Raw genomic sequence first — 71,207 nt, forward strand, 5'->3', positions numbered from 1 at the left:
GAGACCCCTTTGCTGAGTCTATACATGCACACTTCAAGATTCCTCTCAGACTCAGCAAGACGGGCTACATCGGCACGAGACGCGGAAAGAGCATTGCTGAGAGCATAGACTTCAGCACGAGCATCATCTCGTTCCCTGGCAAGACCAAGCATATTATCTTGGACCCCTGAAAGAGGAATGGACCGCGCCGTCTGTAATTCTTCTTCCAATAGCTGAATCCTAGATTCCAACAAGGAAGTACGCTCGCGGGATTCCCGCAGATTATCACTGGTCCACAGCAGTGTGCCAAATAAAGCACGATCATGGTTGTACAGATTTTGCATGTCGACCATCTGAACATGCCGCGCGCGCCATACTTCAGCCCGAGCATCCCATTTCCTAGCCTCACTCTTAATCTTCTCAACCAAATCTCTAATACGAGATTTTTGCCGAGCTCTTTCGTTTCGAAGCCATACCAGCTCGGGGATGCCACCCACTGGACATAGGGTGGGGAGACTCAGACAGAACAACTAAGAGAAAAGAATGACGATACGGCGAAGGAAAAGAACCAAACCTGTGAAAGTGGAAACTTGGCTACGAGTTTGCTCTAACTCAGCGCGCACTGCAATAAGTTCTGAACGAAGATCAGCCTCTGCTTCACCCAGTCTTTCTTTTCCTTAAGGCTTTTCTTCAGCTCTTCTATTTCCACCTCCGCCGCAGATAATTCCTTTTCCCGATGACGAAGCTTAGCCTCGAGCTTCAGAGATTTTGCTTTAAAGAACTGATATAGCACGTGGTTGCAATGCTCGCTCCTCATCATCTACACATCAAAATGACAAAACATTATTCAACCGAAGCGTCCTATTCTCACGAACAAGAATGTACGAAAATTTACCTCCAGCACACGCTGTTGCGGGAAGCCATATTGATACCCGTCGGCAATAGCCATCATATCGGCAACAGAAGTAGGAGGCTCCGGCACGAGGGTAGCTTCGGGAACGGTCAACCTTTTCCCCAGGCTTCAGACACCTGCGCCTTCGAAGACATCTCCATCACGACGGGTATACGCGGTTGATTCCTTTTCCCCAACAACCACAGGAGCAGGATGAGAGACAAACAGAAGATTCTTCTCCTTAAACCAACTCATGATGGCATCCTCACCCTCAGACATCGGCGACTGGGGAAGACTATCGGCGGGCGCGTCAACAACAGATTTTCCTTTGACCGACTCGACCCCCTCAGCATGAACGTTGGCATGTTCTCCCGCGCCTACATGCACAGCAGGCTCCTCCGCACCAACACCTTCTACAGCAGCATCACCATTACCATCACCACCAAGAACATCCCAATGTCATTAGGGGAAAGTAAAGAGAAGTCCTCGGGAAAATCGAGGGCTTCGTCAAAGAACTCCCCGTGGAATACATCCGATCGAAAGAAAATTCTTGAGAAGTGGGAGGGTATCCATGACATCACCAGCAGGGACGGAAACATCCTCGATGACAACATCATCCGCCACTACACCCTTGTTCCTTCCTCCATCACCGGGGACCAGCGAAGACCTCTTCTTCGGCATTGATAGGGGAGGTACCAGTACGTTCCTCCCCATCTGTAATCTCGTCCTCAGCAAACTCTTCGTTCACAGACTAGTAACTTCTTCTTGGGCCTCAACCTCACCCACCACCATAGTAGAAGACTGCTTCGGCCTAATCTTTGTCTTCTTCAATACCTGAAACCGACACCACAAAGGAATTATTCTTCTCCCGTCGATGGAAGTTATAAAAACGAAACACACACTAGAATCTGCGTACCTGAGCAGCTGAGATATTCTTCGATGGGAGTATAGCACCGGAACCATCCTCCCGTCTCCCTCTACGACATCCAGGGCATAAGGAAAATTCATGCCCGCAAAGTTCAGACGCCAGGGGCAGAAATCTCCATAGCGAGCGGGAGGAGATTCGCGCGGCTTACTATTCTCGGTTGGCCGCCATCCGCGGGAACCGGGAATCCAACCGTAAGCCCACGGACCTACTATCTCAATGACAGTGGCGTGCCACTCGTAGTCATGATCGCGCTTGATCCTTTCTCGCGCGGGGAAGAGTTTCCGACGATTGGACGCCTCCGTGCCAGGAACATACTTCAGCTTGGCATCGCTGACCTCATTTAACAGACGAATCTCGCCTCGAGGAGCAGGAAGATTCCGAAGGCTGACACTCCACGGCTTGCGATTCCTGCTATTGACGTAATCACCGAAGGAGTTATTGAAATTCTCAGGAGTGTACCATTCCTTCTCCAAGGGATTGGGGACGTAGCAAGTCATCGACGTTTCCCCCTTACTCCGCAGATAGCATTCCTTCAGGGCGCGGAGATAATTCCCCGATAATTGGGATACGGAACGGCTATGAGTATTTGTGGAAGAACCCTCACGACTAGCGAGCACGTCGTAGTAGAAGGAATCACCCGATTTGTACAACGGCAGCATCAGACCAGCCTCGAAGGCCCCAACCGTCGTTAACAAGTGAAATTCATCGAATTCGTACTTAGAGATCAGCTCATACGTAATATCATCCTCGGGGGCATAAAAACGAACCCCGAAGGCTTGGAGCTCATGCTTCTCCTTGAATATTTCAAGATCGATATGCTTGAAGGTTACTTTTTCCTGCTAACAGAAACACTGCGTATCAAGGGAGCAGCCTCTTCCTCCTCGGCGGGGCCGGATGAACTAACAAACGCTTCAGACGCTTTTCTCTTCACGGGGGGATTCTTTGAAGATCCAGCCGCAGGAGCTACGCCCTTTGTATTCTTCCCTTTCAAAGTTGGAGAAGACCGTGGATGATGCTCGGGCACTAACGAACGTAAAGGAGGAACGTCAAAAGCAACAGCGCGGGGAGGAGCCTGCGTACTCCGAGTCTCTTCACGAGGACGCACCATTGAGTGATTAAAGACTCCGTGAGCCAGACGGAATTATGGAGGAATCTCTTCCCGAGAAGACGCTCTCGCTCCGGAAGACACTCGACTCCGACGAACATCATCTTGAGACTCTCGACGCTGAGGAGATCTCGACAACCTAGAATCAGGAGTCTCATAGGTAGGCCGCGGACGGTCAGACATGGCTGCGGAAAGAATAAAATCAAGAACAGGTTACACACAATAACCAAAAATCAAAAAACACATTCATAGCAATACAACCACGACAACATAGCAACCCTAAAATTAGGATACAATCTCAATACTCCACCCTCGAAGTAATGGCTGCCTTAATTTAAGATGAAGAACAGGGGCAAACTAGTATGCAAGCATCAGAAAGAGTTCTTCATCACAAACAAGGAACAACAATAGCAGAAAATTCACAATCAACACGGCATAAAACAGTGAAATCAAGAAAAGAAAAACTCACCGGCAAAAACAGCAAGTAGAAGAAACGAACAGGGGAAGATCCCAGGTGCAATAAAGACTGACAGAATTTAAGATCACAGGTGCAATGAAGACTGACAAAGAATTTAAGGTCACAGGTTTAATGAAGGCAGGTAGGAGGAAACTTAAAGGAAGAATGAACTGAGAGAGTGTTTAGGAAGAATGAAATTAAATTTCCTCTCATCCTTAAAATACCCGAAAGAAAAGAGGAAATTAAGGGAGAAATAGGAAAACGTGCCCGTTACATAAGCAGTTAATGCACGAATAAAAGACGTGCCCAAGTATCTAGGAGAAGTTATTAGGAGTGAGAAGGATATGCGACGATAGTTTTTCTTCAAGGCACCCCTTAGTCAGTTAAGCCTGAAGAAAAGGGGAAAATTGTGTACACATATATCTCACTATCGGACACGTGGATACAGAAAGGTACGTGGAAAGCATGCAAGCCAAGACATCAAAACACGATGCGTCGCGAAGCACCAAATAAACCCCTAGGAGTTGCTTTATCTCATCCCCAGAAGAGGAGCTAAGATCAACGGTGGGGAGAAAGTCAGCTGACACGGACTGACAGGGGCAGAAGACACTTGTCTGACACGAGCAGACCCCTCAACCACCCGCATTAAACACTCTGAGCAGTGCACGTGTCGACCGACCTGTGGAACGAGCGAAGATGCCTCCGCGGGATCTAGGGGGAAACGCAGACCTCTGCGTGATGGACACAAGACACTAGAAGATAAGGTTCCAACGGTCTTCAGAGATGGGTCCCACATTCCTACCTTATAAATACCCAATCTCCACAAAGGGGGAAGGGGATCGAAAAAACATCAGAGGAGAGAGAGAGAGAGAGAGAGAGAGAGAGAATAGCAAAGGTAAGGAATCCCATAGTGGAGAGAAATATGTAAACCCCAAGTCATTCAAACTATTCGTGTAACCGTGAATAATATAGCAGAACAACAAACCCCGTGGACGTAGGCCTTAGTGCTGAACCACGTAAACCTTGGTCTTATTTACATTTCAGCACTTTGCATTTATTTAGTTCCGCATGCATTTGCTTATATATGTTGTTTTCCTTTTATATTTGTACCCCATGCATAATCGCTACGCATGGGGAAGTTGGAGGAGGCCATGATAAACCCGTGGGTTTTGAGCCAATGAACCCACATCCGGGTATCATCATCGTAATCTCTTTAGACTTTAACAATTGATTGCGGGCATTCGGACCCCGCGTAGTTCGTGTGTCCACAAGGAGAATGTTACGATTTTTTGTTTTTTAACTTTTCAAGTTTGTAAATTTAGTGTTCATTGTTTTTTCCCGTTTCATGGTATAATTGATCATGATCAGAGACGGGCCTAGCAAGGAGCTAACCCGGGCTATAGCCCGTCCCTTAATTGGTTGGAACTTGGAACCCTTTTTTGGCACATACAATCAGTAGGTTTTGATCGTTAGCCCAATAGATAAATAGGTAATAGCCCATCAATATGGAAAGTTAGCCCAGTAGCAAGTAACAAATGATACGTCATACGTGTTTAAAATTGTGTTTTCTATTATGACTTTATGAGTTGTCAAAGCACAGTCACTTAAAAGTAGACAGTCACTTGAACTTGACAAGTTTTTAGACCCTTGATTTCATTTAACCCTTTGTTTTTAAAAGAATTGAAAAGATTTCCTTAACATTTTTTTTTTAATTTTTTTATTTTTTTTGATAAACAAGGAACCTTTTTATTAATGGGATTTCAATGTTACAATGTGTTTAAGATCGAAAATAAGAGAATATAAAGTGACAAGAACATACCGTAAGAGTACAATACCGAGAAATCCGACAAGAGAAAGAGAAGGATTATCGGAGTAAGACAAATACAAGTATAAATAAGATCCGATTAAATCGGAAGAATGATGGTTTTTCTCGGAATTAAATTCCAACCATTTAGTTGGTTTTTCTTCTTTAGAAAGAAATGCTCCCAAAATAGGAGTGATTTGCTCAAATCTCTTATAACTAGCGATGAAGCTTCCGACATCAAAAAGATCACCTATGGAGATTTCGTCGCCGGATGAAGATTTCGATAAAGATTCTGTCGCCGGAGACAACCAAGATGAAGATTTTGTCGTTGGAGAGAATGAAGAGCATCACTATTGATCTTAAAATCCAACCCAATAACCAAAAATCGCCATTAAAACGAAGATAAGCCTCAAAAGAGTAGATAAAACCACCAAAATGGTGTAGATAAGTAGAAAACATGGTGTAGAGAATGAAGAGCATCACTATTTCCTTTAACATTACGGAATACGGAAATGCTAGCTATCCCGACAAAATACCCCGCTCATAAATCCCGCCTCTAATAGATGTTGGGACCCACTTTACCACATTTATGATCTCGATACTAAGAACGATGCAGGGACCGTCCATTCCCCTCTTGGGATGAAACGCGAGAGATAAGAGCGGTGAGTGTATCACTACTCTACGGAATATACAAAAATTAAATAGATCAACATCTTAATCGTACTTTTTACCATCTAAAAATTTTCGACGGCCTTCGGCCGCCATAACTTGTATGCAGAAATAGCCCTACCCTAGGCTAATTTCTGAGTCCGTCCCTGATCATGATGTAATTACAATTTCACAGTAATGACTTTTATGCATCGACTTTTCCATGACCGTCGAAGACTGATAGTAGGTTTCTCATTCAAGTCCTTGTGCTCTCTCAGTCTGTTGGATTCTTCATGGCTTGCCCGGTAGTACTGATAACTTCACCATTCACCGCAGGGTATGCCCAACAGAACAGCTTTAGACTTTCTTTGGATTTCCAGTGGGGTAAAAAATTGGTTCGCGTTAGTTAACTCCTGGAAGTAGTTACTCTTTCTGTGTACAGGCTAATATTTGATCCAAAACATGGTGAAACGGGCCAGCTCCAGTGTCGAAGATCCTGACTTTAATACCTAGTCTTTCAGCTGCATTGGCTAAATAAGCTTGGTACTATCTTGTAATGAATCCCCATACAGGGTTCGATGAGTGGAAATGATACAGACATCGGTTCGCTCGATAAGCCCCCTAAAATGTGGAAAGCTAGCTGGAGGTGTCATTCGGTTGTCTCCTAGGCTTTCAGGTGTTGTAACATTTCCTCTGTTAATTTTCTAATCATCCTTGCTACTGTCTTCATCATAGTAATTAAAAGGGAGTGGGACTGACTTGAATGCACGGAACTTCCCGACATTGTTCAAGTGCTCGTTCTCTAACCTGATTCATTCACAGTACCCAGTTAGCAGCTTGGTGAAATGTTAATCTAGTAATAAATGTACTGGAAAGTAAGATGTTATTTATGTGCAACATTTTATCAGGTAACATGACAAGGATGTGGCAGCTCATGTCCTCATGCCATGTCAAGTAATCTCATAATTTGTGGCTCACTTAAGAAATGCAAAATGATATGGACCACGCCAACCGATGGTCTGTGGCAAAGTGTTTTATGGTCAATGAGACAATGGCGACATACCTGAAGAAATTCCACATCCCTCGACGGAGAATTTCCAGACATGCTACTATGGTGGTTAAGGCTGTTCGATGCAACAAAGGCACATTGAAGTTCACAACAGATTGCAGCCAAGCAAGTCTTAGAATAACATCAAGCACCTGCATTGTAATAAAGAAAACTTTCGAAGTTTGAGAATCTCGAACGTAAAGAGATGATACAATGTTGTGCCTTGAATTATAATAGGATTATAACATTCATACCATGGCTATGAAGTAGACGCTGGTGTGTGATATGAGAAGTTTGTCTCTCAGCCAAGGGTTCTTTGAATGCCGTTGAAGAAGTCCCCAATCTTTGACGATGTCCCAATAAGTACTCATGATTGCAGCAATGGCAGAGCTAATTATAGCTACAGCTCTCCAACTCGTTCCCTTCTCTAAATCGTAGGCTGTCCTCATTAGGACTGCAATTATTGTCAGGAGGTATTTTAGACCGTTGTATACCTGAGACACATCTTTCTCTTCAACCCACCGACGGAGACACTATAAGAAAACCACATACTAACAGGGTTAGTTTGACGGGGACCTGGGGCTGAACCCAACAATGCACGTAGAGGGACGCAAGATTGATGTGAAAGCAAGCAACATAGTTTCGTAAGGTTTGTGTCTTAAACATCGACACAAAATTGAGATCAGATCATAGTACAGCATGGTTTTGTTACTATTGTTTTCATACTAAAGATAGATGAACAGTTGAAATTGCACATTTTAAAGGTTTGGAGCCAATGTGGCGGTCCTTTAGGCTAACAGTTAAAATGCATGCCATTGAAACAATAACAGACTTGCATATGATCCCTTATCCTAAATTTCTATTAAGATGAGATTGTGGTAATACCTGGAGCAACCGAGACCAGTACGGGAGGACTGCTACAATGAAATAGAAAGAATTGTAGATGGCACTCTGGCGGCAACTGTTCTGTCTCTTTCTAAAGTCTCCCCATACATAGTAGCAAATATAGAACTCAAGACTCCTGAAGGCTTGGACCTGAAATGTAATTGATGCACACCAGTTAATTTGTAATATTTTCTTCATTTTTGTTATCAAACACAAAGATTTGCATGATAAATACCTGGCTAGTAAGTTGGTCTGCCAGGAAAAAGTCAATGAGTGTAACCTGTGAATGCAAAAAGTTAAAAGCTATAAAATAATCTCAGCTATCTGTTTGGTCTGCAGTTTTTGATTTAATGGATTATGTACCTTGTAGAAAGGAGCACAAATACAGCGCCATATTGATTTGATAAAGAAAAAACGACCAGAACGATATATAGAGTTGAAGGGGCAAAATGCTATGGCAAGTACGAGCTGCAAACAAAATACAAAGAAAAAGTGATTGGTTATGTCATCCATTTCAAATTCCTAGTTCTTGCTTTAAGAGGAGAGTCTTCTGCTTTCAAAATCTTACAGTAACTAATCCCAAAGGAACTAACTCAGTGACTGTCTGATAGCTTTGAGTGCCTGGATCCATCTCCATGTCCAGGTTCGCAAGGACACCAGCTAGTGAAAGTAGTGTCAGACCAGCACTGAGGAGAAATACTTCTCGGTATCCCAACTCAGTCCCTTGCTTGAAACCAAATATAAATGGATAGTTGACTCGATAACATCTCCAAAAGTATATGTTCACGGCATACATGAGCATATGTAGGATGATAAATGCAAATAAACTGAAATAAAATGATTTGGAGAAGTCGGTTAAACAAGGAAACGCACTTAGAACGTAAGCAAAGATACAGACTAGACTGAATACTCGAAAGAATCGGAGAAGAAAAAGCGAGAAAAAAAGCCACTGATGTCTTCACTTGCCTATAAAGTGGAAATATGTTCTCCATATACTGAGTTCTTCCTTCCTTATGCACAAGCTTCCTCGCATTTATAACCAAAACAAGAGCCACTAAAAGAGCTGTGGTACATCCAGCAAAATATCCTGAATAAAAGTGTGTTAGTTAACGCCTAAAAAATACAACAATAGCAAAGCAATATTATTTACTTTAGCCTAATCGTAGAGCCAGAAGGTAAACTAAAATCAAACTCAGTTGTGAAAACTAAATACATGGTGAAGGATTTCAATTTCACCTAGAAAGAATGTTGTTTTGTGCTTTGCCTTCTTCGCTGTTGGCCTCAAGGATTTCATACCTTTTCTGCGGTTTGAGTCACAGAAGTGCTTGACAAAGGTGGTCTCCACTCTCTCCAAAACCGCAGTAATCTGTGAAGTGACACTAGCGCATAAGATACTGCACATGTAACCATTACCAAAACTGAATTTGTGACAGTTTCAAAGCATACAGAACTGAGATCTGTCAAACAGCTAAATTTTTGAATATGGGACAAAATTTAGAGTTTTGTCAAGGTAACATAAAATGCAGCCAAAGCAAAATTTTGTGTTCCAAATGCATATATAAGAAGACCCAATAAACAGAGCATGTCGCAATCTCTATGTATTCGTCGCATATTAAATTGGAGTTCTTAATTTTTGTATTCAGAAGATTTTCCGTTTTAAAGATAAATTTCCATCCAAAGCATTTAATTGTATAGATAAATAATATGACTGACCAAATTGCCCTGCTTATCATTGATTAATGAACACATTTGAACTAACCTCATCAGAGCTGCCAATGTAAGAGTTATCCACTGCCCATAGGTATGATTTTGATGCACCCCTCAACGTAATCTACATGAACACGACAGAAAACAAATACAAACATATCCTTCATCAGCCTAGTCAAAACTATTAATTAGACAGGGAAAGCAGACAATACTGGAAGTAAAACACAAGCCTTAACCAGACAGTAAAAATCCTTGAATAATGAACGCATTGATGATTGATATGCTGATGAAAGGTACTGACCTTGTCATATTTCTTCATCGCCTTTGACAGTGCCTTTAGATTCATAAAACTGGTGCATCAAGCAGTAAATATAATATGTTAAGTAAAACAAAGTTATATACGGAAAAATTCTGAATGCCAATTTACTGCTTGTTATGTACCTATAATGTTTTAGTTGGCGAAGCTTCCAGTGGAATTCAATGAAAACCTGCTTTAGTTGCTCTTCGGCCCTTTTCAACTGCTTCCTGTTAAATTTCAATTTCTTATCTTTGGAACCCTTGAGGAGCATGGCTTTGATAGTTGACTTTGGAGTTTCTGGTTCATTGTTGATTTTAACATGTTCAAGAATTTCTAGATGAGCTGGTTTAAAGTTGTCACTGCCACCATTACTCTTATCAACATCCACACCTCCATTAGAGCCCTCAGAATCTTCTTCGTCTGCTAACCCCGTTTCTTGTATCACAAACATTTGCTCTTTTCCTGCAATTTTAGAATTATACGAATGTTTGTCTTTACAACTAGCTACTATTCAAGAATATTACAAATAATTGAAGATAGCAAAGTAATAGATCCCATAGTTGTGTCCTGTTATTGTTGCATTAAAACAATCGCATCAATTCTGTATATGCTACGGACACTTACTTGGCATTCTCGGGGGGCTTGGGTTAGAAACAGTTGAAGTAGCAGCCAAGTTAGCAACATCAGCTACGAGCTCCCTCACTGCACCTGACAATGACATATCAAGATTCGGGTTTTCGACCTTGATCCGTAGCGCAATTAGCGCATCCATCTGCTTATTAAGCAGCAAGACTTCGTTCATAACCTCCTCAACCCTGTCCTTGTAAAACTTATCAACCTTGCTGAACTCATAATCAAGGGTGTTGAAGAAAACTACTTCTTGGTCAGTTGCATCTTCAAGGAAGTTGGTTTCGTATTTGACATTCGAGTTTGCTCCTTTGACTTCTTTGACCACTATAAATTGATCTTCAATATCTCCTCCTCCTCCATATTTGAAATCATGACTCTTTCGTTTGTGTAATCCGCTGAAGGACCTGTAGAATGTCAAATCTCGAACCAATGATTCCTGTTGGGTTTGTCCTTTATGCTCCCCTTCCTTTTGTTTGAATCTGAGTATGTCTTTCAACAATGTTTTGAGATGTGTATAGTCTAAGTAAGCTTCCTTCCACTCGGGCAACATTTGTGACAAATACTCCTTCCCATATTTCATCTTCACTAATTAGGAGTTCAATTCAGCTTCAATTGCTCAAAAATTATGGTCTTAATAGATGCGAAGTGGTTAAGTAGAGGTTTATCAGAATTTAAGACAATCAAGAAATATAGATAAGAAAGAAATTAATTATAATTCTCAACATAGAGCTAGTAGTAGACAGAATTATGTGAAAACATCCAAAAATCAAACTTACATTGTTGCATTTTTATTTTTATTTTAGAAGCAGAAATATAAGAAATCATAGTCCTCAAAATCAGAATTTAAGATCAAAATCATAGTCCAACATTGAACTTGCATTACTGTTACTTCCATTAATAGTAACAGGAAGGAGTGTTTAATCAACAAAAACCTCACTTATTAAAGTATCTTCGCCATTAAAGAAAACTACACTAACAAATGGAAATCTAACTAAAAAATTATGCACCAGAAAAAAAACATACCTCCTTTTTGTTGCTGGTTAATAAATCAACTAATCTGCTTCTTCTTCGTCTCCGTTTCTTTCTTTATTTCTTTCTCCAGGAGATTGGCTTTGGACGACCTGAGTATAGTGAGATTGGTTTAAGCAACTTTACTCTCTCTTTCTACTCTAACAAACACACTCTTACTGGGGATATGTGTTTGGTGGAGCGACGTCCTTGTTATGTAATAAAGAACATTCTTTAAATTCCTGAGGGGCTGTAAAGTGGCTTCATGACGACAAACTTCAACCTATCCTCCACCGTCACCTTTTGTGTTTGGTGTCTTATTAACGCCAAAAAAAAAAAAAAAAAAATCCAACAAAACACATGCAAACATTTCTATATTTAATTTAACTCAATACTAAATCCCTAGTTAATTGTTGATTAAGCAAGAAAGGGATACTTTAGTTGATTAATTTAGTTACAGCGGGTGGGGATGTATGTCTGATACTCTGATGTCTCTCTATCTATATATGTCCAATTTCCACGTCCACAACAAAAGAATACCACTTTGTAAAATGCTTTATTATCTCTACCTTGGAGGTCCTGTTATCACGTTTTTGAATGCACAACCACCACAATGAACATAACTATATTCAGGAGGATTTATCGACATACTTCAAGCATAAATAAATATCATAATTATCCTGTTTTACCATAGCTTTTCTAAAGCGGAAGACCGAAGACCACTCTAATTGTTAGTCACGATACTTGCAAGTGGCAAAATCTATCCGACAAAGAAAGAAAAAAATAAAGAAAATAACTTACTGGAACTTGGATGTTCAGTTCAGTTCCAACTTCAAACTTCAATCATTGTGTTGTGAACTGTGAAGAATCCCAAGATTCCCAACAGAAAGTGGTCTTATTAGGACTCTGTTTGTTTCTTTCTCCCGACTCCCGAGAAAGAAAAGTAGAGAAAATTTGACCTCTCACGCCTATCACCTAAGTAGTAGTAAGGAATCTAAGGATACGACATTACTGCTTTTTCCTTTCTAGTGCTAAAGGAAAAAAGAACAAAAGAAAAAGGGATGCTAGTGCTACTTAACTAGTAGAATTCTTTAGATTTTGTATTCTTTTAAAGACTTCCCGGACAGTGTGATTAGGTCGTGTTCACCGTTTCGTGTTTGGCGTAATTAAGAATATGTAATTGACTATTCGAGTCCAATAGCTTTTCTTACCACTTTTATGTGAAAATCAGAATTACTGTTTTCTAAGTTGCAAACTTTTACCAGCTTAATTAGAGCATAAGCATAGTAAAAGCAGATAACAAAAGAAAACAAAGAGGACTAATTACAGATAGATGATGTCCCAATCTAATATAGCTTGAGAAAAATTGCAATGAATTCTCTGACCAGCTGCAACTGCCCATGTAAGAATAAGTGTTCGAGCTTCGGTACTTAGCTCCAAAACTGTCTTGAAAGAATGATTTTCTTCAAAAGTACGCTTGTATCTCTCCAGGGTATTCCCAACACATGTCTCTTATATTATCAGAGTAGACAGAACTTAATGATGTCAATAGAACAGCTTTAGACTTTCGATTTCCAGTGGGGTAAAAAATTTGTTTGGTTTGTTAACCTCTGGATATAATTTCGCTTTCAGTGCACAGGCTAATATTTGATCCAAAACATGGTGAAACGGGCCAGCTCCAGTATCGAAGACCCACTCTGCATTAGCTAAATAAGCTTGGTACTGTCTTGTAATCAATCCCCGTACAGGGTTCAATGAGTGGAAAAGATACTGACCTAGGTTTGCTGAATGATAGGATATATACTGTGAAAAGCTGGGGGTGTCATTCAGTTGTCTCCTAGGCTTTCAAGTGTTGTACCGCTTCATCTGTTAATTTTCTACTCATCCTTGCTACTATCTTCATCATAATAACTAAAAGGGAGTGGGACTGACTTGAATGCGCGGAACTTCCCCACATTGTTCAGGTGCTCGTTCTCCAACCTGATTCATTCACAGTACCCAGTTAGCGGCTTGCGAAATGCTAATCTAGTAATAAATGTACTGAAAAGTAAGATGCTATCTATATGCAACATTTTATCAGATCGCATGACATGGATGTGGCCGCTGATGTCCTCATGCCATGTCAAGTAATCTCATAATTTATGGCTCACTTAAGAAATGCCAAATTATATGGACCACACCAACCCATAATCTCATTCCATGGTTCAGTGTTACTTGGTCGATGAGGCAACATACCTGAAGAAATTCCACATCCCTCGACGGAGAATCTCTAGACATGCTACTATGGTGGTTAAAGCTGTTCGGTGCAAGAATGTCACATGGAAGTTTACAACAGATTGCAGCCAGGCAAGTCTTAGAATAACATCAAGCACCTGCATTGTAATAAAGAAAATTTAGTAAGTTTGAGAATCTCAAACTTAAAAAGATGGTACAATGTCGTGGCATAATTAATGATAGGATTATGACATACATACCATGGCTATGAAGTAGACGCTAGTGTGTGATATGAGAAGTTTGTCTCTCAACCAAGGGTTCTTTGAATGCCGTTGAAGAAGCCCCCAATCTTTGACGATGTCCCAATAAGTACTCATGATTGCAGCAATTGCAGAGCTAATTATAGCTACTGCTCTCCAACTCGTTCCCTTCTCTAAATCGAACCCTGTCCTCATTAGGACTGCAATTATTGTCAAGAGGTATTTTAGACCGTTGTATACCTGAGATACATCTTTCTCTTCAACCCACCGACGGAGGCACTAAAACAAAACCACATACTAATAGGGTTAATAGTTTGATGGGGAGGTTGACCCAAAAAATGCATGTAGAGAGACACAAGATCGATGTGAAAGCAAGCAACATAGTTTTGTAAGGCTTGAATCTTAAAAATCGATGCAAAATTGAGCTTACATCATTGAACCGTGTTTTGTTACTACTGTTTTCGTACTAAAGATAGATGAACAGTTGAAATTGCAACTAAATCCCTAAAAATTTGTATTTCTGAAAAAGACATCTAAAAAGTTTGGTCCTTTAGGCTAACAGTTAAACTATGACAGACTTGCATATGGCCCTTAGCGTAAATTTCTATTAAGAATCCACTTGAATATCTGTCAAAAAAAGTATAGCAGAGAATGAGATTATGGTGGTAATACCTGGAGCAACCGAGACCAGTATGGGAGAACTGCTACAATGAAATAGAAAGAATTGTAGACGGCACTCTGGCGGCAACTATTGTGCCTCTTTCTAAAATCTCCCCATACATAGTAGCAAATATAGAACTCAAGACTCCTAAAGGCCTGGACCTGTAATGTGATTGTTACACACCAGTCAAACTGTGAAGGAAATGCAATACTTGGTTTATTTTTATTATCAAACAACAAAGATTTTGCATGATAAATACCTGGCTCGTAAGTTGGTCTGCCAAGAAAAAGTCAATGAGCGTAACCTGTGATTGCAAAAAGTTAAAAGCTATAAAATAGTCTCAGGCTCTCAGCTATCTGTTTAGTCTGCAATTTTTGTTTTAATGGGATTAGGTACCTTGTAGAAAGGAGCACAAATACAGCGCCATATTGATTTGATAAAGAAAAATCGCCCAGAACGATATATAATGTTGAAGGGGCAAAATGCTATGGCAAGTACGAGCTGCAAAAGAAACACAAAGAAAAGGTGATTGATTATGTCATGTAGTGCAAATTCCTAGTTCTTGCTTTAAGAGGAGAATCTTCTGCTTTTAAAATCTTACAGTAACTAATCCCAGAGGAACTAACTCGGTGACTGTCTGATATTTTTGAGTGCCTGGTTCCATCTCCATGTCCAGGTTTGCAAGAACACCAGCTAGTGAAAGTAATGTCAGACCAGCACCGAGGAGAAAGACTTCCCTATATCCCAACTCAGTCCCTTGCTTGAAACCGAATATAAACGGATAGTTGACTCGGTAACATCTCCAAAAGTATATGTTTACGGCGTACATGAGCATATGCAGGATGATATATGCAAATAAACTGAAATAAAATGAACAAATTCATTTAAACAAGGAGATGTGCTTATGCAGTAAACGATGATACAGACTAAACTGAATACTTAAAATAATTGGAGAAGAAAGAGAGAGATAAAAGTCACTGATGTCTTCACTTGCCTATAAAGTGGAAATATGTTTTCCATGTACTGAGTGCTTCCTTCCTTAATCACAAGCTTCCTTGCATTTATAACCAAAATAAGAGCCACTAACAGAGCTGTCGTACAGCCAGCAAAATATCCTGAATAAAAGAGTATATTAGTTAACACAGAAATAAAACAATATTCTTTACTTTATCCTAATTAAAGTGACAAAAGTTAAACCAAAATCAACTCATTTGTGAAAGTTTATTTCATGGTGAACAGGTTCGAGTTACCTAATAAGAATGTTGTTTTGTGCTTTCCTTTTTTCGCTGTTGGCCTCAAGGATTTCATGCCTTTTCTGCGGTTTGAGTTACAGAAGTGCTTGACAAAGGTGGCCTCCACCCTCTCCAAGATAGTAGAAATCTGTGAAATGACACTAGCTGACACATAAGATACTGCACACAAAATCATTATACAAACTGAATTTGTGACAGTTTTAAACCATACATAACTGAGATTTGTCAAACAGCTAAATCAAATGGGACAAAGCTTAGAGTTCTCTCAAGGTGACGTGTGATACGAACTGCAGCCATGAGCAGATTTTGTGCCAGAAATGCATATATAAGTTGCTACAGTCACAGTGAATACAACATGAGTGCAAAATTTCAGAGTATGTTTCCAGATAAACAAAGTAAGGATGAAATTTGGTAAAACATATGCAGCACAGAAATTAATTCTAACATAGAAATGTGATCTTAATTTCTTTTTATTTAGAAGATTTTCCATTTTTGAGAGGGATTTCCTTGATAAAGCATTTATTGTATTGATAAATATTAAGACTGGCCAAATTGCGGCTGCTTATCGTTGATTAATGAGCACATTTAAACGAACCTCATCAGAGCTGCCAATGTAAGAGTTGTCCACTGCACGTAGGTATGATTTTGATGCACCCCTCAACGTAATCTACATCAATTCGACGCAAAACAAATACAAACATATCCTTCATCAAAATCTAATCAAATTTATTTAGTATCCAGGGAAAGCAGGCAATATTAAAAGTAAAACACAAGCCTTAACAAGACAGTAAAAATCCTTTGAAAGCATTGATATGCTGATCAAAGGTACTGACCTTGTCATATTTCTTCATCACTTTCGACAGTGCCAACAGATTCATAAAGCTGGTGCATCAAGCAGTAAAAATAATCTGTTAAGTAAAATAAAGTTATATAAAGAAAAAATTCTGAAAGGCCAATGTATTGCTTGTTATGTACCTATAGCGTTTTAGTTGGCGAAGCTTCCAGTGGAATTCAATAAAAACCTGCTTTAGCTGCTCTTCTACCTTTTTCAACTGCTTCCTGTTAAATTGCAACTTCTTATCTTTGGAATCCTTGAGTAGCATGGCTTTTATAGTTGACTTTGGAGTTTCTGGTTCATTGTTGATCTTAACATGTTCAAGAATTTCCAGGTGAGCTGGTTTAAAGTTGTTATTGCCACCATTACTTTTATCAACATCCACACCTCCACTAGAGTCCTCAGAATCTTCTTCGTCTGCTATCGTCGTTTCTTGTATTACAAACATTTGCTCTTTTCCTGCAATTTTAGAATTATACGAATTTTAGACTTTGCAACTAGCAAGAATATTACAAATAGTTGCAGATAGCTAAGTAATAGATTCCATGGTTGTACCCCGTTATTGCAGTAAAACAGCCGCATCAATTCTATTGATGCTCCGATGACACTTACTTGGCATTCTTGGGGTGCTTGGGTTAGAAACAGTTGAAGTAGCCAAGTTAGCAACATCAGCCACGAGCTCTCTCACTGCACCAGACATATCAAGATTTGGATTTTCGACCTTGATCCGCAGCGCAATTAGAGCATCCATTTGTTTATTAAGCAGCGCGACTTCGTTCATAACCTCCTCAACCTTGTCCTTGTAGAACACATCAACCTTGCTGAATTCATAGTCGAGGGTATTGAAGAACACTACTTCTTGGTCAGTTGCATCTTCAGAGGGTATAATGAACTTGGTCTCGTATTTGACATTCGAGTTTGCTCCTTTCACTTCCTTGACCATTATAAAAAGATCTTCAATATCTCCCCCACTTATGAAATCATGACTCTTTTGTTTTTGTAACCCACTGAAGGACCTGTACAATGTCAAATCTCGAACCAACGATTTCTGTTGTGTTCTTCCTTCCTCCGCCTTGCGTTTGAACCTGAGTATGTCTTTCAACAATGTCTTGAGATATCTATAGTCTAAGTAAGCTTCCTTCCACTCAGGCAACATTTGTGACAAATACTCTTTTCCAAACTTCATCTTCACTAATTAGGAGTTCAATTCAGCTTCAATTGCTGACGAAGCAGCGGTTTCCAAAATTTCCACTGAGAAAAACAAGAGGAAAAGGGCTTTAATACACATTACCCAAAAATCAACATAACAATGAAAGTAATCGGAGAATTAGTATAATAATGAGAAGTGAGAACTGAATTAAGTAGAGAGATTTCAGAAACCAAGACTTGAACAAAATCAGAATTCAACATAATCAACTAATACAGAATCAACGAAAACTTCACTTCGAAGTTAGAACATCTTCGCCATTAATCCTCAACATAGCAATTAAAACACAGAATTATGTAAAAACATCCAAATAGTTACATTATTACTTCCCACTTATAGCAGTAGCAGGAAGGAATTTAATCAACAAAACCTCAGTTAGTATCTTCGCCATGAAAAAGAAAACTACACTAACAAATCAAAAGAACAAGAAACACATCAAAATCCTACTAGATTATACACCAAACGAAGGAGAACAAAGAAACAAAACATACCTGTTCCTGCTGCTTCGTCTTCTTCTTCTTCTCCGTTTGTTTGTTTCTCCGGAGAAGAATAAAGAAAGGAAAATTGGACCTCTGAGTAGTCCTTGTACCTGAAATTGCAGCTTGAAGCTACTTTTTGGTATATTCAGGTTTCGCCTTCTCTCTCTACTCTAACAAATTTACACACTCTTTCTAGGGAAACGTGTATTTGCTGGTGCGGCGTCCTTGCTATGTGTAAGCCGAACATTCTGAGCAATGCTGCTACGTCCCGAGGGAGGAGGGGCCATGCGGACTATATGGGGTCTACTACTCTGCTCATTGAGTCATTTTGGTGGTGTCATGACTCAAAATCAAAAGGATGCAACAAAATTGCATTTATATGGATGAAACACATGCAAACATTTTGCCATTTTTAACTACTCCTTCCTTCCGATACCTTTTACCTTTTATTAGGCCAGTTTTTTTTTTTTTGAGAAAATTAAGAGAACTAATTATTGAAAGTGGTTCTCTAGACACTTGTCAATAAAAAAAAGTGAAGTGAAATGGTCCCCATGACACTTGTCAGTCAAAGAAATAAGTGAAATGGTCCCCATGACACTTGTCAGCCAAAAAAATAAGTGAAATGGTCCGCATAACACTTGTCATCAAAAAAAATTAAAAGAAAAGTGATCCCAAAAAATTAAAGCAACATTTGACTTTTCCAATTAAGAAACTGGTCTATTTTTTTAAAATATTTATTTATAAAACTAGCATATTAAAAAGTAACGGAGGGAACATGTACTTTATTTTTTTAAATTTGTCATTTGAGTAATATTCAAAAATGCTAGTAATTTAAGAACCCAATCACTTAATCCTGCGAGAACACGCAATAATTTATTAGTTAGGGAGGAGGTAGGGCCCGTCGGGATATATGTCTCTATCTATGTCCAGTTCCACGCGCGTTTGCAACAAATTAATTTACCACCGCAAACATAACTAGAGTTCTTTTTGATTTTGTCTTCTTTTATTTTTGCTTGAAGGAAGCTTACTGTAAAGAGGGAAAACAGGAAATGAAGCTTTCCATAAAGTATGCTGGTATAGCCTGGTATGATTAAGCCGTTAACCATAAGGACTATTATTATTCAATAGTGGAAGAGAGAAAAATCTTGTCAGCTGTTATTAAGCACTCGAGTGCATATTGATATGCATTTCGAGACTATTTGATTTCTCATTATGCATGGGGACCGAGGAAAATGGGGACAAATGGGTCCCCAGCCCCCACTTGATAATGAAATTTCTTTGGTATAGGCTTATCATTTTTGTAATTTAGGGATCTTGTGGGGGCAAATATATTAAATAGAATTAAATTTTCATTTTTAATAGGATCAATACTATAAAATCATATCAAATCAATAAAAATACATCAAATGTGTGACTTAAAAATAAAAAATCATCTAAATTTCTATATGTTTAATGTAATTGAAATATTTTGTGATTTCATTTTCAGTTAGTAAAAACTAAAAAGTAAATAAAATTGTCAACAAAAAAAAATGAGCGGCCTTCGGCTGCTTACTTGCTATTATGCACAGAAGTTTACTATATGAATTCGCCCCCATTTGAAAAATGTCTGGCTCCGTCACTGATCATGCACCTAGAAATTTCTAAACTTCATAATTTGCTTATTTCCATAACTTGAAAGCATTTGAAAAAATGTCTGGCTCCGTCACTATGCTATCCATTATTTTGCCAGGAGGAAACAAATTTCTAAACTTCATAATTTGCTTATTTCCACTGTCAATGGAAAAAAATAGTCAGTCGACTACTGCAGTGAATCGCATGCCCACAGAAAACCAGAAGCCTTATAAATATGATCTCTTTCCTAGAAATCATCACAGAGTTCAAATGCTTTCAAGTGGTATAAATTCTTGTGCTACTGATAAAAGCATTCCCTGTGTTTATAATACTACTTCTGGAAAATCTAAGTCTAGAAGATGGATTCCTATCTATTTTGATCCTCTTGAACCAGTTGCAAGAGGTCCTACATTTAGTCCTCAGAGAAATCCTTCTGACGGATATGTTAAACACACCGTGTCTTACTCTTTTGGGATGAAAGACAACCAAAGAAAGGAGAAGAACACGAAGATCAAACTGTCAGATGATATATACAACTCCTTTCTCGATGATCATAGTGGGATTAAATTCCACTCCACCACCTGACTCCAAGTATTTTTTTCCTTGTTTCTAACTTGAGAGGTGCAAGGAAATATGTTGTATATTATTTCAGTTTCGGTTTTTGTGCGAGTTTTTGTGCTAACAGTCCACAAACGTCCGCGTCCTCCTCTTAAGAGTTCTTAGGGTTTCCAAAAACAAGAGTTTCCTTCTCCTGTTTACATACACATATATATTACTCTATATTGTGTCTCTCCATCCCTAACAAAAATTATATGGAGAAATCTGCAAAATCTCAAGAGATTGTGCATCTTGATATGGAGGAAGACGCTCAAGGATGTGAGTCAAGAGCTGGTTCTAAAGAAGATGCTTGAAAGAAAGGATCACAACTCCTGGATTGATGATTCTGTTAAGGATTTGATTCGTGTTCAGAACGATTCAAAGGTCGAGTTTGCAAATCTTCAACTGCAAATAAACCAACTCTTGGATGGTCAGGCCAGAATCCTTGCTAATCAGAATATTCTGATACGGAATGAAAAGAAGCTCATCATGGACTGCACCAAGGCTAGACAGCTTGCTCGGGTTGTTGATCGCAAAGTTAGTGTTCTAACTCACGAACATGGTGTGTCCACGATCAAGAGAATAAAGGAAATCAGTGATGCCTTCTTTGATGAATTCATTGAAAGATATGAGGTTCTCAACGAACTTTGATTTTCTCCCTTATTGCCTAGTAAATCTTCTATTTTATTTGTTTTGTTTAGAAGAATAACTAGAGCTTGACATAGCCATTATTGTGATTACACATAGCTATGTCCAGCGTTTTCATCTTCTTGTGTTTTAGATTTATTGGTTTAAATTCTAAATTTGTTTGGAAGATGATTTTTGCAGTATTAATCTTTATGATTTTATATATTGCAATATTGTTATGGGATGTGTGTGTACGTCCGTGAACTTTGACCGTCCCATATCTTGTCAAAAGTAAAGTCTTTCGTATGTCGATATTCATATGTTGATAAAAGAATGAATGGACTTTTGACAAATACAAAAGTTAAGCCTATATTGTCAATTATTGATGGAAGATAGGTTAAAATCTTTTGTTTTCATGGATTATGTCTATTATATATCATTGTGCCAATGGTGATGGAAAATAGAATGAATCCTTGTGTATTCCGTAGTAATTGATCTTACCTGATCCATATTTTATGTATTACTGTGAGGCTCCGTAAAGTGTATTATGTTGAGCATTAAACAACCAAGTTGATTATTTTTGATTAGCTATGTTATTGTTTCGTGAGGTACTTTATGTCGAGCAATTTCAACTAAATTAATCATCTTGTGTGGTTATTTAGTTGTTGCTCCGTAAGTTTTCTTATGTCGAGCATGACCAATTAAATTGATTACTTTTGTGATTAGTTTGGTTGTGTATTTCGATTAGATTAATTATGGGTTATCTTGTGATTAATCTAATTGTATATTTTTGAGTCTCCATAAGTTCACTTACGTTGAGCATTTTCGATTAAATTAATCACGGGTGCTCTTGTGGTTAATTTAATTGATGTTTTTGGATTCAAATTCATACTCGTATGTGATTTGTTATGTCCAAAGAAATCCTTCTTTTCTTTCGAAATTAAGGTCGCTCTTGTTGTTCTTTCGGGAATGCCATTTTATGGGGGATAGTTCTTTTGAACTTGCGCTTAATTGCCAAATCTTTGTGGGGAGTGCGGTTGTGGAATATTATAAGGGTTATCTTGTATCTTTAAACTCCTTGATGAATGCATTTAGATTCGGCTTTATGATTGCATCTAAACAAGATGATATATTTTTACTTTCTTTTGGTCAAGAAATATCTCTTTCGGAAATTTCATTAGGATCCCGTTCTTGTACCTTTGCCAATTTTATTGACAAAAAGGGAGAGAATTAATATGTAGTTCACACTACAAATACATATGGTTTTCGGATCATTATGTAAGGGGGAGTGGCTTCCATGTGAGATGGAGTATTGACTAAGGGGGAGTAATACATATCACCATAGTATTGTTGTTGAAGTTGTGATACAATTGGACTTTGACGGTGTGTAATGATACTATGACACTGTATAACAATGATTGAGAACTATTGTTTTCTTGTTGTTATAGCTACAGATTTTCAACAACGATGATGCTAAACTTACAACCTTTGGGATCATTGGGGTACTTGGAAGTGACGAAGATTTCGAGTAATGTTGAAGATTAGGCATGTGGAATAGGAGTTACAAAAGTTAATTTATTTATTTTTTGTATTCCATATGTATTAATAGTTTTTCCACTAAAATTGACAAAGGGGGAGATTGTTAGAGCATTGCTCGGTCGAACTCGCATGCGTTGCTATCTCAAGCATGTTTGTCAATGTTAGTGATCAAAACTATAAGTCTTGATTTCTAACCTACATAGCTAAAGGTCTCTGACTAGGATCGAAAGTGTATTTGAGCTCAAGACTTCATGGCAATCATCATATAAGACGAAGGACTACTCAAGGAACTGGTGGATCTTCATCGACTAAAAGGTATGTAGAGACTTGAACTTATCTGTCACTCAAAAGTCTATCTACTATATCTCCTACTCTTGAGACAAAAGTCGTTTTGATATATAGAATTTCATTATACAAATTTGCTATTTCAAGTCGAGTTTTAACTCGCATATCTATTTCTCGAAATATGTGTTGATAAGCTTTCGCTTTAGCCAAATTCATCTTTACCTAGTGACGAAAGTCATGTTAGGTTTTAATCACTTTGGAAATTGCTCTGACGAAAATGGTCTGTGAATAACGACTATATAACGTCCTCTGAGAATGTTTCAATGATTGAAATGAGAGTTTAGATTACATAACCATTGGTAGGATATAAGCATTGTTGTGGAAAAATATATATGTATAAGTCCTTATTCCTTGAACCAAAGTTTGCGAACTTTGTTGATCAAGAGAAACGGAATGTGGCGTGAATCAAGTCCGCGAACTCAGTCTGCGAAACGCAGGAAGTTCTCGACCCGAGAATTTCTGCTAGAGTTTTTGAACTCCTTCCGTGAGCTTAAGTCCGCGAACCCAGTCCGTGACCTTGAGAAGGTTATATCTAAAATCGGTTGTTCTTGAACTCATGTTTATATAAACTAAGGAATATTTTTGCAAACCGTGTCTATAAAGTTCATGAACCGATTCGAGTGAATCAAACCGTTTTTGCGTCGATTGTGTCTTGTGTAGTTACATAAGATCTAAGCGATTGAACAACTCTCTAACTAGTTCATTTGAGTCATTTGGACTACTTATGGTGAAGAAGAATATGGTGGATATGAAAGTAATCATATGGCTAACCATTTGGTTAACTATTGTTGAGCCAACAAATGTTAATGTTTCGGAACGGTTCGTAAACCCAAAACTGGACATTTCATTTGTGTGTAACAAGCTAAATTTTCGATCCAACGGTTGATAAATATTAGCTTGAATCTAATCAGGTTTTTATCTAACGATGAATATTGAATGCTTTGTTATCGTTTGTGATTCCACAATATCTTTTTTCGCTGCGTCTATTAAGATTATTGTGAGGTGATTGATAATCTAGGCTGTTCTTCGGGAATATAAGTCTGGTTTATCAATTGGTTCATGTTCACCTTGATTTATCAAAAGACGGAACAAAACTCATAGGTATATTCGTGGGAGACGGATTTATCTACTACCGTAGACTTTTCTGTGTGATACAGATTTGTTTATTAAAGTCTTCGACTTTGGGTCGTAGCAACTCTTAGTTGTGGGTGAGATCAGCTAAGGGAATCAAGTACGTAGCATCCTGCTAGGATTAGAGGCGTAGGAGCATAAATGTACCTTGGATCAGTGTGAGATTGATTGGGGTTCAACTACAGTCCAGACAGAACTTAATTTGGCGTAGGCTAGTGTCTGTAGTGTCTTAATACAGTGTGTGTTCAATCTGAACTAGGTCCCGTGATTTTTCTGCATTTGCGGTTTCCTCGTTAACAAAATTCTGGTGTCTGTGTTATTTCTTTTCCGCATTATATTTTGTTATATAATTGAAATATCACAGGTTGTGCGTTGTTCAATCAATTAGAATATCCAACCTGTTGGTTGTTGATTTAAATTGATTGACACTTGGATATTGGTCTTTGGTACCATCCAAGTTATCTCTCTTTGATAAAGACTCGCAGATTTCTATTTGCTTGAGTAAAGATCAAATTGAGAGATTGAGATATAAACTCTTTGATATACTTTTTATCTAGATTGAGTCTGACTGTCTAGTTGATTCTCTATAAAGTATGTTGGAGTTTGTCCATACAGATTGCTAATCGAATTGTTGGGTGTGGTTGTTGTACCCCCGCTTTTTCATGTTAAACTCCCTTTAATGGATTTGAATAACTCCAGTTGTTTCTCTCTGAAGAACATTCATAAGTCAAGTAATAAACAACGTTCACATGTTGTTAAAACTGATATGACTCAGAACTTTTCTGACGATTCCAAAAGTGTTGGCCCATGTTTGTTTTGTGATTCCTCCAATCACTTTCAACATACTTGTATATCTTTCCAAAAGAGACTGAAAGTTGCAAGTAATCTTCACACGAAAACTAAACAACTTAGTGCTACTCTAAAAGGATGTACAAAACTATCGGGGAAACCCTAAACAGGAGAGTACTAATAGTATGGGATCTTTTGCTTTAAAATCAACATCACCCTTTCAATGGTTTCTTGACAGTGGATGTAGCAGACATATTACAGGTGATCTCACATGGTTTGTTTCTTCTGACGACTATGAAGGAGGACCAATATCTTTCGAAGATGGGAGTTGTTGCTACATTAGCAAGAAAGGGACGATCAAACTTCCCAGAGTACCTGAAATCCATGATGTAGTATACGTAAAAGGTATGACTGCAAATCTTCTTTCTATTAGTCAAATTTGTGACAAAGGCCATCGAGTTGTCTTCAATGCAAATGGATGTGACATTGTAGAAAAAACTGGGAAAGTAATTTTTCAAGGAACTCGTGGTAAAAACAACTGTTATCTTCTTGATACTCAGTTTAGCAATTGTTACAATTTGACTAAGGTGGAATCGACACATCTTTGGCATGAGCGTTTTGGTCATATCAACTATCCTCTTCTAACTAAGATCATTAACAAAAAACTTGTTAGAGGCGTTCCCAAAATCAATGCAAAGGTTGAAGGTGTATGTGGTGCCTGTCAAAAGGGTAAACAAACTAAAGTTCACCATAAATCATCTCGAGATATTCTCACTAAAGCTCCACTTGATTTAATTCATATGGATCTCTTCGGACCAATTCAACAACCCACAGTTGCTGGTAAGAAGTATGCTTTAGTTATGGTAGATGATTACACCAGATTCACTTGGGTTGCATTTTTTTCTCATAAAAATGAAACCCTTGATGAGTTCAAGATTATTGTTAAAAGAATCCAGAACGAACAAGGTCGCAAACTAAAGAAAATTAGGAGTGACCGTGGAATTGAACTCAAGGACAATAAGGTGTTTGAATTTTGTGACGAACTGTGGATTATTCAACAATATTCACCACCCATTACTCCTCAAGCTAATGGAGTTGCAGAAAGAAAGAATAGGAACATTCAGGAAATGTCCAGGGTAATGCTCCATAACAAAAACTTACCTCTAAGGTTTTGGGGAGAAGCTGTTTTTACGGCATGTTATTTGATCAACCGTGTTTACTTACGGTCTAAGACCCTAAACACTCCTTATGAGTTGTGGTATGGAAGAAAACCCAACCTGCACTATCTTAGAGTGTTCGGAAGTAAATGCTACATTCTAAAAGATTGAGAACAGAGAGGGAAATTTGATACCAAAAGTGATGAAGGTATCTTTCTTGGCTATGATTCTGATAGCCGTGGTTTTCGAGTGTTTAATATCAGAACTCAGGTCATGATGGAATCTGCTAATGTCATCATCGATGATATTAGTGATTTTCATCATGATAATCCTCCTGCTGAATTTCCTCCAACCGAAACAATTGAGAAAGTCAAAGAAATACCAGAATCAGTTGAAGTTATCCCAACTGTTGATGATCCTGATATTTCTAGTGACGAGGAGAAGAGCACTGATCAGACTACTCCTGAAGAACAAGAACGTGTCCCTCCACGACACCTCTGGGTTCAAAGGAATCATGATCCCAACAGTATTATTGAGGGAAGAGATTCTACAGCTTAGACTAGAGGGCAACTTCAAAACATGTGCAATTTTGGTTGTTATCTGTCCCAAGTAGAACCGAGAAATATTGATGAAGCTCTGAACAATCTCTTTTGGGTGAATGCAATTCATGAAGAGTTAAATCAATTTATAAGACAAGACGTATATGAACTCGTACCTTGCCCCTCCAATGTTAATATTGTTGGAACAAAATGGATATTCAAGAACAAGTCTGATGAATTTGGCACAATTATCAGAAATAAAGCCAGACTTGTCGCTCAAGGATATTCACAAATTGAAGGTATCGACTTTGATGAAACCTTTGCTCCTGTGGCACGCCTTGAGTCCATTAGACTTTTATTAGCTCATGCTTGTTTTCTCAAGGTTAAGCTTTTCCAAATGGATATAAAATCCGCGTTCCTAAATGGAATTCTAAAGGAAGAAGTCTATGTTGCTCAACTTAAAGGATTTGAAAACCTTGATTTCCTAAATCATGTTCTTAAGCTCAAAAAGGCATTATATGGGTTAAAACAAGCACCAAGAGCCTGCTTTGAAGAACTTACCACTTCTCTTATTAGAAAATGTTTTTCAAGATGTGGAGCTAATAAAACTTTGTTTACCAGATGGAGTGGGAAAGATGTTGTCATTGCTCAAGTCTATGTAGATGATATCATCTATGATTCAACTTCAGAGAAGCTTGCAAAGGATTTTCAAGTTTCACTTGCTAAAGAGTTTGAAATGAGCAATGTTGGTGAATTAAAGTTCTTTTTAGGATTACAGATCCAACAACATAAGGATGGAATCTACTTATCTCAAGAAAAATATGCAAGGGATCTTGTTACAAGATTCGGTCTAGATAAGTCAAGTCCGAAACTGACACCTATGCCCACTACTGATAAACTACACAATCCAATAGAGGGACTTCATTTGGATACCTAGTGACCAAAAAATTGGTTATGGGGTATTTTTGATTTAATACCAAATATCTAAAATACCCTTCAACTAAAATAAAACCTAAAAAACTAAACTCAAAGCCTATCTTCTTCTTCTTCTTCTAATCTTCCTCTCCTTCATAAATCCTTCCCTTCCCTTCCCTTTTTTTTTTTTTTTTCTTTTCTTTCTTCTAATTGAGATCATTTCATCATCTTAGAACCGCCCTCTATTAAAATGTGACGCCCCAATAATAGCTTTCCAAAATAACCCGTTGCAGTGAACTAGGTTGATGAGGATCGACGTATGGAAAAATCAATCAATCAAAATAAGGCGTTCTTAATTTCAGTTCAAACTGCAAATCCACCGGAATTAAGTTATGCTGGGTCAAACAGCATTAAATGCTTAGTACAGCTGCTTTTACCTTTCCCGGCATACAAACGAAAAGCTATTTTCAGCTTTTCCTTTCTCTGTTGCTCGTAATAAGTATTTTGTGTGGCGTCTACATCCTGATAGATTTTGTTGATGATGGCCTGCCGGGATGGGGACCAATTGGACGGTGCACCAATATGCAGTGATCACTGATACATGGTAGTGATGCCTAAAAAATTTCAAGATTTTTGGAAGTAAGTTGAGGATCGACCTATACGGGACAATCAATCAGTACAAAAAGCTGCAGGGTGTGAATCCTAACAGAAAAATGGTGGTGGGCCAAAACAGCATTAAAGGATGCCTACCCTACCTACTTAGACGTGTCCGATTTTCTTGCAAATCAATCACATGATTTCGGTGGAATTGGTGGTTAGAGTTTTCCATGGTCTCACCATCTTGGTGTATGTGGCGGACAGCCGGTGTGCTTACCCCAGTACGTGTTTCCACATTAATATGCGATTTTGGTGGCAGTATTTATTCGGAAAATGGGTTATTTGTTCAAATATTTTTAAATCACGGTTTAAATGGACGAGTAAATAATAGTTTGGGTGAAATGGCAAAAAAAAATAGTAAGGATGAAACTGATTTCATCCTAACTTAAATTTAAAAAATAGCAAGGATGAAACTGGATACATCCTGTATAAATTAAAAATAAGAAAAAATATTTGAAAATGGGCACGATGAAACTGGTTACATCCTGACTATTTTTACATTTTTGTCCATTTAAATAGTATCAAAATCTAACTGTCCATTTCATCCAGGAATTGTTGATTTTGGTCTTTTTAACCAATTTTGTGATATTTATATCCTCTGAAAGTCATTCTGAATCTGTGTATCCAAACTAATTTCTGATTTTCTGCTAAGAGCAAGTCGTATGGTGGAAGAGTTCCATCTTCCACGCCACCTCAGTATTTGGAACCATGGATGGAAGTGCAAGTGTAGTGGTGGAATAGTGAAAACGCTATTCTTAATAGCGCTAAAAAAACGCTATTAAGAATAGCGTTTTTTTCTCAGCCGTTAGATTTCAACAACTCATGCTAAATCTATGGACAAAAAAAAACGCTATTCTTAATAGTGTTCTCTTAGCGCTATTAAGAATAGCGTTTAGCGCTATTCTTATTAGCGTTCAGATGGATTCCACGAACCCTTCCACGAAACGGTGGAACCTTGCTTGGATGTTATGTGGAAAACCCCAACTTGGAAGCCATTAGACTTGACATTCCATGATTTTTCCACACTTGAAATATGTTGGATTCCACCGTAAGACTTGCTCTTATAAAAGTCAAAAAAACAACTTCTGAAATAACATCCAAACATGATGTTATCGTTTTGGACTTATTAACTTACAACTTGTTTGGATACAAAAAAAAAAGAAAGAAGATGTCTTTGTTATACAAAATGTTGTTATTTTTTTGCTTCTAAAAATCATTCTGAAACTGTGTCTTTAAATTAGCTTCTTACATTTTCGTTTCCAAAAGTTAAAAAGCTAACTTTTAAAGTAACATCCAGACAGGTTATTAGTCAAGTCGAAGAATAACTTCTCAGGACGTGTTAGACACCCAATAAATGTTTTCCGGTCAAAATGTGCAGGACCAACCGGGAAAGAAGAAGAAAATGTCCAAATTTAAGTGCCACAATTCAGAGATTGTCTTATACAGTATCTACTTCCAAAAATCCTTTCATTAAGCTCCTTTCAAACAGTCTCGACACTATAAAAAGAGAACTTTCTGCTGCCGAGTTTCCAAGCCAGAAAATGTTGCAAAGTCCTCGAGCACACCTATTTGACTTTGAAGCATGCGCGAATGTTATGCACGGCAGAATATGGGAGAAACATTATTCTTTTCAAAGACTTCTATAAATCGAGTTTTCCATAACGGCCAAAGACTGATTAAGAGCTTTATGAATCAAGTCCTTGAGAAAAAATTCGGGTTCTGAAAACCAAGATATACAGACTTTTTACGCTAAATACTCTGTTGTCTGCCAAACATAAACAAGTCCAGGAACAAACTGACAAGCAAAACTATGTTAAAAATTTGAAACCAAAATTAGCTAGCTATAGCAGCAACATGCTGGTTAGCTTTGACACTCGTTACAGTCTCTTACCGAACCACACCACTTGAACAAAGGCGCGGCGTCAAACTAGAATCCTCTATGTTTATGGGATATAAATGACAAGAATTTTCCTAGTTATACCACATCGAAAAACACCTCTCCAAATTACTTTTTGCGTCTTCTTAGGGTCGTGAGTTCCTTCACTGCAGCAGGTAGCTGAGATTCCTGCACAAAATAATGTATAGATACAAACATAACTAAGTATCAAAATTCCTACTCTCACTTACATCTGACAACAACAATAATCGTCTGCATTGAAGTTAGAATTCATTCCTCCCAACCAATTTAAGGCCCCAGCTCATGTCCGCACAGTGTCTCACATGAGGAACAATCGCGCCTGTATCAGTGCCTGTTTTTGCTTTGCAGTCGTAAAATGGAGGTGCATGGAAACAAGGCTCCATTGACATGTCCCGGAAACAAGGGGGATCAGGAACAGTTTTGTTTTCAGGTTTCGTAAGAATCCATGGCGTCAATCCACCAAGACTTTGCGCCACGTATCCAAATGTCGACCATGAACTTGTTATCAACTTGTCAGTTAAACTCAACAAATACATTTCTGCCAACGCTTTTCTGTTATGGTCCTTTTTCTCTGTCTGTTGATATTCTTCATGGCTTGGCTGGTAAACACTGATAACTTCACCATTCACCGCAGGGTATTCCCAGTACATGTCTCGTATATTATCAGAGTAGCCAGCACTTAAAGATGTCAACAGAACAGCTTTAGACTTTCGATCTCCAGTGGGGTAAAGAACTGGTTCGCGTTTGTTAACTTCTGGAAGCAGTTTCTCTTTCAGTGCACATGCTAATATTTGATCCAAAACATGCTGAAACGGGCCGGCTCCAGTATCGAAGACCCTCACTTGAATTCCTAGCCTTTCATCTGCATTGGCTAAATAAGCTTGGTAGTATCTAGTAATCAATCCCCATACAGGATTTGATGGGTGAAAAAGATATCGACCCAAGTGGTGGAAAACTGTTCCTTTGTCCGGGAAAAGGTTACTCAATTCTTCTTCGAAAGAGTGTATCAAGAAGAGTGATGGAGCAAAGTAGTTATCTGTTTTCATGACCAACCAAGGAACTTTCTGAAGAAGAGCTTGATCTTGATCACAGAAGAAAAGTTTATCATGGTCATCATAATCATGGACTAAATGAAGATACATAAATGGCGGCAATGAGGTTTTTGGTTTGTTTAGCATTTTCTTTTTCACCATATTCCCGTAACACCGTGGAAATTTCTGGTCGTAACTGTCGAACTGATTAAGAGGGAAGTCAAGTGGTAATAACCATGACATCTCAGGAAATGGTTCACAGAAGAGATCAGCCATGTCTTTACCTCGATCAACAAGTAGAACCCGGTTCGTGAGAAGAGCATATAAAAATGCTGAAGCTAGTGTTAGTATCCGATTCCCTAAGCCACTAAACGCTACCCATACCAAGTAATTGCAATCTGTAGGTTCAATGGCATATCCGGATCTGAGCTTTTCTACTGTTTTGTTGTAAGATTCAGTGTACGGACCACAACGTTTATGAAGAGCTTCATAATTCCTTAATCTGTCAAGAAGATGAGTAGAAGGTTTGTGGGGTGATGTTGTTCGATATAAGGCAGACTCGTACCTACTTCGACAAGATTCTTCATCAAACCCAGCAATAAGAAGTCCACCGAGGAGTTTGTCTTTCTGTTCAGTGACAGGTTTAGTTGAATCACCTTCTGAAACTTCAAGTTGGAAACAAAATCCAAATTAACGACTAAACAAGTGAATGAAGACAAACCAAAACTTACGAATACCATACTTTTGAAAAGTCAAACTAAAACAGTTCATAAATCATAATGAAGTTGAAGTTAGCAACACAACGACTGTACCAAGAGGCTGAACAAAATATATCGTATGAGCTATTTCAAGCTTAAGTTTCATCTCTATTACTAGGCAATTCCCGGATTGATGTTTACACGAGAAGGGTAGAAAATGTATAATTTATAAGCAACAGCCGACATAATTACACGGAGGAGGAAGAGAAGCGGGCAATGTGGATCTAACCATAACTTCCAAATAGCACACTTTTAGATAAGTCAAACTAAAAACAGTTATTAAATCATACTAAATTTGAAGTTAGTAACACAATGACAGTATCAAGAGGTTGCACGAAGCTATTTCAATTTCCTCTACTATTCAAATACTCGAGTTCCATTTGTATTACAAAGTAATGCTTTCATTGATCTTTTCAATAGAAGTGCACAATGTGGATCTAACGATAACTGAATAGCATCCTTTTAGAAAAGTTGAACTAAAAACAGCTCAGAAATCGTAATGTATTTGAAGTTAGTAACAAAATGACAATACCAAGAGGTGGCACAATTTCGTCTACTATTCAAATACTCGAATTCCATTCATATTACAAGGTAATGCCTGCATTGATCTTTCCAACAGAAGCGCAATGTGGATGTAACCATAAGATTTGCAAACAATGTATCATTTGTTCATGCACTTAACTACTAGCCCAGAGAATCGATTCACATTTTTCGCATAAATAACTATCCTAATTGATAAAATAAAGAATCATCATGCACTTAACTACAAGCTTTGCTAAAATCTCAAAAGAATCACCAGGGTTTACACAATCCAATAAATGACATAATCCCCAAATGATCAATTTTTCTGCATAAATGACTTTCCTAATAGATAAAAAGAAAGAATCATCAAATGATCATTACCATTAATGTCGACAAGATTAAGCAATCTAAACCTAGGGTTTGGATCCAAGTGCATTAAATTAACCTAATTAAGATCATGCAAAATCTCAAGTGCGTAAATGAATTAGCATGAAAATGGTACCTTTATTAGTAAATACTTCCAATTCCCTTGCGTGTACAAACCCAGAGAATCGTGGGTTACGATAAACCACTGATATCAAAACCAAAACTGGTAATATCATTACTAAGATCCCCATTGATCTCACTTTATTAAACCCATTCTTCTTCTCCCCTCCAAATCTTGAAATTGAATCAGTTTTTGAATCTGGTGATGAATTTTCAGGTGATAATAATTGCTTCCTTGGTCTCTTCATATCCATTAAATTCAACTCCTCCTCATCTGAGAAGATGATCTCAAATAAATATAATAGTTTTCTTCTTCAGTGCTTGAAGCAATTATAGAATTTCAGGGTTCAAATTAGGACCGCTTTAGTACAGTCCACCGACACCGATTTCTGGGGTCAAATCAATACCGGTTCATTTCTAGTTGGGCCTTTTTTATTGAACTTTTTATTCCTGCTTCGAAACAATAGATTTCAGGGTTCAGAACTTAAACCAGTGAACCCTGAAAGGGAGAAAGAAAGTAAGGAGAGGAGGAGGATGTCGTTCATGAAAGGCGATTTGCTTACGAAGACAAGGAAACTCGTTAAGGGACTCGCTAAAGCAAAGCCATTATGGTTAAAAGCCATGGAAGAGTATGTGATCTCTCTCATTTCTACGATCAGGATTTTTTTTTGAATTGAAAATCATTTAGGTTAAAGCAAATGAAGTTTAATTTGTTCATCTGAGTTTTTGAATTGAATACGTATTAGGGCAGATTTGCATATATATGAGTCCACCTTTTAGTTAAACCTTGATGAAATTAGGAACCTCAAAATTGGTTGTTCAGAAGCCTAAACTCCAATTTTATTTGAAATTCAAAAACCCTAGATTAGAATGTGGAAGGAAAGAACTGACTCTTAAAGTGCAATGCTTAAATCATAAGCTCCAATGTCTTGAAGTGGGAATCTGAAAACCCCCCAAAACTTGTAATCTCTGCTTTTGATCACTACATATACCACCTGACCCGAGTTCGCAGCTGAAGTTTATCAAGTTCAGCTCCCCCTAAGCTCCAGTTTGTTGCTTAGGACAGCTGAAATGGAAGTGCGAAACATTATTATGACTATCAAAAAATCATAGGTTACTGCTAGTGTTGGACCAATTACATAAGATCACTTTGACAACATTATGACCGGAACTTATGATGTTTTGAATGGCGGAAAGAATCCAGTGCCATATTCAACTAACACTAATCCAAAACCAAATGCACAATAAGCAGATTTGGTCTATGGTATGACTGGTAGAGTAAGCAATGTTCAGTTTCATTTTTTCAGTTTGTGTTTCTCCTTCATTCTCTATGTCAAATTCTGCTCTTGTAGTGTAAAAATTTCATTTTTTTTATAAAATTGAGATTCATTTCTCTGTCTCAACCCCCATTATAATTGTTGCTTCTGAATTTGAGTTTTCGATCATTTCAAAATTTCAAATTTCAGCTCCAAGTTTTTGGTGGGATTTCGTCAATTAGGTTGATGCAGCTTTGTTGATTCGAATTCTATAGCATCAAAAGTAACACCATGGTTACTTTTAATTTCTTAAGTTATTGGTTCAATTTCATTTATATTATTGATGTTGGTATAGATTGGCATATATGAATTAGTTCTGTAAATGTGCATGGAAATTAGGGGGATTGACGACACAGTATATTGAGTAATATCTGGAATTAAGAATAGAACGGCTAAACTGAAAACCCATTTTAAGTACATTAAATATGTTATTGTCATCTTAGCATTTTTGTTACTGAAAGCCCTCGAGTTCTGATCTTACAGCTTTAAGAACAGCTTCTTGATCATTTTGTGAATGAGTTTCAGAGTTAGAACCGCGTCTATGAAAATCTCGATCCCTGACTCTGACTTCACAACCCTAGTTGCTGAATTGGGATGAAAATGAGTTGGTGGAAGGTGTAGAGAGAGAATTAATAGTTGGATTGAGATGAAAATGAACTCATCAATCATTAATAAAATTAAAATACCGATGAGCAAGCCAACTGGTTCTTACTTTTCTATACCCTGATCTCTCTCTATGATATTTTCTCTTTAGAAATGAAGTAATTTTGTTGTTTGGCTGTTAGACATTTGTTAGATAAGATGAAAATGGTACAAGGGTTTGAATACATATCAAAAGATATTCCTAAAAACTCTGAGTTATTGATGACTAAAAGTTTAGGGGTGAACTGGTAGTTTCTAACAATGTTTCTCCTTTTCGTATATGATGTAGAAATCCACCTGTTACATTTCCTCGAACTAATGGTAAATCTGAAAGGATTTCTCTCCCTGAGGATGTATATGTGAAAAAATTCTTTCAAAAGCACCCAGACTCGTTACATGAAGATCCAATCAGGTATCATCTCCTCAATTTCGAGATTCTACTTTGTAAAGTTCTTTTTGAATAGTCGTTATCTATCGTAATAGTTACTATAAGGCTTTGATAGTTGACTTATTTCAGTATCTGAAAATAACTGTGATAAATAATACCATCACTAAACATTGGACTCATGATTGATAGCCTCTTTGAATATCTTATGGAGATTTTTTGCACATTAGGTTCGGATCCTAACACCACTTGAGTTACTAGCCGATTGTGTCAGTCCTAACATTGTTTTGAATTCCTAGCTCTACTTTACAGCACAAAGTTAAGTCTTTTAGTATAATGGTATAGTGTTCAGCATTACTGTCTGAACTTTGAATCTTTCCAAACCTTTGTATATTCAATTACATTCTGCTTAAGATTTAAGGTGATATTCACCGTCTGATATGATATGAGAAGTCCGGTACTTGGACAGGCCGGCGTAAAACCTATGTTCAACTCTTAGGAGATTTTCTCTAGTCGACCCGGTACTTGCTACTGGAAATGACTTTGGATTTCGGATTTCGGATTCACCGTCTGATATGATATGAGAAGTCTGTCATTTGGTAGTTGCTGCGCTAAAATAGTAATTCATGCTTGGTAGATAGAGAAAGAGTAGATTCATTTTCTTGTGTTTAAGATTTGTTTTGGGTAGAGAAATCATGTATCTCTATGCTCTCTGACTTCTTTGCGCTAATGGTCCCCCAGGTTCAGTGGTACTGATCCCCCTCCAGCTCGTATTTTCGGTTGGAGGGTTCTTGAACTGAAAGAGCAGGGAGTTAGTGAAGAGGAAGCCATGGCGGTAGCTGATGTATGTACTCTGTCTCTCTAAACAAATACTGTCAATTTTGCCTTATCTACAATTACTTTGTCATGTTCTGGTGTGTAGATGGAATATCAGCAAAAGAGGAAGGCAAGGAAGGCTGCTTACAAAAGACTGAAGGAAATTGCACGGCTGCAAGGGGAAAAGCCACCGCCAAACCCATATCCAAGTGCCATTAAGGAGATACAGGCCGAAGAAAGGAAGTACGTGAAGGAGCGTTTCAATGATCCAAGCATATTGGAAATTGTGCAGAGGCTGAAAGAAGAGAGGTTTGCTTTCATGCAAGAAAGAAGAAAAGCAGGTGGTTGGTGATCCTATCCCTCGAAGATTGTTACCTGACAACTACAACCATAAGTTATATTTGCTGATGCTCAATAACGCCATTTTCCTGCCAAATAAGATTGTCAATCACGGGGAGAACTATATGAACCTTTTTGGAATAGAGCCTCTTGTTTGAGTACTTATAGACACTTCGAGAACTACAAATTAGGTATTTAGTTTGGTTTTTCCCTTTTGCCAAATGTAGCCCTTTTGTTGGATGAAAAATGAGAATGTTTAGTATTTGGGTTGTATTTTATAAATCATGCTTAAAGTTTCTCCTTGCCTTATTTAGTTGGCTGCCTCACTGATGTGTACTGCCTGGGGTTGAAGCATTTTATTTTTGTTGGTTGGAGATTTTTGTGTTCTGTGGGTGTATCTCTGCTCAGGAATTTTTCTTTTATTCTGTGATTTTAGTTGCTCTATTTGAAATACTTGTTCACTTTAGTTGTTGATAATGAAGCTTTCTTTTGGATTTCCATGGCATGAATTGTTTAGTACAGCTGATAGTGCAAATGCTTACATTTATGCACATTTTGATTCCTATTTCAAAGGCTATAAAATTTGGGTACTCTAGCTGGCCTTGTCAATTTTGTTGGAGTATGAGTAACCGAGTTAAACATGGGTGCAATTACTGTGGAAATGTATCACCTTGTACAGATGTTCCAGATGCATGTGAAGCCATGATTGAATGTATCATTTCAAGCAACTGCACATTTAAACTTCAACCAGACAGCACTGCATTTTGATCAGGAACTTGGTTTTTGGTCAGAATTTGTGCAATGGTTCAACCTAAATGGCAAAATTTCCTAACTTCAAAAAATAAGAAATTTACAAAGAACCGCATTTCCCAATAGATTTTCAAATTAAGGAGAACCTTGAATGCAACTGTTAATATTTCATAACATTATGCTTTTAAGTAGTAGGCCCAGGTGCCCTCATAAACGACTGAAACAAGCCCATGTTTACTATGTTTCTTAACCTATATATATAAGAAGGGTAAATTGGAATCTTTGCCGGTTCCAATCAATTCTTCCTCCCCTCTGACAAGATAATGTGGTACCCATGCCTGCAAAGGTGCAGAATTATAAGCTGAGAACATACTAAGGGAGGGAAAAAGAACCATAATATTGCACAAAATCTATACCTCTACTAACTAAGATGAGACCGACATGTTTCGGTCCAAAATCCTTTCCAAAAGTTGAAAACACATTTAATAATGGAACAAAAACGACGCTGCCAAGCTGATAATGCATGCACAAGTTAAAGGTAAATCTTCGTAATGTATATGTCAAAGAAATGGAAAACAAAACAAAGAGTATAAGGATACAGTTTTAAGAACATGCCTACTTCATTTTGTTTCCTATTGAATACAACCTAGAACCTATATTGGTCACCGAATGTCAGGAATTTATTCTATATAAGCAACACAATTAGAATCTTAGGTAGTCTTCGAATAGACCGAAAGAAAATGGTCAAAGAGGAATTCAATTCCAAGGTTGAATAAGAGAGACTAGCATAGAGCTTGAAACATATGCCACAGGCGCTCACCAGGTTTCCATTTTCCTACTTCAACTTGCTACCCAAACTTTGAGTTGATGAGCAATCAAATCTCTACATAGTTGATTTTACCAAGTACCTACATGAGCCTAAGAATCAAATTCGGAAATAGTGGAGTCAGCATGGTTCCCTTTATTTCCTAAAGCAAGAGTTTCCAATTTCATGGAGGGTTCTGAATGACTTATGTTAAACCTATTAACAAAAAAGCATCTCTTCTGAGTATGTCACCTTTCAAGGTAATCCATGTTTTCAGAACATGGCATAAAGATGCCGACTTCATAATTTTGTTCCTACTGAATACAACCTACAACCTATTTATACCTTTATCTTGGCCACCAAATGTCAGGAATTTACTCTATAGAGGCAACACACCTAGAATCTTAGACCGGAAGAAAATGGTCAAAGAGGAATTCACTTCTGAGGTAGAATAAGAGAACTAGCATATACTTACGTTGATTTGAATGGTGCACTGGTAGCTCCAACTACAGTGTTGAAAGCAACTTCCTGAAATGGTCCAGCCATTTTTCCTCTAGGAAACCACCCAAGGTCCCCTCCTTTCTTAGCTGATGGGCACTCTGAATATTCGGCAGCAACCTACACAAGCCAAAGTTTAACTCAGAAGGTATCAAAATAGACTCTCTTGATGTTGACTTCAGAAAGAATGAGTGTCATAATTGAGCTTCAAAAACATTTTCTTCCTCTGAGAAAGGGAGCTAAAGTACTTCTCATGTGCAAGTTTATGCTGAGTTTCATAACCACGAGCAGAATTCAGACTTGACTGGGAAAATTTAAAATCAAGCAAAAAGTAGATTCAGGTATTCCAAGGTTGAAGCATGTGCCACAGACATTCACCATGTTTCTATTTTCTAATTCAACTTGTTAACCAAATTTTGGGTTGACGACCTACCATATCTCTACATAATAGACTTTAAAAGTGTTGACAAAAGCAAAACAATCAAATTTGGCAGCGGTGGAGTCAGCACGGTTCTCTTCTTTAATAAAAGATTAAATTTTTCATGGAGGTTTCTGAGTGACTTGTGTTAAATCTATTAACAAAAGAGCATCTCTTCTGATTTTCTGGAAAGAAATTCACCTTTGCAAACTCTGCTGGAGGAACTTTATCTCCATTGCTTAACCAACCTTCGTCTAGCTTCTTGTAAGCTTCATTGATCTTACCTTGCTTCTCGCACAGGATATGCCTTGCTGCAAAATGCAAAGAGAATAAGAACACTAAATGAGGTAATTGATAACCGAAGTACAAAATACAGTTAAAATGCAATCAGAATCTAAGCATTAAAGATAGATCTGCACCCAGAGGTCTTAGTTCTTATCCTTAGACATCTAACTTTCCGCGTACACGGAGATACAGATTTTCCATTTCTCCGACTGCAATCTCTTCATTTCAAATGTATAGAAGAGGATAGTAACCAGGGTATTTGAAGGAAAATAATAAAGTTAATGTCTTTAACTCTAAAGAACATAAGGGGATGCTAGGAAGTGACTCAATTTTCCGCGGGAAGCCTCTAAACACCATTCCACACAATACCAGTGCTTCAACAGAAGCATTCATCAGCATGAATTTAGAAAATCAGCAATACATTTAGCAAGTGATATTAAAGAGACATCAATACTTCATAGCCACCAAAAATAAAAAGCAAACTTACAATAGTCAACCAAATGAAGCATCTCATAAAATCATCAGTTTGACCATAAACAAAACCTCCATCCTATCTTGAGTGCTAATCATGCCCAGAACGATAAGAAAACATCTTCAATAAATTCAGGAAACAAAGTGGAGCAAAGGCGAGAGTAAAATACCTTTGACGTATGTGCAGGTACCAAGCCCATCTGCAGCTTTTCCAGATTTTCCTTTACCCTTTGCAGCAGGCTCATCTCCTCCACCGCCAGCTGCCTTTCCCTTACCTTTCCCAGCTGCCTCTTTGCCTTTCCCAGCTGCCTCTTTGCCTTTCCCCATAACCTTCCAACCCATAAAAAATAAACATCACAAACCAATATCACACAAAGCAATCAAAACAAGAATAATGGTTGCAAATAATCACAAAGGATACCCTATCAACAAACAAGAACGCGCATAACAAATTACTAACAGCAGGATATTGCACAGAATTTCATTTGGTAGCAAATAAGTTCGATCTTAAAACACATTCACATAATATTCAGAAGTAAAATGCATCACAACATTGTCTGCAAAAGCTAAAAGGAATATCCACATCGATGTATAGAATATAAAACATTCAGCTACATGAATAAACACTACTTAAACCAAATACGGACATCCAAAAACAAATATTCATAAACCAACACTCTCCAAAGTTGTTGTTGGACAATCGGTTGTGGTAGAGTGTCATCTAGCAACCGATTAGAATAATTTCTTAATGCCTTGGTCTTTTATGAGTCGAATGGGTTATCAGGACCTTAAATTTTAACTCGGCAGCTAAACTGTTCAATCCTAAAACATTATGTTCAGAAGTAAAATGCAACCCAACATTGTCTGTTGAAAGATAAAAAGAATACGCGCCTCAATTTATAGAAAATAGCACACTTTGAGCTCCATGGAATAACCACTATCTCAACTTAAACGAAATATACTCACATCCGAAAACAAAAATATTCATGATCGAATAAATAAATTACTCAGGACTAGCAGAAATCACAATAAATCCAACAGAAGAAATAATGGAAAAATTACTAATGAAAACCTAATTCAAGAATGGAACATCCAAAACAAATAAACTAAAAGTATAAATCCAATCCGTAAGAATTAAAGACTGAAACAAAAACCCTAACCTTAGATTCCAATCAACAATCTCCAAACCCCAGTGAGAAACGTATGATATTCTTCCTCCACTATGCCTGCTCTCAGTCAGTATTTTATTTATCTCTCGCGTCTTTTTAGCCTGGCGTTTTTAGGGGCCACCCCAAAGGATTTAGGGGCCATCAATTTATACCCAGCCAAAGACTCTAGTTAAGGGGTACCCTATATGATATTGAAGTTACATAAATGCCCTTATGGTAAAACTGTATGAAAACCAAATCAAAAACAATTCTACTCATTTCAACTCTTCTTCTTCCAGTTTCCTATTATCTTTCGATTGTGGAAGAAAAAAAAAATTCCGCTCCAAAGTCAAATGGCCCCAATTAGGTAAGAATCTATCATTTTTGGGGTTTATTTCGCTTTAATTCGGCGAATCGAGAAAAAATAATTCTACGGTTTTCGGTTATTTATCCAGATTCGGGCGATATTCATGCTCCTTTACTTCCGAATGTAGTCGTGTTCTTCATTTCTCAAGAACATCGACAGTATTCGGGAGAAATATTTGATGGTTATCGGCCGAATATTGTTGGTCATATCTTCCTGGATACAAACTGGTAATAATCGGTAGTTTAATGAATTTTTTGTCTCCCGAATATATTTAAGTAGACACACAGTATTCAGAAGTACACTCACTACCGAATATATATATATATTGAAAAATCTCAAAATTTCTGATATAGGAAAAATCTCATTTTGGGGCCAGTATTTATTCGGAAGACAATATAATGTTATATACTTCCGATTATTTTAATTTCAAAATTTGAAAAGTACAAGTTTTTCCCAAATTCTAATTTTTGGGCCATCGTACATTCGGGACTTTACAAAACAATTATCCTCCGAATATAGCAAGTTCAAAACAAACCACGCCTTGGCTCTAGGTGGTTCCAAGGGCCAATATAGAATGTTAGACAGCCCATATTCGGAAGTTTGGGTAACTAATTATACTTCCGATTATTTCAATTTCAAAATTTGAAAAGTATAAGTTTTTCCCAAATTCTGATTTTTGGGCCATCGTACATTCGGGACTTTACAAAACAATTATCCTCCGAATATAGCAAGTTCAAAACAAACCACGCCTTGGCTCTAGGTGGTTCCAAGGGCCAATATAGAATGTTAGACAACCCATATTCGGAAGTTTGGGTAACTAATTATACTTCCGATTATTTCAATTTCAAAATTTGAAAAGTATAAGTTTTTCCCAAATTCTGATTTTTGGGCCATCGTACATTCGGGACTTTACAAAACAATTATCCTCCGAATATAGCAAGTTCAAAACAAACCACGCCTTGGCTCTAGGTGGTTCCAAGGGCCAATATAGAATGTTAGACAGCCCATATTCGGAAGTTTGGGTAACTAATTATACTTCCGATTATTTCAATTTCAAAATTTGAAAAGTATAAGTTTTTCCCAAATTCTGATTTTTGGGCCATCGTACATTCGGACTTTACAAAACAATTATCCTCCGAATAATATAGTCGTGTTTAGAAATACCAACTTAATCGGTAGATAAGAATTTAAGTTTTCCACCGAATGTCTTATTCGGAGGTAATACGTGTATCGTTAACAACCGATTGTAGTGCACCAATGATACGAAACCTCAACGGCCATATTTTCAGAAACCTCAACGGCCATATTTTCAAAAATTAGATCCGTTGGAACTCTAATCTATATAAGGAGGGTAACCCCTCTCAGTTATTATTGAGTAACAAATCTGAATGAAAAACCTTTTCAATGGCAAGTCCATCATCAATCGACAACATACTTCGAAGATGCAAGCGAACAACTACATCAATTGCAGCAAGGGAAGAAGAAATACAAAAAAGGAACAAACAACCCAAAAAAATTAAACCATCGTTAGTGGCAACGGAGGAGGAGGAAGAGGAAATCAAGGCTAAGAAGCGAGGTCAAGAACAATTCCATCATAGAGAAAGATTAAAACAAGTTGAGGAAGAGACCGAATGGATAAAAAATTATTACATTGTGAAAGATCTACCCAAAGAACAACAGGACGATCGTATATTTTGGATTAACGTTTCATTGGGTCCTTTTGTTGGTAAGTACAAGAAGCCACGCCACAATTATGAACCATCCCATGTTTCTTCAAGGGTGCACCATGTTATAAAATTGTGCACCGAGTACAACCGTATTCTTGCTAGGCACAGAGACGACAGGTTTGCGGCACAAGATGCTTATTCCAAGTGGAGAGGAGAGTCGTTTCTACATTTCGAAGCCGCGTTGATTGTTGCATCTCGGACTGGGAAAAAAGAATAACATGTGATGTTTGAGTGCTGTAAATTCAAATTTTTAATATTAATCGGCGGTTTGATAAAATATGGAATTCCCGAATATGATTAATCGTATTGAAGTGTTATAATACTGTTGTTCCGATTACATAGTTTCAAAAAAAAATTATAATCGTGCCTCGAAAAAAAACGATCAAACATCGTCATCATCCGAGGGGATCAATTCGAGTAACTCAGCGGGAAAGTTGTTGTCCATAACACGATCCCAATCAACCATGTTGGACTCATATTGTTTCACCCAATCCTTGCAATGGTTCATCGGGAAGTAATCGTGCCACTTACTCAACGGAGGTAACGGACAATCTTTCTTTACTCTTAAACCGATAAAATGCATTTCATTCACAAATGCCATTACGATTCTTCTATCTTTAACCGACTCGTCGCAAGCCGTTCTTGTGGGTGCAAACGTCATGCTAAGTCCATACATAGGAGGAACGAAGAAATGTACCACGCAATTCAAAACGTCCGCTAGGAGATATCCAAATTTAGGCATTGTCATCCAATACTTGGATCCGATTGTCTTCAATCCCTTTCGACACTTCACACGCGCAACTAAGTCTTTGAACTCTTGTTCTTTGTCGTATCTATCTCCTCGCCTCATCATCTCCATATAAAAACCCTTGTCCTTCACTAGTTGTACCGCCATCTTATTTCTTAAATATTGGCATTGGGTGACATCTTCGATATCCGCCTCTCTAAAGTAACCCATTTGTTCCGTAGCAACGTGAAACCCACAATTTCCATCCCCATCAACCTCGTCGGTCGACAAAACAAATGGAATGATAAGTGGAGGGAGTTGTTCCAAATACTCTTTGTATATTGTATATGTGGATCGATTTGGTCTTCCATTAAGATCTCTAGGGCAACGAAGAGTACCTTTGTCCTCTTTTATAGTAAGAATTTCCATTGGTTGGGTTTGTTGCGAGGCGTTCATTTGCTCAACAACTTCTTCGACAACATTGGGTTGACTTACTTGAGAAGGCTCTGTAGAGATCTTTGGCCTTACTTGTCGGGTGGTTGGTCCACTTTGATCATTTCTTGGACGACCTCTTTTCTTAGGTTCCGGCTCATCTTCAAATTCGGCTTCCGAACACTCGTGCCTAGACAATATTCTTTTATTAGACAAATACTCCTTCAACTCTTTTCTTTGGATGGTCCTCGACACTTCGGTGTTCGGCCTACCGGTGTTCTTTTGCTTAATAGGTTCATCAACCTCCCTTAAACAAGGGTGAAGGGCTTCCTCCAAATTATGCATCAATATTTGCTTTTTGGTGCCGTTTGATGTAGCGTAACGCTCGGCTATTCGTGCATACAATTCCGACTCGAAGAAAGACGGACCATCAACTACCGGGGTGTTCGGAGTGAAATTTAATTGCTTCCAAAATGGGTGAATATCATCGATGTCAATCACTTCAACATACCTACCCAACTTATGACGACATGGGAGTCCAATACCTATCATATCCTTGCAAACACAAACCGTATTCTCGTCATCATAAGTTTTATATAACTTCAATTGTTTCATCATGCGATTTATTGCCCATCTTGAAACTTTATGAACAACTCCCCTTAGAAGCAATTTTTCCTTAATATGTTCCATCGGGAATTGGTGTACACTAAATTGCATACATTTCCTAATCTTTACGAGATCACGATTGGTGAATTCATGGATTGCTTCTTGGATCGACACAACTCCATTTTGACTACCAATTAGTATTTTCTTTAGTCGACCATGAGACCCCTCCGCAATGCTTGTCGCCTCGTTCTTGAAGTTACGATATTCATATGTCCATGCAAACACAAACCTCTCCTTAATCGTTAACCATTGTGTTTTACAATACTCAACCGGTTTTGGGTAGTCCGTGCTGTATTCATCCTCAAATTTCTTCAAGTTACATTCGTAAATTTCCTCGGTCATCGACCAAACGATTTTGTCCCATGCTTTCATGAACATTTTCCAAATTATTCCATCCTCCTTCCACTTTTCTTCAAATAGCCTATCCTCTTCCTTACGTTCTTCCAAGGTTAATTTACTAATGCGCTCATCCTCTTCCTTTGACCTCTTGGTACCCTTCCTTGGTCTTTTAGCTTGGAAATGATGATGGCAATTGGTTTTGATTGCATTGAATGTGCCACGTACATTGCAAGTTTTGGGCTTCCGGAAACACTACCGCTATTGCATGCATTAAGGCTTGATCGTTATCCGTTACAATAACCCTTGGAAAATTATCACCGTTATAAATGGACCTCAACGTCTCCAACATCCAAATGAAACTCACATTGTTCTCATGATCCATTAAACCCCATGCAATCGTAAACGTGTTTTTGTCCGAAGTATGGCAAGCAATGTTCAACAACGGCATGTTATACTTGTTTGTCTTATAAGTAGCATCTATCAACAAAATTTGATGAAAGCATTGAGCCAATTGGATCATTTCGGGATGTGCCAAGAAAATACGAACCACTATACCATCCTTTTCTTCCCTTCTCAAGGTGTAGCCGTGTAACTCCGCTAACCACTCCGATTGTTGCATGACCGTTCTACCATCCCAATCAGTCCTTTTGATCGTAGCTAGGGCCGACTTAATTGTAGACAAAGAAGACAAGTTGTCGGGATCGTCCGCCTTTATTTTACTTAAGATCGCACTCGCTTTTTGGATCCGCATAGACCTCACCGTCTGCATTTGATGTGGTTTTAACTTGGCAACCATTACATGTCCAATTAAATCCAACGGATCATCATGGTTGTGACAACCGTTATCAACTTTATACATTTTATACTCTTTACCTTTAATACCATCGGGCTTATAGAAGACAATCTTAAATGGGCATCCTATCTTCTTGGTATTGCTTCGGTATTTCCTATTCGTCTTCCGTATGTACTTACTATTCTTTCCCTCGTGACTCTTTCGCGTCCCACCTCGCTCACAAATCATTTCAAATCGAGTGTCACTAACATGATTATTTTGAACTACCACGCACATGTTATCTTTTGCCTTGTTCATAAGCCATTCCTTTGCCTCCTTCTTACTTCCAAATGTCTAAACGTGCATAAAACAAAACAAACCTAATAAGCATAACCATTTAACATATAAATTTTGAAAAAAAGAAAAAAGTAGTAATGAGTATACCAAATCGTTTGCATAGTATAGGGAAGTGTCGGGCCTCAAATAGAAGTCATCAACAAACTCTTCAACGGCCTGCATATGAAAGCAACAAATTATTATACAATAATCGGAGGTTATTAAATAAGTCAAACTTCCGAATATTCTATATTCGGAATCCTATCGGTTACCCAAAACACCCGATCTATGCAAATGAATGTACACAGTTTACTGAGTGAAAAAAATGATATATTCGGAGGTAATTAAATAAGTCAAACTTCCGAATACTTTATATTCGGAATCCTATCGGTTAAAAACACCCGATTTATGCAAATGAATGTACACAGTTTACTGAGTGCAAAAAATGATATAATCGGAAGCTAAAATATATAGTAAAACAGCCGAATATAAATAACCGGGAGATAACTTTAATCGATAAACATCCGATTTTTCAAGTTTTCGGAAATTTTATTTTGAGGCCACTGTTATATTCGGCAGTCAAATAATGTTAAACTATTACCGATTGTAAAGGATAAGAATACTGAGTTTTGAAATTTTTTGAGGAATTCGTTTTTGGGGCCATTCGGAGGTAAATAACTCTACATAACTACCGAATGTAGATATTTTTGGAAAACCAGTTTGGGGTTTTTCTCATATTCGGCAGTAAACTAGTATATTGTAACTACCGAATATACATATTTGGTACTCAGTGTGTTATATTCGTAAGTTTAATATAGAAATTATCTACCGAATCTGGGTAGTTCATGGCATTCAATGCATGCAATAATCGGTTTTTCTTGTTTACAAAAGCACACAAACGCATGCAAATCGAGTATTTGAGTTTCTTAACACAATACCTGTGTTTTACGTGCATCGTTAGCTTCAATATCATGCGATTCTCCATTTTCTTCCATGAAAGGGTCGTCTATGTTTTCCTCTCCACAAAAGTTTGTATCATTAAACATATACCCCAAATCGTCTTCTCTAAACGGTCGTGAACCCTCAACATTTTGTTCTTCGTCATGATTCTCACCTTCTTCTTCGTATCCATCCATTTTTGTAGTGATAAAATGGGTTTTCTCTTTTTTTCCTTCACCTTCTTCTCTATAACTCTAACAACTCAGAAATTAAAAAGAAATGGAAAAAATGAAACACAAATCATTCTAATACTGCACCGACTACAATCGGAAGTATGGGAACGATTTTGACTTCCGATTTCATTCGGAGGGTAACAATGTTCTAAGAGCATCTCCAACAGAAGGTGTAAAAAATCCTATGTGGATTTTTAATTTAGTCCTTTTATTTATGGGGCCTATACATAGACTAAATATGGGACCTCATATCTAAAAACCATCTCCAACAATAGAGAATTCTTTAAGAAAAATAGTGAAAAATATGACGTGAAGGTGAAGCCGAAGGTGTAGATAACACTTTATTTAACACCTTCGTATTTAGTAATTGGTCCCTCCTAGTTTGTAGGATCCTACTGTTGGAGATGGATTTATGCTAAACGGGGGTCTAAAATCCTATGTGTCACTTAAAAGAAAAAAATCCACCCTCTGTTGGAGATGCTCTTAGAAGCTGAGATATGCAGTAAATTTTGATAAAGCACAAGTAAATGTTATGAGTATGTGATAAGTGCATAATTCATATGATTTTAGTGTCCATTCCATACTTGTTTTTGATATTATTCTTGCATATTTTCGTATTATTACTCTTGTTTTCTCTTATTTTTCTCTATTAGGTGAATCATCCAATAAGGAGTTACAAAGTGTTGGAAAGAGCTAGGAAGATAAGTATTCCAGGTATCCAAGTTCCCAAGTCCAAGAGAATTGGAAGAAGTGCGACGAAAAGGAGCAAAACGCTCAAAATCAAGAGAAGGGCCAAAGACCGATCTTAACTCATTCAAATTAAGGATTTATCATCATCATCTTGAAGATAATTGAAAGATAAAAAGAATGCAAAAAGAATGAGGTCATTCCGAGTTCGGATGAGGAAGTTGTGGCCAAAACAGTTTTTATCGAATACCGAAGACAGTAAAGTACGCATACTTATTTCCGAAAATTTCTGCTGGAATTTGAGGTTCACATACCATGTACGCATACTTTACTAGTAGGAAAACGTGTATTCATACCTTGGAAGGCCTAAGGTCACGTTTGGAGTCGTTATTTCGTATTTTTGGGTCGGGTTCTTGAACCAAACTAAATATGTGAAGGCCAAGCAATGTAAACCTATAAAAGGCGGTATTAGGTCATGAATGAAAGATAATAAAGAGATCACTAAATTGTGAAGCTTGGAGAGAATAAATCACACACAGATCGAAAGCTAGGGTTTCAAAGGGATTCTCAATCGTAACAATATCTCTAAACTTTTTCCCTATGTATATCATGGATGTTTCTACATCCGTGAGTAGCTAAACAATTATTGATTGAGGATGAATTCTAAGTTGTAAACATGATTTGAGTTATTATATTAATCTACTTTGAAGTTCTTCATATGATTATCGTTTGTTTATACTATAATAAATATTTATATTTATGATTGATTGATTGATTGATAGATTGTTTGGGTGGCCAACTGAATTGATTTTTTGATTCAATCTATTGCTAGTATTAAGTTAGGAGATAAGTAATCGTCGAATAACTTGTACACAAGTAGAGAACACAAAACCTTGCAGAGGGATTCTGTGAAGCAATTGTGTATATAAACAACACTAAAAAGTGGACCTTGATCTAAGATTCTAACTAGTAGGATCAATCTATAAATTCACAAAAGATAAAGCATTCAATTGGATTACACCTTGAGTGATCTACTACTTGGTGGTTCGTTGAATAGAATCTGGTAGGCGAGAACTTCAATATCCAGTGATATAAGGAATTTAGGGGATAACACTGATCTAGCTATTATTCCACGGTTGGTGATAATCTATGATTAACGACGAGTACACAAATATAATAACTCATTGATGGTTTATTAACGAAGAAGGATTCCTCGATCATCTCTCTATCTATTGATTACAATACAACTTTATTTGCTTTGATTATTTATTTTGTTCACAATATAAAAACAAAACCCCCCTTTGTGAATCTTCAACAACTAAAACTCACTGCTCTTCGTGGGAACGATCCTTACTTCCATTATATTACCAGTTAATTGTGTGGAAGTAAGATTATTAATTTGTTGAGCCTACGACACCCATCAAATTTTGGCGCCGCTGCCGGGGAGAAGTCAGTAGCTTTAGTTGTTATTTTTATTAGTTTTAATTTTGTTTTTATAATTTATTTTTAGGTTTTAATTTCGTTTTCTAGATTTTGGTTTTCAGGTGCTTAATCTCTGGCACCGAAAGACTGGGAATACCAGAGGTGCGGAATCCAAACTCATAGGGGAACGGTGTTACAAGCACGTCCACAGTTGCAAGAAGAGCCTTCTACATCAACAATGGTGAACGACGGTACAAACCCACCTCCTCCACCTCAGTAGAGGAAGCTGAGAGAGTTGACATCTCCATGTTTAGATTCACAACCATTGTGTATTACAATCACTAACCCAGTGGAGCTGAAGTCGAATCTACTGCATCATCTACCAAAGTTCAAGGGACTTCCAGGTGAAGATCTGAATCGTCATCTTCGACAATTTCAGTAGAAGATGACAAGTCTTAGGCAAAGCACCGAAGATAGTGATATAGCATTGTTGCAAGATTTTCAATTCTCTTTAATAGATTCGGCGGAAGAATGGTTGTATTACCTTCCTCCAGGGAATATTACAACATGGAATCAGATGAAAAAGCTATTTTCAGAGAAGTATTTTCCTGCTTCTAAGGAAGCATCCGTTGGTAAAGAGATTAGTGGTGTTCTTCAGATTATTGGGGAGTCTCTTTATGAATACTGGGATAGGTACAAAAAGTTAGTGGCAATTTTCCCCCACCACAACATATCTCCAACAGTCATCATTCAATACTTTTATGAAGAATTACTTCCAGAGAAAAGGAACTTTATTGATGCAACTGCTGGTGGTTCACTTACTAAAAAGACAATCTCGCAGGCAACCAGTTTGATTGAGAGCACGCTTCGAATGCTCAACAATTTTATACCAGAAATGACTCAAATGTCAGAAGAGTTAGCAATATGGAGGAAACTTCACATTCAGAGCAACGGATAAACAATATAGAGAAGGTAGTACAAAGGATGGCAGCAGTGATTATTCCATCATACGAAGAGGAAGCCGGGGTAAATTCTTTATTCCCTAATCAGAGGCCAAGGTATGATCCATACTCAAATACTTATAATCCTGGTTGGAAAGATCATTCTAATTTCAGTTACGCTAACAAGTAAGTTGCAACTCCTAATCCGTATGCAAGACAAGGTGGTTTTCAACAACACTTACGGCAACCACAACAATCTAAAGATCAGGGAACTTCTATCGATGATAAGTTCAACATGCTACTGCAAAGCATGCAGGTTGTTGCATCTACAACACAAAGTATCAAGGAAACAGTTCAACAAAATCAATAGAAAGCTGAGCAAAATCAGTTAAAAACTGATAACGCTATAAGATATTTGCAGACTCAAATGGGGCAATTGGCTACTGATATGAATCTCATGAAGGCGCAAGCTTCAACAAAGTTTCCATCACAACCTTTTGTGAACCCAAGAGAGCACGTTAATACAGTAACTCTAAGAAGTGGGAGACAAACTGAAGAGCCACATCAACAAAAAGAGGTTAGTAACGACATCGAAAAGAAAGTAGAGGAGGAAACTGTCCCACAGGAAAATCCAACCTCAAACGGCCAACCTAAGGACACGGTTCCCACTTTTACCATACCACCTCCTTTTTCTAGTCGTTTTGCCAAGTCGAAGAAGCAAGCTCAAGACAAGGAGATCATGGATATTTTCAGCAAGATACACATCAACATTTCATTTATTGAAGCCATCAGAACCGTACCCAGGTATGCCAAGGTTTTGAAGGATTTGTGTACAAGGAAGGATAGGTTGATTGCTAATGAGATTACTCAAGTGGGCGAAAATGCTACAGCTATGTTGCTAAACAAGATGCCTACAAAGTGTGAATATCCTGGTGGCTTCACAGTTCCCATTACCATTAGTAACCGACGATTCGAGCGTGCTTTGCTTGATTTGGGAGCTTCCATAAGTGTTATGTCAGCCGATGTTTATGATTCTTTGAATCTCGTATCTTTAAAAGAGGCAAAGATCATTATTCAATTGGCTAACAAGTCCAATATATATCCTAAGGGATTCGTGGAGGATGTGTTAGTTCAAGTGAATCAGTTGATCTTTCCGGTTGATTTTTACATTGTGGACATGCATAATGGAGATAATTGTTCATCTACTTCGTTACTTCTTGGGAGACCGTTCATGAAAACTTCCAAAACGAAAATTGATGTTGATAGTGGTGCACTCACTATGGTATTTGATAAGGAGATCATACGGTGAAACTATGTGCTATCCTAGTGATGTTCACTCAGCTTTCTCCATTGATGTTATTGGTTCGTTAGTCCAACAAATGTTTGATTTGAACAATGGAGATGAACTTGGAGTTGTGCTACGGAATAACATTGATTTGGACGTTCATGGACATCCGAACATGGACGTTGAGATATCCAAAGAACTGGTGGACATGTGTGGTGCCTTAACAGCACTACAAGAAGCAAAAACGGGTAATATTTGCAAAAACGGGTAATATTTCTTATATTTCGTTACCCATAACTAATGAGGTTCCTTTACCTTCTATTGTGCAGGCACTGATGAATTGAAACCGTTTCCAGACCACTTAAAGTACGCGTACTTGGGTGATAAAGAAGAACTTCCGATGATTATTGCAAAGAACCTCACCCCAATACAAGAAGAACGTCTACTTAGGGTTCTGAAAGAGCACAAAACGGCTATTGGTTGGATAATTGTTGATATCAAAGGCATTAATCCATCCATTTGCATGCATAGAATCCTAATGGAAGATGATTTTAAGCATGTACATGATGCTCAACGTAGGCTTAACCCCCCCCCCCCCCCCCCCCAATGATGGAGGTCGTGAAGAAAGAGATCCTCAAATTACTAAGTGTGGGGGTGATTTACCCAATTTCTGACAGCAAATGGGTTTTCCCGGTACAGGTGGTACCTAAGAAAACAGGTGTCATTGTTGTTATAAATCAAGATGATGAACTCGTTCCTACAAGAGTTCATACAGGATGGAGAGTGTGCATAGACTATAGAAAGCTTAATGTCGCAACCCGAAAGCATCACTTTCCTTTGCCCTTCATTGATCAGATGTTAAAGAGGTTAACGGGACACTCACATTATTGCTTTTTGGACGATTATTCGGGGTACAATCAGATTGTTATTGCACCAGAAGATCAAGAGAAGACTACTTTCACTTGTCCTTTTGGTACGTTTCCCTATAGTCGGATGTCGTTTGGTCTTTGCAATGCGCCTGCCACTTTTCAGAGATGCATGGTCAGTATATTTTCTGAATATGTGGAACGCAAAATTGAGGTATTTATGGATGATTTTAGTGTTTATGGTAATTCATTTGATTTTTGTTTACAAAATCTTGAACTTGTGCTAAAAAGATGCATAAACACTAATCTTGTTTTAAATTGGGAAAAATGCCACTTTATGGTAAACCATGGAATAGTGCTTGGTCATATTGTGTCCTCTCGAGGGTTTGAAGTTGAGAAAACAAAGATAGATTTGATAAGAAACTTACAATATCCCACTTCGGTGAGGAAGATTCGTTCTTTTCTTGGTCATGCAGGTTTTTACAGGCGGTTTATCAAGGATTTCTCCAAAATCTCAATGCCGATGTGCAAATTATTGCAAAAAGAGGTTATTTTTGACTTCAACAAGGAATGCAAGGATGCCTTTGATAAACTGAAAGAATTGTTGACAACTGCACCAATTATCAAGTCACTGGATTGGAGTTTTCCATTTGAATTGATGTGTGATGCAAGTGACTATGAAGTTGGAGCCAATTTGGGTCAAAGAGTAGACAAGCTGTCTCATGTGATTTATTATTCATCTAGGACCCTAAACGATGCACAAATCAACTATTTTACCACCGAGAAAGACTTTTTTGCTATAGTGTTTGCACTAGAAAAATTTAGATCCTATTTAGTGGGTTCAAAAGTGGTTGTATATTCTGATCATGCAGCACTTAGGTACCTATTAAAGAAGAAAGAAGTTAATCCAAGACTTATACGGTGGATTCTACTATTGCAAGAATTTGATTATGAAATAAAGGATAAAAGAGGTGTTGAAAATACTGTTGCTGATCATCTAGTAGACTTGTTGTTTCCGAAGAAGAACTTCCTTTACAAGATCGTTTTCCAGACGAACAACTTTTCTCAATCGAAGATTCAACACCTTGGTACGCGGATATAGTGAACTACTTGGTCACAAGACAAGTACCTAGTACAATGTCTACTTTTCAAAAGCTTACACTTAAGAAAATAGCCAAGCAGTATGTGTGGGATGAGCTCTACTTGTGGAAATATGGTTCTGATCAAATCATTCGCAGGTGTGTACCTAATTCTGAATTTCAATCTATTCTTACTTTTTGTCATACTTATGCATGTGGTGGTCACTTTGGTTCTAAACGTACCGCTTTCAAAGTACTTGAAAGTGGATTTTATTGCCCTAGCCTATTTGAGGATGCATATACTTTTTGCAAATCTTGTGATATATGTCAAAGAACGGTCAATCTAGGTGCTCGAAATCAAATGCCACTCACACCAATTCTTGTTTTTGTTGAAGTATTTGATGTGTGGGGAATTGATTTTATGGGTCCTTTTGTCAATTCTAACGAAAATTTTTATATACTTCTTGTTGTGGTTTATGTTTGTAAATGGGTGGAAGCTAAAGCCACCCCTACTAATTATTCTCAAGTTGTTTGTGAGTTTGTGAAGGAATATATTTTTTCTAGACATGGTACACCAAGAGTGGTTATCAATGACAGAGGATCGCATTTTCAGAAATCCTTCCATGCTCTACTCAAGAAGTACAACATAACACACGAGGTTGGTGCGCCGTATCACCCACAAACTAGTGGGCAAGCCGAAATCTCGAACCGTGAGATTAAGTCCATTCTTGAGAAAACCGTGAACACAACACGGAAATATTGGAGTTATAGGCTTAACGATGCACTTTGGGATTATAGAACGGCGTATAAAACACCGATTAGTATGTCTCCATATCGGGCGATAAAGATGTGCAACATGGATTATGGAAATGCGGAGAAACAAAGGAAGCTACAACTTAACGAGCTAGAGGAGATATGTAATGATACATACGAGAGCTCTCGTATATACAAGGAGAAGACGAAACTTTTCCATGACAAGATGATTTCTCGAAAGAGTTTTGTTGTGGGTCAAAAAGTTCTTTTATTTTATTCTCGTCTTAAACTATTTCCTGGTAAGCTAAGGTCCAGATGGATTGGACCGTATGTTGCTACTAATGTTTATTCTCATGGCGCAGTTGAAATTTCTAGTCTTAGAGATGGAACAAATTTAAAGGTGAACGGCCATAGATTGAAGCCATATTATGAAAGCATTGCATATGTGGATATGGATGTGCAAGGATTTCGTGATGATCTCCCTCTGGAGGAGTAGTTGAAAGGTTTTGCTAAGTCGGGTTGAGGACATTAAACTAAGCGCTAAATGGGAGGAAACCCATCGGTTTTGTATCTCTATCCATTTTGTTTTTAGTTTTCTTAGTTTTGCGTATTATATCTTGCATTCCTATCTTAGATTTTACAAGTCCTATATCTTTAGTGAAAGTTTTGACGAATTTTCGTCAGAAAATTCTGACTGCATACTTGTCACGAAAATAGCTCTCGAAACTTCATACAAAGTCCAGTTTGAGTGGTTGACCCCAACTTTTCAATAGGACAGACTCACCTTTCTTTTCCAAAAAGAAAAACTGAATTTGAAGTTTGTTAAGTTGGATAGATAGTCCTGGACATTTGAGTTTCGGTATTTTTACAAAACTTTTTCAGATTGCATGTCAGTCAGTCCGGAGGCCATAAAAGTCAGACCATTTATCGAAATATTGTGACCTTTTGACACCTTATATAAAAGATGTAGGCGAACAACCTTTGTTTAGGATGTTTTTCCTAGTACCTACCCATTGGTACATTTTTTGAGTTTTTCCGGGTTGTTATGTCAGAAATCAGAATTTTCAGTTTTGAACATTGAGGACAATGTTGAGTTTAAGTATGGGGGAGCATTTAGTATCATGCTATTTGCATATACACATAAAAAAAATCATACTCTTTGACTTCTTGCATTCTTGAGACTTCATCTTTTGGAGTTAATTATGAGCTATTTAGGATGACACTCTAAACCTTTTTAAGGTTGAAACAGTTCTTACGGTTATAGATTGAGTTCCACTTTATCATTCCACAATCCTTAAATATATACTTCATAATTGAATGTGAAACTAATCTATGGTAGTCGTTTGAAAGATTCATCCTCGTAGTTAATCATTACTGAATCACTTTCTTTTTATTTTTGCAGTTATATGTTTCTCTAAAGTGATTTGGTGGGATACTGATACTGTCGTGGATGTTGTAGCAAGGTAATCATTGGTTGAGTATATAAAATCCCCATAGACAATTGTCTCATAAAGAGTGAGCCGTAATATATATATAAGGCTCCTCTTCTTTTGTCGACACTAATAAATGATAGGTCCGGAATTGCGGATTAATCATAGTCGATGAAAAAAAAACCATATCATAATTATATAGCAAGTCAAAAATACTATTGATGAGGTTCTTGACACTTGGATAGCAGTATATGTGAAACATTTTCCCTATCTCCGTCGCCTAAGCAAGCATGGAACGCAGGATCCAAGGCAACTATCATGTAATTGCTGAAAAGGAACATGCACTTAGAGTATCTAATCATGTGGTCGAGTTAAATGGGTGTTTCTCTCAACTATTGCGTTATAAATAATTAAGAATCCTTTGACGACATTCATACAAGTATTGTGGGTAGCATCTTTCATTTTAGTCAACATTTGCACACTTCACTTTTTATTTCCATGTTCTTATCTATCCATGTGATTTCAGTATGCGAGTATTGTGACAAACGTTGTAACAAGTACGATGATTATCTTAGTAGAGTTTTGCAATTAGGTTGAATGTCCCACGTAAGTAATTGTTTGTGTGTGATGATTGGAATGTATGTGGGATGTTTGCAGCTAAAGAACATATGTAGGATGATTATCTTATTAGCTACTACATTGTGTCTAACATTAGTGGTTCTTCCAAGGAGATAAACTGGAGTAGGTTTTGTGGGTATACCTCTTGTAAACCCTCACGAGACTACAACTCGTCCACTAGGGACACCTAGGGGTTTAAAGGCTTGTTATACATGCTAAGTGTAACCGTTTTCTCAACGAGATGGATTTGTTGTATTTAGGATTAGTTTTATTTATTTTTCTCTAGGACTAACAAAATCTAAGTATGGGGGAGTTTGATAAGTGCATAATTCATATGATTTTAGTGTCCATTCCGTACTTGTTTTCGCTATTATTCTTGCATATTTTCGTATTATTACTCTTTTTTCTCTTATTTGTCTCTATTAGGTGAATCATAAAAAAAGAAGCTACAAAGTATTTACAATATCTAGGAAGATAAGTATTCCAAGTATCCAAGTGCCCAAGTCCAAGAGAAGTGGAAGAAGTGCGACGAAAAGGAGCAAAACGCTCAAAATCAAGAGAAGGGCCAAAGGCCGATCTTAATTCATTCAAATTAAGGATTTATCATCATCATCTTGAATAGAATTTAAATATAAAAATAATTCAAAAAGAATGAGGCCATTCCGAGTTCGGATGAGGAAGTTGTGGCCAAAACAGTTTTTATCGAATACCGAAGATAGTAAAGTACGCATACCGGGTACGCATACTTAATTACGAAAATTTCTGCTGGAATTTGAGGTTCACATACCAGGTACGCATACTTTACTAGTAGGAAAACGTGTATTCATACCTTGTAAGGCCTACGGTCACGTTTGGAGTCGTTATTTCGTATTTTTGGGTCGGGTTCTTGAACCAAACTAAATACGTGAAGGCCAAGCAATGTAAACCTATAAAAGGAGGTATTAGGTCATGAATGAAAGATAATCAAGAGATCACGAAATTGTGAATCTTGGAGAGAAGAAATCACACACGGATCAAAATATAGGGTTTCAGAGCGATTCTCAATCGTAACGATATCTCTAAACTTTTGTCATATGTATATCATGGATGTTTCTACATCCATGAGTAGCTAAACAATTATTGATTGAGGATGAATTCTAGGTTGTAAACAAGATTTGAGTTATTATATTAATCTACTTTGAAGTTATTCATATGATTATCGTTTGTTTATACTATAATAAATATTTATATTTATGATTGATTGATTGATAGATTATTTGGGTGGCCAACTGAATTGATTTGTTGATTGATAGATTATCGTCGAATAACTTGTACACAAGTAGAGAACACAAAACCTTGCAGAGGGATTCTGTGGAGCGATTGTGTGTATAAACAACACTAAAAAGTGGACCTTGATCTAAGATTCTAACTAGTAGGATCAATCTATAAATTCACAAAAGATAAAGCATTCGATTGGATTGCACCTTGAGTGATCTACTACTTGGTGGGAACTTCTGTTGAATAGAATCCGGTAGGCGAGTGTATCCAGTGATATAAGGAATTTAGGAAATATCACTGATCTAGTTGTTATTCCACAGTTGGTGATAATCTATGATTAACGACGAGTAGGAAACTATAATAACTCATCGACGGTTTATTAACGAAGAAGGATTCCTCGATCATCTCTCTCTTTATTGATTATAATACAACTTTATTTTCGTTGATTATTTATTTTGTTTACAATCTAAAAACTAAACCCCCCTTTGTGACACTTCAACAACTAAAACTCACTGCTCTTCGTAGGAACGATCCTTACTTCCATTATATTACCAGTTAATTGTGTGGAAATAAGATTATTATTTTGTTGAGCCTACGACACCCATCAATATGGTGAGTCAGATCAAATGTAGTAACGTTGAATAAGCAACAACCAACTGTAATCTGTTGTAGTTCAGGCCCAAGACCTATTTTTCAAGTTGCTTGGAAGAAACCGAATAATGACACAAGAATTTATATATAAAAAATTATCAAACTATCTTTTAGTAGGTTCATGAAGTCACAAGATTTTCGAGTTCAAAAACTTTGGAATTCAGTTAGGTTTGTGAACTCAAATGATTTTTCGAGTTCAGGAACCCTGAAATTCAGTTAGGTTCGTGAAATGACCAATATAAGTTCAGTAACTCAAATGATTCCCAAGTTTAGGGACATTGAACATTGAATAGGTTCGTGAACTTTGGAATTCAAGTAGGTCAGCGAACTTGAATGCGCAGAGTCCTATGAACATCACTTATTTGGTTTATTGTTTCAAAACGCTTTCAAGTCAAGACTCAAAATCGGAATATCACTATGTATTTGTTACTGGCTTAGCTATATGATCATTTGCTAAATTCCTCGACTTTGGTACGATAAATAGTTAGATATATAGAAGAGAAAAGAGTATGAAATGAACAACCAGTCTTCGTTACTAATCTTGATGAAGTTCTTTATTAGAGCATAGCTCGGTTGAACCCACCAAGCGTTGGTATGTAAAGTTTGTTTGTCATATTTTAGTGAACCAAAACTCATTCAAAGAGTCGCTTGATTATTTACTAGAGTCAACTTCGTATAGGTTAGATTGAAAGTATTAGGATACGAGACATTACAAGTATTACGTGAAGACTTTAAGAATGTGAAGAAGTAAGGAGCTACAACGACGACATCATCCTTCCACTTGAGGTTAGTAATATTTGACTTGAACTGTTTCATTCCCTAACGTATCTTTCAAGTCGTGCATATTGAAAACATAACTGCGAAGATGTGAATTATTATACTCTATTTAGACGTAGTATTAAGGAATACAATACGAAGTATAACGCTTATATTTTGAACTTTGTATATAAGACATCGACATAATCGTTTAAATGCTATTGTGATTATGTATGGGTATGAGGTGAAGATTTCGTCCTAGGAAACAATGTTTTACATTCGTTTAAAGGAAGTACATTCATAAACTTGTTTTTTGAATCGAAAGGGAAATCGCTAGGCTTATTGGTATTTGTTATTCATTCCAAATCTTTTGAATTACGAATATGTGTGTTTAGTATAACCGCTCATGACTTGCTTATGTTCTTGGTAAAACTATTCACAAGGCCTGACTTTTGTATTGGTATGACTTTTATTAGTGAAACTGATCTTAAGTAATCACCTGAGATGGTATGATCGATTTGTTGTAATTGGTATGACCAACTCTAGTCATTGGGGAACCGATCCTAGTAAGAGGTGCAACCTATCACAAAAGGGAAATCGATCCTTGTAAGAGGTGCATCAAGTTTCTAGTTATTGGGAACCGATCTTATGAACATGTGCAACACGTTTTTGGTTATTGAGAACCGATCCTACAGACATGTGCAACAAATACAAGTTAGATACCATATATATGTGGGAAGCGATCCTAGTACCTAGTCAACCAACTTTTAGTAACTAGCGTGACTAATTCTAGTACCCACATGGAGGTAGAATCGAAACTTGTTTTGGTAGAACCGTGTAACCCATGTTTGGTGATTTGATAGGATAATCAATCACATAGTTCTTGGAAGTCAGATGAACCAATTCTAAACTCGTTTTGAAAGTGTGGCAAATCGATTCCTAGATAGTAAATATGAAAGATGATTTACTAAGTAAAGATGTCGACATACTTTGAACATGTGCAGTAACGCTTATCTTTTATTGTTCAAAGATATTCCTTAATAGCTAAAGGAGAATCCCAGATCGAAATAAATTGAGAATCTTTTAATTAAGGTTTTTAGTTTTATATGCTTTTAAGTTCCAGCAATTAAAATGCATATCTTTAGAAAATAAAAATTGGTAATGTGCATTTACTAATTGGAGATTTTCTAATGAGATTTCGGTCAATATTTGGACAAAGCATTTCCAGGAATTATGTAAACCGAATTTGGAAATATATTGCATATCTTGAGAATATTTTCGGTTTTGGAAATTCCTTTGTGTCCAAACTTCCTTGGTCTATAAATATTGAAGTTTGCATTTCAAACAAACTAATCCTTAGAGCCGGAAAACTACCTAGTTGTGTTGTCACTGGTGGAACCGCCTATTCAGAAAAGAAAGTAACCTAATTAGGCAAAATCTCTTACGGCCGCTCGGTTTAAAGACTTCTTTGGGATTGAGAAGCTCTATTAGTACCGTTGGTGGGAAACTAGATAATTGCAGTTTATATTATTAGTTTTCGATTGACTAACAGTTGTTGAACTTTGATTGCACCTAGTTTTTATATGCTTGAGAATCTTCTCTTCTGATATAAGATTCACTCAAACTAGATCGAAGTTTCGACGGGGATCTTTAGACTGTTTGTAGATCTAAAGACGTCTTGTGATAATCCATTGTTAACAAACTCTATTTTGTATGTGATTAATCACAAGAGATTCGAGTTGATTGTGTGCATGTGTTTATTGGAGATCTAAGAAGATTTGAAGACGAAGAAGATTTCTGATTTGGGTTCATAATCTTTGGTGTGCACAATACTTGTTTCGGATGGAGAATCCAACTATAATCGGTTTATCTTTGTGATAGATTTGGTTGATTATTTGTGTGGATCGGTATTAATATAATTCTTTGTGATTAAGAGTATTGACTGCAAAATCTTAACAATTACTTTGGTAATTGTTGATAAGATAGATCTAAGGACCTGACAAAGGAGTTTATTGGGATAAACGGAAGATCCTTTTGTCGAACTCATATCACTTGATTGAAAAGAGTTGTTACCGAACAGCTTTGTTTTTCCTTTACTGTTTGGAATACGAACCAAAGGAATTGTTCCAAGTGCGTGACATATTAACAAGTTGGAGGCGCATGGATACAGACGAAACTAGGTGAACTATAGGTTTAGTTGCTTGGTCTCAACTATACGAAGTTGGTTTAGATTTTGTATAGCGGCTTAATCCCGAGAGTATTCAATTCTGGACAAGGTCCCGGGGTTTTTCTGCATTTGCGGTTTCCTCGTTAACAAAATCTTTCCGTGTCTTTTAATTTTCTATTACCGCAATTATAATTGTTTTTATTATAATTAGAAGTAATATACATAAACGTTAATTCCTATTTACTTGATAGCAATCCTATTAGTTGTGTCTGGTTAAGTCCGAACCTATTATCAAGTAAACATATTTCTTTGTCGTATTGTCTCGATCTTGTATCCATGGTCAATCATACAAGTTATCTTGTTGTCGTATTGTCTTGATTTCGTATCGATAGACGATCACACGAAGTGTGAACCGATTAGTTATATTTTCTCGACTAAGTCCATAGACAATCACTTTCGGAGAAAGGACTTATAGGTGGAAAAGTTTTAGATTGAGGTATATTTGGGTACCCTCGTCTTTTCATTCTTCGAATTGATGTTTTCTTGTGATCTTCAATCTTCCAAGTCTACTACTTATTCTAATCCAAGCCGAAGAAGACTTTAATAGTAAGCTAAATCAAGAAATAGTTTTGAAAACTAAATTTGACAAGAGACTTGACATACCCATGCCTGCGTGTTCAACTGAGCATTCACTTTAACAAGTCCCTTATTATTTTTTTTCAAAGGATTGTCTTAGGTTAAAACTAAAAAGTTGGTGGTGTACTTGGTACCTTTTTTTTTTCTTTCAAAATTTCATTCTGCAACTTCTCCTGTTATTATACCTGCAACAGATACTTTTTTTCTTTAATATATCCTTAAAAATAGTAAATGCAATGATATATTAAACTTATAATTTTGGAAAACAATGTTCAATCCGAAATTTAAAAATCCATGTATAAAGGATGACGACTTTCGTTATCATTGTATGAAATTAGTCAATATGGGATGTGTAGCTGTAAAATTGGATATGTCAAAATCTTTTGACATAATGGAATGGTCCTTCGTGATAAATATTTTGAAGAATCTTGGATTTAGTGAAAAATGGTGTCAAATGGTGAAGCAGTATATAACTACTCCAACAATTTCAATTCTGTTAAATGGTTCACCAATTGAAACTATATATCCAACCAGGGGGGCGAGGCAAGGAGATTTTTTATCTCCATATTTATTCATCCTTTGCATGGAGGGCTTCAACAGAATGATTACTAAAGCATTGCAAGAAAAACAAGTTAAACAAGTTTTTCCAGCAAGAGGAGGACCAGCTATTTTGCACTTATTTTTTTGCAGATGATTTCATCTTGTTTAGTTCAGCAAAAAGGTCTTCTCGGCATCGTCTCCTTCACATTATACATGATTTCAGTAAAGCATCTGGTCAGATGGTTAACTTTAACATGTCAAGCATCCATTTCAGCAAGAATTTAAGTCCAGAAGAAAAAGAAGAGAAATATCTGGGTATTGAATTGTTAGTTACAAGGCACAGAAATACTTCTTTTTCTCCAGTTATTGATAAAATGAGCAGCATACTTCCTCAGTGGAAAGGTAAAATGATCAATCAAGCTGGAAGAAGTACCCAAATACAATTTACTATTGGTACTATTGCACATTTTCAAATGGGGTGTTTCTATGCCGCAAAGTTCAGTAGACAAGATTGAAGCTGTACAAAGAAGGTACTGGTGGAACAAAAAATCAAACACAGGGTTGTATGTTCTGGCTTGGAATTCTATTTGTCTTCCAAAAAAAATGGCGAGGTATGGGATTCAAAAATGTTAGAATTATTAATGAAGCTCTTCTAAGAAAGCTAGCTTGGAGAATGCTTAAAGAGAAAGATGCTGAATGGGTTAAAGTCCTTAGAGCTAAACATTTTAAAAATTTAGATCCTCTAAGTGATAACCTGAGATCTAAAGGTACTTGGATTTGGCAGATTATACACAAAGGTCTTCAATAGGTAAATTTGTTTTTCAAATATGGAAGGTTGGTATGGAGACAATATAAGGGTGCTACAAGATAGATGGACACCTGAGTTTAATGATGTTAATAGAAATAATGGTGGAAATAGCAGCTCATATGGTGATAATTTAATGGTCTCAAATTTGATAAACCAAGAATCAAGACAGTGGCAAGTCCGAACACTGCAACAACACTTCAACCAAGATCAAGTTCAAAGTATTCTAAATATGAGACCATATAATGGAATGAAGGATGAAATTGTCTGTCCATTAACAAGATCAGGATTTTTCACAGTAAATTCCACCTACAAAGCTATTCTTCTTACTCAAGGACAAGTAAGCACCCAACAACAACAAGATAGCAGGTTTTGGTTAAAATTATGACACCTCCCCATTCCTTATAAGTGTCAGCTCTTTCTTTGGAAGGTTGCTCATGATATTTTACCAGTGATGGCAAGAATTGGCAGATATGTTCAAGATTAATCAGTTGTTTGTAGCAGGTGTAATGAAGAAGCTGAAACCACTACCTGTATGCTCATTCACTATCCTTATACCATGGAGGTCTGGAGTAATGTTGATGCAAATATTCATAATATTCTGAGGAATGTGGAAAACGTTCAAAGTTGGATGAAAACAAGTTGGATAGAAGAAGCAGCACATCTCTTTCAAGAATTATCACAAGATTAATACGGTGGCAGTGACTATGTGGTTTATCTGGAAATCCAGAAGTGAGATGGTCTTTGATAATAATGGAAAACCAGCTAGGGATATATATTATAGGGTCATGCATTACTGTCATAACTCAAAAATTCATCTTCATCCTACTGAGGCCAGTGGTTCTAACACTAGTAATCTAGGCCTTACCAATAGGAGTATGCATATTCATTGGACCAGACCTCCAGAAAGTTGGGTTAAAATAAATATTGATGCTTCTGTTATTAAAGATAGCTTTATTGCAGGATTGACACTAATTATTCGATATTTTACAGGCACACTGGTGAGGGAAAGAATTCTAGTTGTTAGATCAATGTATGTGGAGCAGGCTGAAGCTATGGTTATGCTTGAAGCTGTCAAATGGGCATATAATCTTCACCTACAACAAGTTATAACTGAAAGTGATAATATGGTTGTGGTTCAGGGTGTTAAAGGTAATGAAGCTGCTGTTATGTGGGAAAATCAAGGTATTATTAAGGAAATATGAAGTAGGTTAAGAAGTTTAAGTTATGTTGAAGTGTGTTTTAGAACTAGGAAGGCAACCAAAGTTGTTGATATGCTTGCTAATTTTGCTAGAATAAGAAGAGAGAGCAGGGATTTGGGATCAGATATTCCTATGTATATTAAAGACCAAAATTCAGTGTGATTATGTGGCCTCTTTAGAGTCTGTTGTTGTATGAGTCAGTTTGTAATGTTTGTTTTGCTTTATAATTTGTCTGGGTAGTTTGGTTTGTATGTAGCCTTTTGGCTCTTTGGGTTCCTTAATGAATAACTTTTTCTTTAAAAAAAAAGTATGAACTTAGTCAATAACGAATTCGGAAAAAAAATCGATTATTCCCCGAACTTAATCGACTGTAGCATTCGATGCACTTAAAAAGTAAATCTAAATTCCCGAAAAACATAAAATCAAAGGACAAGCTTAATACATCTAATCAAACTAAAATTAATTGATAAGTTTGAAAGAAAAAAAGTGATAAAAAGATTTAAGAAAAAACTTGTACAAACACTCAAATAAATTGACAACTTCATTAATTTTTTAAAAGCTCCCTATTTGGAATAGTTTTGCGGTTCCTTATCATAGAAAATTGTATATGATACTTTGAATTTAAAAATAGTTTCTTTTTTAGAATGTTATTTTCTGTCGGTAATTTAATATGAGAACGGATCCCCTAACTTAAATTTTTTGACTTAATTAATGAATTAAGTTTTTGGCCATAGGTTAGATTAAATCCGACCATACAAAATTTTGGGTCATAATACGATAAAGCGTGGATTTAGGTTGGCTCAAGCCAAGCCAAAGTCACTACCACATTAAATATTATGGTGAAATCTCCCTTTGATTTATCTATATTTGGAAACATGCTATGAAATCTCCCTTTGATAATCATGTGCTCGTTATAAAAAAGTTCATGACGAGTTCTATAGCTACTTGCTGTCACCATAAGACTTTTAAAAACCTTAATAATCATGATATGAACACCTAAATTTATGTATGGTCGGAATTCAGTTGGTTGATTGGTGGATGTTCATATTATATTCTTGGATTATGTATTTCCAATAAATCTCATCTCAGTTCGAGTGAAAATCATGATTAACAATCAATAGAAAATTAACAATAAACCTCAATTAAATCAGTCATTTATTTTATCAATCAGTCCTATGTCATAAATTTCTAAAAATTATATGATAATCCATTCAATTATTATTTTTTCGTTAAAACGGATTTAGCCCCATATTTCGATTCATCAAAACGTTAACTAGATCAAAGATAACTATTGAAGTAGCTGTAGGTGAATATTCGATACCCAAAAAGACTATGATGTGAAGAGAGATATCATGACATGTTTTTAGATTAATACTTTTGACTTGGCTTGAGCCGCCTGGCTAAAATCTATATTAGGGATTTAAATTTGTATGGTCAGATTTAAGTTGATTTACGACTAGAACTTTATGTCATAAATTAAGTCAAATTTTAATTCAAGGAATCCGTTCCCATTTAATATTTTCCTTAATAAATCTAAGTTAATATCCCAAGACCATTAACCTATTGAAATTCCATTATATTTACTAGTCGTGGGCGGCCATAGGATAACCTTGCACAATCATTTTATTTGTTAAATTGAACATTTAATAAACACATTAATTGTTGTATTAGAAGTGACTCATGTGTGAATCCATTTGGATCACCCGAGTTGTCATCTGAATTAACAATCGAAAGATTAATAAAGAAAAAAGACTGCTTCTCTTGAAAAGGCAACAATACAAGTTCTGTTAGTGATCGATCAAACATAATTTTTTACATAGACGACATGTGTAAAAACTCCATTATAAGTTTTCTAACTCCTGAACACAGATTCAGTCATACAACAGAAGGCCTTGATGACTCTAACAAAATAGAAGAACATATGGCTTCATTCACCATTGGGAGAAAAATTCATACGGGTTTTAGAAATTTCTCTATCCATTTTTTAAAATCGTTTAATTTCAACATGCATGATATGATATGTCCATGAATTGGCTGAAGAAGAGTATAAAAAACTCAGATGTAACTGTTGTGGGGTTCGATGCTAGTATGGTTTTCAGGCAACAGTGTATATGACAGTTCCGGATGAATCAAACTCTCCATCACCATAAGAAATCCTAATATCATTCACCACCATCATCGGGCTTGATGAAACAAACACCATTCTCTTCATTGAAGGATCTAATAGTAGCAGTTTATTCAACATCTCCCACATAAAAATCTTTAACACCATTTAATTTCAGATCTTCAAAGGACAATCCTAAAAAAATCCATATTACCAGTTATTTATGTTTCTGTTATTGATATGTAAATGTTTGAAAGAAAATGATTTATCTCTCTTGTTCAACTTTATATTTTGGATTATGTTGCGGAGAGAGAATGAGTGACTGGCATCGGAGTAATGAGTTAAAGAGTGTTTTCTTACAGCTTTGTAGACTTCGCACAAAAACTAGTGGGGGTGATTATTACCCAAATCAGGTCTTGTCTTGATCATGAAGATGAGTTCTTTTATCGAATTCTAATTGGAGAATAATTTCTTGTTTTTCATAATATGGGGCTTCTTGACAATAATACTACCACGACAAGTCTACTAGAATTACTGTTTAGAATGGGGTCGGTCTTTGCGACTACGAGTGGGTCTTCAAACCTGGTGAGATCAAGATTTGGAAGAAAAGATGGTCTCGATGAGACTATTTTGACAATGAGTAGAAACAATGAGAATAAAGCTGAGGCAATTATATTACTAAGTGGCAACGACCGAGGATTGGGAAGCGCCAATTTCAATGTGTGATCTGTCAAAGAGATTTTAAAGCCATTGTTGTTGCTTATGCAACTTCACGAATTAATTAGGGTTAGCTAGCTCAGAAAAGTGGATGGATGCGCGCAGATGTTGTGAAGTTCCATTGGACTCCGAGCAATTTTTTTTTTTAAATTGTCTCTATGTTAGTTAGTCATCGAAATTCAAATAATGGTCTGGATAAATGGGTAATACTGCTGTTGTATTATTTGAGTTTTATTTGAATTAATCTTGTATGTGATTGCGTTTTAATGGAATTGTTGGTTAATTACTACTCCTACGTTATATATGAAATCTTGTTTTAGTTTTATAAAGACGGTTTATCATTTTTCCGAAATAACGGGGGTTTACTTAATCTGGCAACAGAGTACTTTTAGTGATTTGTAAAGACTTTAATAGATTTCCAAAGTATTGTGTTACTGGTTGTATACTTTTAAAGTCTCTTTCAAAGTTTATGTTATTGGTTATAGATTGTAAAAAGGTCTTCTAAAAGTTTGTGTTATTCGTCGTAAACTTTAAAATTCAAAGATTTTGCAGAATTACCTATTTCCAAGACTTTGACAGACTTTTGTATACATTTTCCTCGATCAAAATCTTGCAAAATATGCATGATTTTGGAAGGCTTCCCAAATATATTTTTTTGAATTGTACTTCATAAATATACAATCTATAATAACACACATCATAGATGCATATAAACTATATGATATGATTAAGATGACACATTTGGGGGATACTCTCACAAATCGAGGGATACTCAAGAACAAGAAAAAAAAAACTTATGAAGTAAAGAACCCGTTATCTAAAATTTTTTTATAAGGGCTAAATTAACCTTAGGTATCACCATTATGCATTCAACAATTTTGACTAAAACAACAACCGAATATCCCATACATTTCAACCAAGAAATCAATGAACCAACATCACCCGATCCATCACTCCTTTTCAAAACCTTTAAAATCGGTCCACTCACTTTACCTCTTCCCCAAAATCGGTTTAGAAACTCTTGGAAAAACCATTGATTGAAATGTTAATAAAGCTGTAATAATATGTTCAGATGGATTTGTTTCTTTAGATAAATTAGTTAAAGATGAAATCGTAGCAACAAAATAATAAAATCACACATATTGAAGATTTCTTTGTTGATTCTTTAAGTTCTGCAGAGATTGCACCAACTACTGCATAAATATGTTGGTGATGTTCTTTAGTTGATGTTCCGAATCGTGAAAGTATTGAATCACGTATATTTTCATCTCTTGATTCTTGATTGATTTGTAAGGCATCTTCATGAAGATCACTTTCTTCCATGGTTGGTTATATGAGGTTGGGAAACTAGGGTTTGGTTATATGCGGTTGAGAAATTATGGTTTCTTTGTTGGCATAACAATAAAACTAAAACCGTATACTGACTTAACTATCGACAAATTCAACCTAATTTCTATACCGAAAAAAGAACCGCCATTGATTTCAACCTAAATATCTATAACGACGATACAGTCAGCATTGAACTCATCGTGCAATCAACGCCGAGAGAGGAAAAGAAGGGAGGAGTCATGCGGTTTAGATTGAAGAGCGATACCAAAACATAAAATAATATTGGTTTTAAGTTTTTCTTTTTCTTTTTTATTGGGGTAAAGAACATTCATGACAATTTATCCCCCCAAAAAAAAACGTAGCCAAAATCCATCCCCATGTAACCGTGAGTATCTCCCAATTTGTGAGAGTATCCCCCAAATGTGGGTTCATGATTAAAACTGTTAAATTTTTATTGTTACTGCAAAGGAAGCTCTTTGGGTCTCTACCGACGCTGATGTGCGAAAGCAAGGGGAGCAAACAAGATTAGATACCCTGGTATAGCCCATGTCGTAAACGATGGGTATTCGCCCTTGGTGCAAATCAGGGACCCAGCTAACGCGTGAAACACTACGCCTGGGGAGTACGGCCGCAAGACCGAAACTCAAAGGGCTTTCTCTCTCTGCCTAGACCCGGTCCTCGAGCTTAACTGAAGCGGGATCAAGATGCTCCGGCGAGAAAAGTTTTTATTGCATTTTAACTAAAGAAATATGTTGTATATATAATAAGAGTCATATATTACCATCACATGCTCGTTCAGGTGACAACTATTGTGAACTCGCGGCTCATAGTCGTCTGATGTTAATCTTACTTCACATATCTATTATTATTGATATGTTTTACCTTTTTTTTTTTTGTTAATATTTGAGTTAATAACTTCCCATGCATTGTTTATATATTATAACTCTTAACATTATAATATTTCTCTTAAAATTTTCCTTGGGTTATCCACTCAATGGAGAAGCAAAAAATAAAGGATGTTGAGCTTGCCTAGATTTTCACCACGTAATCCATGATATTTCCATCTATGACTATAGTCAATAGCATCACCTCCAGAAACAAGTAAAAATCGTGGTAATGAGCCTAATCATAAATTTATTTATTTTTGTTTTTGTAAATCCATCCATTTTTTTCAATTCTTGTTCAATAGTTATATTTCATAAATATCCACAAATTCATTAAAAATACACCCATAGAGAATTTTCCGTTCGCTAAACTATGAATACGACGGGATCTAATCAAAACCCACCTATATGAACTAATAACTGTGTTTATGAATGAAATTCTTAGTTCTATCTAATTTCAAACCTTGATTAGATTTATGAACTGGTGGTGTTTGCTTAAGTATATTAGTACCTTGTCATAGATGAACTCTCATTTTCCTGACAAAAACCCTCTTAATGCACAATCCAAAACTCAAAGAATCATTTCCATAAAAAATTTCTAGTTGCAGAGAAATCATACAAACATTATTTGATTTAATTATTGATGTCGGTTTTCTTGATCTCCTCGGTCTTAATATATATCATCGTTGCCCTTGGTTCACTAAATCGAAACAGAACGTTGATTAATCAAGTCTGATGGGTAACGGAGAAGATGATGGACGGACTACTTTAAATCCCATTGCGAGTTGTGGGGATGTTATCATGTGATGGCCAAGTATCCTGCAATAGTCTATGCCCGGGCTGTGAGCAACTTAGATATATAAACATGGTATATATCAATGTTCCTGAGTCCTTCATTCTACCATCAATGTGACGCGTTTGAGCTTTGATCACTCCCTAATCCGAATCACATTATATTATTTGTATTGACTTCAAGTAAATAGATTTTAGAGTAAGACGTGGCTGAAAAAGAAATAAAGAGGTACCACATCGTAGCTATGAGGATCGAAAATGCATCGACGCGAGGCGGGGCGTAGCCCCCCGCCACCAAATCAAAATTTAATGTATTCGTCCCGTCATACCAAAATCAAAAATACATCGTCACAGTACGGGAAAAATACGCGCACACTAAATCGTAAATGCATCGCCACGAGACGGGGCAACCAAGTTAAAAGAAAAAAAATGCTTGGTGCGTAGCGCGGGCATAAATCGATGTGATTTAAACTTTTTTTTAATTTAACGTGTTTGGAATTTTATGGAAGTCAAAATTCGATTTGTAAGTCGAATACCTACCATATTATGACTTTTTTTTTTTCAAATTAATACTCCCTCCGTTCCTTTTTAATAAGCTGGTTTTTATAAATAAATGTTTCAAAAAATAGGCTGGTTTCCTAATTGGGAAAGTCAAATGTTACTTTAATTTTCTGCGACCACTTTTCTCTTAACTTCTTTTGATGACAAGTGTCATGTGGACCATTTCACTTTACTTCTTTTGCTGACAAGTGTTATGGGGACCACTTCACTTCTTTTATTGACAAGTATCATGAGTACCATTTTCAATGATTAGTTCTCTTAATTTCCGTAAATTTCTCTAAAACAAAACCAGCCTATTAAAAAGGAACGGAGGGAGTACATACAAGGAAAAAAAAGTCACATATTTCACACATATTTTACGCGATAATAAAAGGAAAAAATAAATGTATACGAA

The 71,207-nt window shown here is 36.9% G+C and overlaps 6 protein-coding genes across 12 annotated transcripts in view; 2 read left to right on the forward strand and 4 right to left on the reverse strand.

Annotated features, from left to right (window-relative positions):
* Positions 1-5,568: 5,568 nt before the first annotated feature.
* LOC113300392 (phosphate transporter PHO1 homolog 8-like) lies at positions 5,569-11,571 on the reverse strand. 4 transcript variants are annotated; one of them, XM_026549613.1, is made up of 14 exons: positions 11,405-11,571; positions 10,376-10,961; positions 9,895-10,213; positions 9,755-9,803; positions 9,506-9,577; positions 8,983-9,112; positions 8,713-8,833; positions 8,315-8,573; positions 8,110-8,214; positions 7,982-8,026; positions 7,747-7,896; positions 7,116-7,394; positions 6,877-7,013; positions 5,569-6,620 (listed from the first exon to the last, which is right to left on the reverse strand). In XM_026549613.1, the coding sequence occupies exons 2-14, from the start codon at positions 10,959-10,961 to the stop codon at positions 6,518-6,520; spliced, it is 2,355 nt and encodes a 784-aa protein (XP_026405398.1). In that variant the 5' UTR covers positions 11,405-11,571; the 3' UTR covers positions 5,569-6,517. The 4 variants fall into 4 exon arrangements, with proteins under 4 accessions (XP_026405398.1, XP_026405401.1, XP_026405399.1 ...); XM_026549616.1 differs by having other exon boundaries at positions 10,376-10,966; XM_026549614.1 differs by having other exon boundaries at positions 10,376-10,987.
* A 993-nt stretch (positions 11,572-12,564) lies between these two features.
* Positions 12,565-18,472, reverse strand: LOC113300393 (phosphate transporter PHO1 homolog 8-like). 3 transcript variants are annotated; one of them, XM_026549618.1, is made up of 15 exons: positions 18,311-18,472; positions 17,225-17,863; positions 16,753-17,071; positions 16,611-16,659; positions 16,373-16,444; positions 15,775-15,904; positions 15,519-15,639; positions 15,126-15,384; positions 14,921-15,025; positions 14,784-14,828; positions 14,651-14,685; positions 14,536-14,554; positions 13,864-14,142; positions 13,625-13,761; positions 12,565-13,369 (listed from the first exon to the last, which is right to left on the reverse strand). In XM_026549618.1, the coding sequence occupies exons 2-15, from the start codon at positions 17,796-17,798 to the stop codon at positions 13,267-13,269; spliced, it is 2,247 nt and encodes a 748-aa protein (XP_026405403.1). In that variant the 5' UTR covers positions 17,799-17,863; positions 18,311-18,472; the 3' UTR covers positions 12,565-13,266. The 3 variants fall into 3 exon arrangements, with proteins under 3 accessions (XP_026405403.1, XP_026405402.1, XP_026405404.1); XM_026549617.1 differs by having other exon boundaries at positions 14,536-14,685; XM_026549619.1 differs by lacking the exon at positions 18,311-18,472 and having other exon boundaries at positions 14,536-14,685; positions 17,168-17,287.
* An 11,409-nt stretch (positions 18,473-29,881) lies between these two features.
* LOC113300394 (galactoside 2-alpha-L-fucosyltransferase-like) lies at positions 29,882-33,240 on the reverse strand. The gene is made up of 2 exons (XM_026549620.1): positions 32,937-33,240; positions 29,882-31,819 (listed from the first exon to the last, which is right to left on the reverse strand). The coding sequence occupies exons 1-2, from the start codon at positions 33,172-33,174 to the stop codon at positions 30,366-30,368; spliced, it is 1,692 nt and encodes a 563-aa protein (XP_026405405.1). The 5' UTR covers positions 33,175-33,240; the 3' UTR covers positions 29,882-30,365.
* Positions 33,241-33,384: 144 nt separating this feature from the next.
* On the forward strand, positions 33,385-36,912 carry LOC113300395. The gene is made up of 4 exons (XM_026549621.1): positions 33,385-33,549; positions 35,168-35,290; positions 36,005-36,107; positions 36,186-36,912. Exons 1-4 carry the CDS (start codon positions 33,455-33,457, stop codon positions 36,429-36,431), a joined length of 567 nt encoding a protein of 188 aa, XP_026405406.1. The 5' UTR covers positions 33,385-33,454; the 3' UTR covers positions 36,432-36,912.
* Positions 36,913-37,267: 355 nt separating this feature from the next.
* LOC113300396 (peptidyl-prolyl cis-trans isomerase NIMA-interacting 4-like) lies at positions 37,268-40,930 on the reverse strand. Of its 2 annotated transcripts, XR_003335773.1 has the most exons (6): positions 40,806-40,930; positions 39,816-39,975; positions 39,091-39,200; positions 38,449-38,591; positions 37,585-37,681; positions 37,268-37,506 (listed from the first exon to the last, which is right to left on the reverse strand). XR_003335773.1 is itself a non-coding variant. In XM_026549622.1 (5 exons), the coding sequence occupies exons 2-5, from the start codon at positions 39,970-39,972 to the stop codon at positions 37,464-37,466; spliced, it is 453 nt and encodes a 150-aa protein (XP_026405407.1). In that variant the 5' UTR covers positions 39,973-39,975; positions 40,806-40,930; the 3' UTR covers positions 37,268-37,463. The 2 variants fall into 2 exon arrangements, 1 of the variants encoding a protein (XP_026405407.1); XM_026549622.1 differs by lacking the exon at positions 37,585-37,681.
* A 23,001-nt stretch (positions 40,931-63,931) lies between these two features.
* LOC113296593 overlaps positions 63,932-71,207 on the forward strand; it is a 13,002-nt gene continuing 5,726 nt past the window's right edge. The window contains exon 1 of the mRNA XM_026544896.1: positions 63,932-64,409. Coding sequence (XP_026400681.1) covers positions 63,932-64,409 — 478 coding nt within the window. The remainder of the gene's footprint in view (positions 64,410-71,207) is intronic.

Source organism: Papaver somniferum, chromosome 7 (genome assembly GCF_003573695.1).
Source record: "Papaver somniferum cultivar HN1 chromosome 7, ASM357369v1, whole genome shotgun sequence".
NCBI lineage: Eukaryota > Viridiplantae > Streptophyta > Magnoliopsida > Ranunculales > Papaveraceae > Papaver > Papaver somniferum.

Bases quoted from the DNA above. Each gene is read 5' to 3' on its own strand.
- LOC113300393 (XM_026549617.1), bottom strand. From the start codon at position 17,798: ATGAAGTTTGGAAAAGAGTATTTGTCACAAATGTTGCCTGAGTGGAAG. The intron at 17,072-17,224 runs GTAAGTGTCATC...CTAAAATTGCAG, and splicing joins AAGCACCCCAAGAATGCCAA to GAAAAGAGCAAATGTTTGTA. The intron at 16,445-16,610 runs GTCAGTACCTTT...GAATTGATGTAG, and splicing joins TGATGAAGAAATATGACAAG to ATTACGTTGAGGGGTGCATC.
- LOC113300395 (XM_026549621.1), top strand. From the start codon at position 33,455: ATGTCGTTCATGAAAGGCGATTTGCTTACGAAGACAAGGAAACTCGTT. The intron at 33,550-35,167 runs GTATGTGATCTC...TATATGATGTAG, and splicing joins TGGTTAAAAGCCATGGAAGA to AAATCCACCTGTTACATTTC. The intron at 36,108-36,185 runs GTATGTACTCTG...TCTGGTGTGTAG, and splicing joins AAGCCATGGCGGTAGCTGAT to ATGGAATATCAGCAAAAGAG.
- LOC113300396 (XM_026549622.1), bottom strand. From the start codon at position 39,972: ATGGGGAAAGGCAAAGAGGCAGCTGGGAAAGGCAAAGAGGCAGCTGGG. The intron at 39,201-39,815 runs GTATTTTACTCT...TGCATTTTGCAG, and splicing joins TACCTGCACATACGTCAAAG to CAAGGCATATCCTGTGCGAG. The intron at 38,592-39,090 runs GTGAATTTCTTT...TGGCTTGTGTAG, and splicing joins CTCCAGCAGAGTTTGCAAAG to GTTGCTGCCGAATATTCAGA.
- LOC113300394 (XM_026549620.1), bottom strand. From the start codon at position 33,174: ATGGATATGAAGAGACCAAGGAAGCAATTATTATCACCTGAAAATTCA. The intron at 31,820-32,936 runs GTACCATTTTCA...TCCAACTTGAAG, and splicing joins GGAAGTATTTACTAATAAAG to TTTCAGAAGGTGATTCAACT.
- LOC113300392 (XM_026549613.1), bottom strand. From the start codon at position 10,961: ATGAAATATGGGAAGGAGTATTTGTCACAAATGTTGCCCGAGTGGAAG. The intron at 9,578-9,754 runs GTCAGTACCTTT...GTGTTCATGTAG, and splicing joins CGATGAAGAAATATGACAAG to ATTACGTTGAGGGGTGCATC. The intron at 7,897-7,981 runs GTATTTATCATG...ATTACATTTCAG, and splicing joins CAGACCAACTTACTAGCCAG to GTCCAAGCCTTCAGGAGTCT.